General features: G+C 43.0%; 1 protein-coding gene and 1 long non-coding RNA gene across 4 annotated transcripts; one reads left to right on the top strand and one right to left on the bottom strand.

The window, feature by feature from the left end:
- Window positions 1–24115: 24115 nt before the first annotated feature.
- Window positions 24116–63767, bottom strand: LOC131592044 (aldo-keto reductase family 1 member D1-like). The gene is made up of 9 exons (XM_058863289.1): window positions 63451–63767; window positions 47142–47309; window positions 37785–37901; window positions 33322–33399; window positions 30890–31012; window positions 29067–29176; window positions 28422–28587; window positions 27572–27654; window positions 24116–24277 (listed from the first exon to the last, which is right to left on the bottom strand). Exons 1-9 carry the CDS (start codon window positions 63541–63543, stop codon window positions 24235–24237), a joined length of 981 nt encoding a protein of 326 aa, XP_058719272.1. The 5' UTR covers window positions 63544–63767; the 3' UTR covers window positions 24116–24234.
- Window positions 62753–68792, top strand: LOC131592045 (uncharacterized). Of its 3 annotated transcripts, none has more exons than XR_009280510.1 (4): window positions 62753–62773; window positions 65189–65324; window positions 66556–66684; window positions 67893–68792. It is a non-coding gene; the product is annotated as an uncharacterized LOC131592045 (long non-coding RNA). The 3 variants fall into 3 exon arrangements; XR_009280508.1 differs by lacking the exon at window positions 62753–62773 and adding an exon at window positions 63906–64129; XR_009280509.1 differs by lacking the exon at window positions 62753–62773 and adding an exon at window positions 63906–64129 and having other exon boundaries at window positions 66544–66684.
- The last annotated feature ends 2657 nt before the right edge of the window (window positions 68793–71449 follow it).

The following is a 71449-nucleotide window of genomic DNA, read 5'->3' as shown; positions in this document are numbered from 1 at the left end:
AATATAGAAATGGGGAAAATGGAGTATAAAAAGCATGTTTGAGGGGTGACTCTCTGGACTTGTTTTTCCATGGAGAGAAGATCATCAGCATCTTGTCAGTGTAAGAAGAGTAGACAATAGACTCTGAGCTGTTTTTGTCCTGTGGTTTGGCTGCTTTGAATTTTGTGGCAAGAAAAGGCTTTTAGATCATATCCTAAAGGACTGTTACATCATGTTCCCTAATTTCTCTGCTAGTCCCATTTGGTTATCTTGCAATAGGAATCATAAGGACTTCAATTCAGATGGAAAAAAAAATAATATTCCTGGATAACAAAGAAGCAAGTGACTCATTGATCCTCCTCAGTTTGCCTTGGCTACTGATCGTGTCCTGAAGCCAGAATGATGAGACCCATCTTCACATAACCCATCTGTGAGAATGGGGAGAAGTACCACAGCCTGTACTGCAGTCCTGTCATACTGCAAATCGAGACAACAGTAATCTCTCACTCTTCTAGAAAAGAGTGATGTTGTTACTTTGAGCTGTCAGTGCCCTCATGAACTTCAGCATGGGCTGAGATCTTACCTTAAGGTGCTTAGACAACCTCCCTCCCAAAGTCTGAAGGATGAGTGGAAGTAGCCTTCCTTGGATTCACAATGGATATTGTAGTGGAGTTCTCTCTGGCATTACCTCACAGGTGTGCAGCAGCCTGCTGTGTGCCTGGCCTTCCCATCTAGTGGGCAGTGTTGGGATGTCAAACTGGGTCTGCTGGGGAGCAGTGGGGGTGTCACTGCAGGCAGCTGATGCTCAGCCTTTGCTCACAGTGAGGGAAGAGTCAGTAATTTAGGACTGAGGTGACAGTGAGTGCTCTTGTACTTGCCTGAGGGTCGGTCATGGGCCAGCTGGAAGCAGCTCCCTTAAGTTCTGCCCTGGTGCCAGCCTGTACACTCAGCCATTGCCCATGGGCAGCCCTGGCCCCTGTGGGTGTGGGAGCACTTCAGCAGGGCACCACAGCTGCTTTGAGTCATGTTCACTCTGCTGGGAATGAGGTCTCCCACTCTTGTCCAGAGCTGAGTTTGGGGTCATAATGTTAGAAACACCTGAGTGTTGGTGGCCCCATTGTGGCTGGCCACTGGGAAATACTGGGAGGAGTTCTGCAGCCTCTGTCAGTGGGAAACCTTGGGAATGTAGGAAATTGATGCTACAAGATGTCGTGGGAAGCCCGTAAATCATGCTGGGGATGGAGTTTGCTTTTGTTCCCTGATTGCTCTCAGGACTTCTCACCCTCTTTTTCTGTGTGAAGTCTGCCTGTTCCCACTGGCAACACCCTGTCCCAGACTAGAGCTTCCCTGGGCTTAGGTCAAGAAAAACAGGGATATGGCAGCTGCTGAAGTTAGATCCTCCCAATGCCATGACACCAGCAGTGAGGAAGTCCATGGTGGGCTGAATAATGGCACAAAACAGTGTCTCACCAGGGCTGTGGAGCCAGCTCCTGCAGCAGTGAGTGGTGAGACACAGGGGCTTTGTGAGGGCTGGCTGCTGGCATGGCCACCTCCCTGCCACCCTGCAGGCTGGCACTGGTGGTGGCTGTTCTGGATTACCCTGCTGCTGCCTGGCACTCTCAATGATGGAGAAGTGCCCCACTGATGTGTGCTGCAACTGGGATGGATGAGAGACTGTTCTGCCATCTGAACTTTCAGCTCTTTTCATGTTTTCTGTAGGAAATCCCCAAAGTAAATTAGCCCCTGGACTGGACTGTTGCATTTGGTTTAATTCCACTGTCGTATTTTTTGAGGGGAGTTGGGGGATTTGAGCAGAAACTGAAGGTTTTTCTTATACAAACTAGTGAGCTCATTGGGAGCTTCATGGATGTAATGGATGTGGATCTTGTTTGCCATGTCTAAGCACAGGGCTTTTTTGAAATCAGGAGGTAAAGATGCATTGGAAGAGGTGATATTTACTATAAATAACTTTTCCAGTTGTTTATAAGATTGTTCTTTTAACTTTCCAGTAATGAGCAAGCCAAATCCAAATCTGTTCTTGCTCTTTTAGCCCAGCTATCCTGCCAGGTGATGTTGGTGCTTGCTGAGCTGTAGGTGCTTAGTGTTGCACTGTTACCAAATCTCATGTTCCTCCCCCTGAAGTGTTTCTGTTTGGATAGCCAGGATTTCAGTTCTGTGCAGTGACAGCCTGAGGACCCTGTTTCAGCGATTGAGCAGTTTCTGACCGAGGGCTGGAGGTGCATGTGTGGGTGTCTGAGAGGGACTTGTGCCATTACTGGGTACAAATATTTTCTCTGTAACACAGAACACTCCTAAGGGTTTTTAGTTAACTGCTTCCTGTCACTGACTGTGCACACACACACGGGAGTCTGATGTTAAGTTTTTTATGGAAGTCACTTTTTGGATTCCCAGTTTAACAAAAACACCCTGCTTTGACAGGTTCTTAACAGAGCATTGTTAGTGAAAGCACATGTATGCAAACAACTCCTTTCCTTCCTGCTCTGTTGTTAAAACTGGTAACTCAAAATCCAGCCACTTCATTTCATCTTTTTCTGAAGGTGAGGAGGGACGTGACTGTACTTTAATTTCACAAAATGCTATTGCATAGAGCATTTTGCATCTTTGAATGTTCCAACACTTCTTTGCTAATGAAATGCTGGAGGACTGAATGTAATATCATGCTATTTGCATCTTCCTTGCTGTCTGGCAAGCTTTCACATGTAGGGTACCACACCATTTGAGCACACTGTCCCTTCACATGGCCAAGTCTCAAAGGGACTATTATAGATTTACTATTATACATTTATTCAATTATTGTGTGACAAAGGTAAGAAGTGACTTCTGTTCTTTGTGCTGGAGAAGGAAGTGAAAGAGGTAGACTTTGATCATTACTGGGGAATGAATACCTGCTGGGCATGCATAGATGGCACAGCTGGCTGCAGTGGATTTACTGGAAGAGGATTTGGAGTCTGACAAGTAGGTAGGATGTTGTTTAACTACCAGGAAAGCCTCATGTATCCTAAAATGATTACTTATTTACCCACCCCACAAATAACTAACTGTGTCCTTATACACAAAGAAATTACTGTGATAACTGTAACTGTTTTCACTGGATGGGATTTATAACTCTCATGGGAAAAAATAGCTTTTGGTCCCTGTAGGTCTAGGTAAGCTTTCTGCAGGTTTAGGTAAGGTTCATAGAAAATGCTCCGGTTTAGTATTGGGGTCTCATGTCATGGTGCCCCTTTTCTGGCACTAAGTATAGGTTGGAAGTTCAAAAAACACCTTAGAACAATTAACATTTCCTTTGAAACATTTCTGGGAAAAAAATGAGAAGAAAAGAAAAATACTTAAGGAACCAGAAAGCTAAGCAGAAAGAGAACGAAAAACAGTGGCCTTTATGTGGATTTCAGAATCCCCTTTTCATTCTTGGAATAGTTTTTTTTTGTTTGTTTTTTTTTAAACATGCGGTGATTTCAAAGCCACACAATCAACAGTACTCCAGTCATCTTTTATAGTGAAGTGGTAGTCATAGCAAGATTAAGGTAGTTTAATATTATCCCTTTTTAATTTAATTACTATTCATTATCAAATACTCTGTTGTTTAAAACAGAATTGCAGTTCTGATCCCTATTTTTCTCTTGGATGGAGTTAACTGTTCAAGGTGAAATTAAGCTCTGCTGGTTGAGTTTTGTACCTTAGATGAAACCAGGAAAGAGCAACACTAAATCCCCTCAAACCTTTGCCCTCTCAAAATTGCTAGCAGGTTAGAAAGCTGACTCAAATGTTGGGTTTGACCCAGAAAGCTGACTCAGGTGGAATTGCTGAAGGTCAAAGCCTTTGCCAGGATGCCACCTGCATGAACAGCACCAACTAGATGTTCTGTCTTGTGCGAATTACTCAACTCATTTGCTGGTATTAAAATGTAGGTGTTGAGATGGCTATCACTGATACCACCAGCATGGGAAATTCTTTGAATATAAAGGCTGGATCTCCAAAATTGAAATTTACAGCAGCAAATTTTAGAGTTCCAACGACCCTCCCTAGTTTTCAGAAAATAAGGAATTAAGTTTTTTAAAGCTGAAATTGAATAGAAAAAAAAGTCTCATGAAGCAATCAGAAGCATTTATTTGTGTGGTTCCTTGACACTTATTATTTACAGCTGGTCCCTTCCAAGGAACCTTGGAGACAGCAGGTGCCTAAATGTGAGCTGGACTCTGAGGTCTGAGGTACATCAAGCACATTCATAATTATGTCATTGTGGCTGTTTTATAAGAGTTTGCTTTGCCATCAGATGCTGTAATATGAGCATGAAACAACACCTATTTTCAGAAGGTACAGGGTGTGTAAAGACAAGCACCTAAGATAAGATAAGCAAGACAATCTAAATCTAAATCTAAATGTCTAATCTAAATGTCAATCTTTAAAAAATGCATCTCCATTAAATATACCAAAATAATGCTCTTTAAAGTGCATCCCTCTGTCTCTGCTGTTGTTCAGGTTGGTTCATTGTTCAGAAATCCTTGAACATTCCATAGACCAGAGACTGAGATTCAACTGACCATTGCACAGAAAAGAGTGCAGGGTCTAAATAAATCTCAAATGCTTTTAATATACCAAGGATCTAATCATGCTTCATTTCCTTTGGTACATACTTGAAATTTTCTTTCTCATCCCACTAGTTCCAGTAAGCCTGTCTGTTCTTGGTGTGAATATTCTCTGTACCCTGTTTATTTTTTGTACAGGTTACAAATGTTTTGTCTTTACACAGGATATTTCAACACACACTAAAATAAGTGTTGGGTTTTTTTTCAAATTTGAACATATTGCAAAAACACTGCAATTTGCTAAATTACTATGAGTTAATTCTACACAATTTTATTTTACTAAATTCTGGAACTACTTTAGTTTTATAATAGCATTCTATGAACACTAAGTACGTAAGCATGTGAAATTCTTCAGCCCTGACAGGACACCCCTTTTAGCTGCAGAAATTGACCATTCAATTTTTAATTTTTTCCCCATTCTTCTTACCAAGCATTTAACAACATGCAGACCTTAATAAATGGCAGAGACAAACATCTGTCCTTAAATAGCAGCAATTTCTTCTGCCAATAAAGTTGGTTTTCTTCCCCTGCATTGAGCTATGAATTGGCAACACAAGGGCTGGGCAAGCAGAAGACAGCACACAGAGAGACCCCCATTTATTGAGACTGGGGATCACCATCTGGTTTTCTGCTCCTGCTACAAAATGAGTCCTAATAATAGTAGGGGGGAGGGTGGTGTGTGCTCAAAACACAGAAAGAACACAGCGTCCTTTCTCTAGCTGATCAGGTCTTGTAATTTTATTTTTTTTTTTTTTAAATAGTATTTTAAAATAATCCCTTTTTAGGAGGATATATGTTCTTTGCCTCTTTAATTGCTCTTATTTTGCAAAGTTGAGTGAGAACAAGTCCTATGGCTTAGGTCACCCTCATCTGGATATTATTTCCTAATGCTTCTGACAAACAAATTAGTGAGTGCCCCCCTAGTGAAGGAATAGTTTACTCTGCATTTAGTGAACTAATGGCTGTGTTTGCTTCGGTTTTCCCTGTTTGGGCAAGGCCTTCTGAAGTGATACTCCTGATCTGAATTCCATGTGCCATTGAAATGATGGCTCTGGCCACTTTACTCGCAAGTTGTTTCAGCTGCTTAGCAGAGTGACAGTGGTCCATCAGATCCTCGCTGTTTCTGAAGGGTTTTGAAAACTTAGTGGTTCATGCCTGTCAGCCATACCAGACACACTTTAGTACCTGCTGGTCTTTCTAGTTGCAATGTCCTTTAAAAGAAAACAAGAGGTTATCTTTGTGTTTCAAAAAGCCTAACCTGTAGTGCACCTAGTCTATCTTCCACACAAAAAGCTCTTCCTTTTATTTTAGCTCCTCCCCAGTCTCTAGAATTGGGCACTTTCTTACCTCTTGTCCTCCCTCCCTTCTACTCACCATGGTTTTATTTTCCATATTTTCTGACCATTAAAAATATTAATTTTATCAGATTTATTCTGAGTCTTTGTGTGCAATGATCGGTACTTTTCTTTCTGAAAAGTTTTGAGTAAACATGTATTAGGTAAATAGATGTGATGTGAATGTTACTGCATATTAACACAAACTTTCCTCCAAATGAAGCCTGATCAATTTTGATTTGCAGTTTTATTAGTGAAAAGTGCATTTACTGATGCAGTGTTAGGATGTTACATTTCTGTTTGAAAGAATCTGAGAGTACTTAGGATAAATCTCGAGATACAGGTGTAAGTCAGAGCATATTTCCTTTAAAGCCTAGAAGGGGTGGATGAATATCCTAACACATAAAAGGGGACTGTGACATGGTTTGGAAAACAAGGTTTCTGCTTATAGCTCAGGATCATCAAAAGCATATTCTCCACCCAGGGCCTCCTTGCTCTCCATCTTTCCCAGAGAATGGTGAGGGAAGAAATTTGCATCTTAACTGTGGACCAGCTCCCACAATACAGCTACATCATCTCATTTCCTTGATCAGAGCTGGAGCCAAACCATTGCTCTCTCCCTCAGTGGGGCAGGAACTCTGTTTGCTGCCATCCAGACCCATAGCAGTCTGCTAGTAGCAACAGTTTTCTGGGGGAAACTCTGTGGTGCAAGCAGGGCTGTCCCAGTGGAAACAAGGCTGCCCAGCCATGAGATGTGGAGCTGGGTGCAGGGAACCAACCCTTCAGGCCTGGGGGCTGTATTAATGAAATAACCAAGGAGGGCATACAGAAAACACCTTCCTCAGTGCTTCCCTCTGTACAAGTCCCCCACTACCTCCCCAGGGCTGGCGTCATGGAAGCAGCAGAAGGGAGTACACCAAGGGCTTGTCCTGCCATAGTGTGTTTTGTAGGAAAAAAAGGATAAGACAAAACAGACAACAATAATTGCAAAATATCCCTGCTCTGAAATGAGGCAAACTGCCAGAGAGTCTTATGCAAAAAAAAAAAAAAAAAAAAAAAAAAAAAAAAATTCTGGAGATTCAGCTCTCCCACATAAACAGCTTCCTTTCAAAGTCAGAGTCCAGGGTGAACAGGCACACAATTCATATACATTCTGTTCCCTGCTGTTCTTGCCCAGCAGGCTTTAGATATCGAATATGTGCCACCGAATCAGTATCAGCATCATTTCTATCATAGCCACCACCAAGTAAAGCAAGCTTGAAATTTAGCAGAATTTAGCACAACCCGTTTGGTTTGAGTAATTAGTTAATCTTTCCCAGTTCTGTCTTCCCATGCAGGAGGAAAGGAATTGTTATCAGAAGGTGATGCTTGCCAGAACACAGGGTGCCCTCTCACAAGCAGGACTTCAGCTCCATTAAACATCCCCACGCCCTCTGAACAGAAAACTCAGTGTTCTGTATTCTTATGGCTTGGAACAAGCAAATATTTCCTCACAAGCAAACATTTCCTCCTGTACATTTCTAAAGTGATCTCTCTTGCACAACAGCACTATGCATTCAGGCAGTTCACTCTAATTATCTCCTTGTAACATTTTGCATCTGCTTCTGTTAAGTCACTGAAGTTGTTAGTATGTTTTCTTGAGTTGTTTTATTTTTAAACAACTTGTTTTTGTGTCTGTCTGTCAACAGCTGCATTCTTAATTTTACACATTTTGAATTTACTCTTTTTCTACAGTGTGTCTTGATACTGCAGCTCAGCTCCAAACTGGAACCCACAGCAATCCTTTGACAGGCTGTTAGACTTTCAGGTCATCCCTAGTTTCAGGTTTTCTTCCAGACTCATAGGATTTGTTCTTGAATAACAAATAATACAATTTAAGCCCTCACAGAAGTGTAACAACTGCTAGTGGAACTTTTACAGTGTTTTCTCAGTGTGTCGAAGAACTCTCCAGATGCAGCCAGAAGCAGACTAGAACATGTGGGTGAGATGCTTGAACCCTTGGAGTTAGCTGTTGTCACCCACTCTATCAAGGTGGGGATCAGACTCTTCTCCTAGGTAATAAGCAATAGCATAAGAGGAAAGGACCACAAGTTGTACTAGGGGAGGTTTAAATTGGATATTAGGAAAACTTTCTTCACCTAAAGGATTGTCAAGCACTGCAACAGGCTGCCTGAGGAAGTGGAGGCATATAAGAGTTGTGTAGATGTGTCACTTAGGGACACGGTTTAGTGGTGGACTTAGCTCTGCTGCTTTAACAGTTGGACTCAGTGGTCTGAGAGGTTGTTTCCAACCCTAATGATTCTATTGTGGGTTCCATCCCATTTGTAGTAAAATAATGGAGGTCCAAAAAACCCACAGAATAAAAGTATAGTACTTTACAAAGTGTACTTTAAGTTTATTTTTATGGTTCCAAATTAAATGCATTTTCTATGAAATGTTTCAATCATTTTTAAAAAATAACAGAGTTGTATGCAATGGAAAAACTGTTGTCTAATTTATCTGTGAGACAATTTCTCTTGAAAAGAGTCTACCACAAAATTTCTGATTTTCATGTTCATAGATCTTGTCCCGATTTCTTTCTTTCTGGTTCATCAGTGTATTTTCTCAAGTGTGAATTTGTTAGATTAAGTGGGTTCTTTCCTTTCTAAGTTGTACCAGTAATGATCTCAGTGCTACCCTGCCACAAACCCAGGCAGACTTGTGTTGCAGTACCAGTGGCGTGCTGAGACTGGTTGAGGTGCCCAAAAGGATGAGGCCACCTGTACTCTCCATTATTCTTCTGTTGCTGTTTGAGAACGTTCAAGTCACCAATTAAGCAATTAGATACATATCAGTATTTGCTTGGTCTTATCTTCCTGATAAAATACCTGGGCAGAACCAGTTTGGACAAAACTCAGGGATTAAGTACCTCAGGTGAAAAAGCTGAAGGTATAACTGAGGCAGTGCCATTCTTTCATGTAGCTCTGTGTGACTGTGTTATTGCTGACAGCAGCAGCCCACACTGTTACAGTGCTCTAAGCAGTAAGGCACACTAAGCAGAGCTCCAGTGATGTTACTTTGCTTCATAATTTTCAGACACAATAAGAACAGAGGCACCTCAATTTTAAGATTCAGCTTTGGGAAAGTATGGCTTTGAAACTGCTAAACAGCAAAGGCGTGAGTTGCTGAGTATTGGTGGGATTCCATGCTGTTCATGACCAGGGGTCTCAAAGCCTGCCCTGTCCCTGACAGGTGGTGTGTCCAGAAGGCTGTGATGAGCCATGTCTCTGGGGCAGAGAGGGTTAAACCACTTTGAACAAAGGCTTGATTCTTGTCTTTTCTTTCTCGAAGGGAATGAGAGAAAGAAACAAAAGTAAGATACAGAAAAAGCTGTTGTGAAACAAGCCCATTGCTGTTCTCTGAAAAACAAGTATGTGAGGATTCATTTTTAGAGGCGTGCTGAAGCAGTGGGGCACTGGAGGGTGGCCACAGCCACTGTTCCTCCAGTCACTTCCTGCCAGTGCCAAGGACTAAAATTGTCTGGCTTCTTAGAAGAGGACGTGGTCCTGACCACAAAAAAAATATCAGCTGCACAAAACCACAAGCTACTTCCCACTCCAAAGCAAAATCTTTAATCGTAGCTGTTCCTGCAGTAATTGGGGGATGGCTGCTGTGTGAAGATGACTCCTTTCTGTCAGCATATCGAGGGGCTGGAAGGTGGCATCATCTCAGACAGGTGTTTGTGTAAAAGAATATTCTTTTCATGACCAACTGAAAGGTCAATTTTCAGCTGACAATTGAAAACTTAAAGTAAGCAAATGCATCTAGGGAAAGCAGCTGCTAATGTTTCTATGGTTCATAGCAGTGTTGACAAATTATACCACAGACAACGAGTCTATTGGTTCTGCACTCCTTGTGCATCAAGAAAGTAGTTATTACAGAAATTTTTGGCATTGATTTATTAAAGGATGGTTATTTAGTATTTGGAAATCCAGAAAAGCAAGAGACTGTACTTCTTGAAGCTGGAGGGATGGCATGAAACTGCAGTGTATTGCTGTCACATGGTTGCCAATGTGTGCATCTTAGCATGCAGCTCCAGCACTTTCTTGCAAGTGCACCACAACGTGCTGCTAAATGGAAGTCTAGAAACAGTAACTAAAGATTTCAAATAGTCCCAGATAAGACCACAAAAAAGAATTTGGAACATAGGGAGCTGTGCACTTTTATGTTTCCTTGTATACATGTATATATATATGTATTTTGAAAGCTATTAAATGAAGTCACACTCCATTAGGCAAATTCTCTAAGAACACAGAGGAATATATATGTCCTTGGAAAAAAGTCTTTGTGAGCTTACTACATCACAGCTTTTAAAATTACTTTTATTCTGAAAGTGCTAAACCCCATAAACTTTAAATGAGACTTTGCAAAACAGGTTTCGACCTTTTCAATCCAATTGCAACATGTTTTATTTGAATACACAAAATGAAACATAAAATGATGACAACAATTATTCCTGGAAGGTATTAAAAAGTTGATCTGTATGCATAAATTGAATTATGGCTCTGGCAAATGTGCACTATAAGCAAACAGACACAGTATAAACACTTCATACTCCTCTAACATCTACTGCCAAGGTCCTCTAATAATTTTAAATCAGTTCAGACTGCTGCTGTGAGATAGCTTGCCTGTACGTGATCACATATGCACAAAAGTAGGAAGATAAAAGAAATTGTCAAGGGGACAAAAGTGATTTATCTAAAAACTTAGCGAGGGAAGGCCAGAAGCAAAGATAATGAAGATGGCACTGGCTGCAGTCTTGAGGACTGGTTGTTCAAATTCCTGAATGACACAAAGAAACCATAGGGGAACCTAGCTGCCAAGAACTCTACAGGCATTTCAACAGCACATTTGTGAAGTGCAGTTTTGTAAAAGACTTATAAACTGACCACACTGGGCAGGTTTTCCTGGGATTAGCAAAAAGAAATGGTCTTGCCATGAAAACTGCTGCTCTGCCAGACCTGATGTTCTGCTACAAAGTGTGGTTTTCCTCATGGAATAGATGTTAGAGCGTTCCTTGGATATTAATGTTGTTAAATAACAACAATAACCACAAGGAAGCAGCTCTCTGACATGGAAAATTTCAATATTTGCACAGAGCACAGCTTGCTTCAGTGAAAATCACTGTTAGAATACCAGGGATGAAGCAACCCAGCAATAGTGTGTGTTGTGTCCTCCAGGCACCCCAGGGACAGAGGAGTGTGTGTTTTGTTGCTATGCCATCTACGAGTCAGCACTGAAAACTCACTGCCCATCCACATCATTCTAGTAAATAGTGACAATTAAAAAAACAAATGGGAAGGTGTATCATAAAGTGGGGCTGCTATTTTGACCCAGATGATTGCTCTGGGGGTAAATGGATTCAAGGCTTGTAGATGGATAAATCTTGCAGTATTGAGGAACCACCAAACTTAGTGGCCTGCACTATCAAAGCCTCTTTGCTTCTATAAAAGTAACTATGCCATGTAACTCAATGTTGATGTTGTTGCTGGACTTCAGGTCTTGATCAGGTCAGAAAATAGAGGATATCTCCCAGACATAGAATTTTAATAACATGATGGGCAGTTTGTGAATAATAAGGCAAATGACCTAATACAACTTTTTACTTTCAGTCTGTATGAGGTTTACCCAGGGTCCATGTGCTGTTGGCAGCAGATGTAGGATGCACTGTGAAGGTCCAGAGCTGGAGAAGAGGTTTTAGCTTTATTTTCTCCTATGTCTTTGGAGCCTTTTTCTCTAGGACATCTTCCACAAACCATGTCCAGAGTGCCAGCTATATGAAAAAGAAGGGAGATACTTGGAAACCATATGCAGATGGCCTGAACCAAGCTAAAAGTGAAGAGAAAGGACAGACAGCCTGAGTAGATGATGAAGCATATGTTCTACAAATCCAGACTGCCTGAAGCTAAAGCTGGGGAAAGTTACAATGGTTTAGATTTCCTAAGTACAACACTTTTTATTTTGAAACAATTTTCCCTTAAGGAATATCCTTTCATTTCTTTGGAGAAGACTGACAATTCATCCTATGAAAATTTTTTCCTTTAGCTGGAAAGAATTATTTTGTTTTGTTTTGCTAATCCAAAACATTATTTTCCCCTCTCATATTCATCACTCACCTTTCAGTAGGAGTCCCTCACCATTTCAGCCCATTACTTGCTGGTGATGTTGATAAAAATAGATTTTCCGAAATTTTTCTCTTATTATTTTTGCTAAATAACCTGATCTGATGTGGCAATTTGTATGCTTTAGAATTATAACTTTCTCAAGTGCTCAGATGACATGAAATGGAAATGATGCCTAACTCAAGCTGCTCAGTGCCAAAACACGGTGTTGCAAGGAGAATGGGCATGTCCTTGAGACCCATTCCCCTGTGCTAGTAAGCTGTAAATGTCCAGTTCAGAAGTTTGCACTCCAACAGCTCAGAAAGCTTCCCAATGGTCCCAAGAAAACCTGGAGGTCTGTGGTAAAAGACCTGTCCGCTTTGGTGTGTTATTTAATGGGAAGAAGAGAGAGTGAGTGCATCCTGACTGGGAGGGTCACATCCCTGTTGGTCAGAGCAAGAGGCAGAGACTCTGATGGGCAGTAAAAGATTTGTTTTACACGTAGGTACAATGTTTTGTACCAATAAGGACAGCTCAGCCCTGCTACAGATTGCTGGGGAGTGAGGATCCCATTCAGGAAAGTCTTTATGAATAACCATCAAAATGATATGGCTGCTTCATCCTGGGGTAGGATGCTCTTCTCTGGTCCTGTCCAGATTATTCTCTGTATTTCTTCTATGATTCCTAAAATATTTGTTAGCTGTTTTGTCCTCTTCTGTCATGAGTTAACTACAGTGGTAAAATTCAGACTCACTTCTGAAGCAATTTTCCACCATTTCCTCTGAAGCAGTATTCCCTGACTGTTAGCACTCCAAGCCTCTAATCAGAGGGGAAAAAATAACAGCTGAAAGAGCACCTAAGATCATATACACAGGCAGAGGAAATCCTCAGAAGTTATAAGGACCCTGGGCATCTCCTGAAACTATGGCTTTCAAAGAGATTAGCAGGATCATGCCTTCACACCTCATCTTTATAAGCATCCCAAATTAACCTATGTGCTGCCTTCTCCATTTCTGGGAGCACATCTGTTCCATCTCAAATTTATCCCACTATCCACACACAGAGTCTTCAAAACCTTGCATTGATTATCAGTTCTCATGAAGGTGGGAACTCTCTGTTGATGCTTGAGCCAGGACTTTGCTGGGCATAAAGTCAATGCACAGGGAGACTCGTGACTGCCAATGCCACGGAAGTGACTCCAAGAGGATTTAGACATGCACATGGTGGTGGAGGTCAGTGCAGGCAGGGCAGCGACATTGGCTGCAGCCCTGAGAGGAACATTAGAGTATTTTGCTCTTCTGCCACCAGCAAAATGAATCACTGTGGTAAAGTTTGAGATCCATTTGTGCCTATTGCTGGGAACAGGAAGAAGAGCAAGTAAATAAGACTGGATGTGTTATGGCTAGCTGTCTTTCGTTCTGTTTGATCACTTGAAAAGACAGATGACTGCTTACTTTAGGCTATTAGGCATGTTTGTTTTATATAAGGATTCATGGACTTTCAGTTATGTTTTTTTTTTTAAATCTTGCTAGAATTATAGTGAATATTAATTAAAATTCTGTGGCTCTTCTGAATGAAAATAGCAGTATCAAGGCACTGGGTAAATGCATTGCTCTCTACATTGTGCTAGCATAATGCTTCCTTATACTCAAGGACAACACAAGCTCAGAGAAGAGAAATGTGGGCAAATAACATGTTAATCAGTGACAAATTTAAGCATAGACACATACATAAATAAAATTTCATAACTTTATGATGATTTATTACCAAAGCCAAAATATTTCCAGAGGAGTAGTTTTCCACTGGAGGAGAAAATTCTGTGAAGCTGTAACAACATAGCAGCAACTTTTAAACCTTGTTTGAAAGAGGAAAATTTTATTAAAACATGAAAGGCCAAGTAATTTTATTCTGCGAATTACTAGAAATCCAGAAAACACTTAACTGTGGGCAAATCTTGAGAAATTACTTGTCTCAGAACTTGTTTAGAGAAATTTATTCACAGAAAGTTCACACTGAACATCACACTCAGTAACTAGCAAAATACACTTTTTAATTATGATCACTTATGGCATAGAAAAAGAAACCAGTGGGCAAAAAAAGAAGGATTTTGCTTTGCACATAAATCTGTTTTGTGTAGCTCCTTCTGTCAAGACCCATGTGGAGGACTGATCCCAGCAGGAAAGCAATCTTCTGGAAATTACAGCAAAGTGGAGTGTTTCTCAGATGGGTGGAAAGTCCCATCTTAGTGCGTAATGGTAGTTACAAACAGGTGAGAGCCATGCTTGTAGGATCCTGGGAGTGCTCTTTGGTTTTCCTGCTATAAACAGGAGGCACTAAAGACAAGCAAAGTTTAACTTTCCTGATAAACTGAAGGACTGAACTCAGTTGCTCAGAAGGGTGCAAGACTTCTCTGGCAGAGGCTGTTGTGATTTGTCTAAACCATATAAACTGAGAAAGCTGTGAAAGCACAGGTTTAACAGAGCTACTGAAACCTTGTGCTAGGACACCTCCTCCAAAAATGTCAAGGAGAGCAGATATTTTAAGGTCAAAAAAGGGTGGAAACCGAGATGTTCTACAGTCTTGCTTAATGCTCTGCTCTGCTTATTGGCTGGCGAAGTGATTTGGTTAAAAGGCAGTGGAATTTTTTTTAATTCTTCTTGCTAAAGGCCAAATACTTAGCCTGTGGATTTTTAGAGGGACAACCTTTATGTTTTTCTCAAGAAGCAAGGTAAATTGGAAATAGGAGCCTTCCTACAACCAAAACATGAATGTTTAACTCATTCTGAAAGTAGGCTGAGCTTTCTTTTGACAGCCATGCCCCTTGAGGGCTCTCAGGTCCTGCTGCCCACCACAGCCCCAGATGCAATCCTAGAGTCACAAAATCTGTTGGATCAAATGTCAGCCCTGCAGTGGTAGGCACTACAACATCCAAGGCCCTCACCCTGCAAATCAAGATTTTAACAGATCTCCTTCTGCTCTCCTACATTTGGGAAGATAACTCACAAAATTATATGTGAATGCCCCGGTGCAGAGCATGGATTTAAGCCCCCTGAATGCACAAGTAGGAGGAATTTGGACTTGTTAAATGTCATTTATCTCAAGCGTCTCTTTTTGCTTTTTCTCACCTGCCTGCTTTAATTTTCAAGGTCAAAGGAAAGTGCAAATACAAACATCCCAGCCCCAGAGGCAGGGGATGTATGTGAGGTGTTTCTGTACTGTGCAGCCCTTACAGGATGAATTTTCCCACTGTCTCCTGGTTCTGTGTGGGCATACCCAGTCTCCTGCCCAGGTGGGGGGATGTCACAGCCCATGATCACGAGTTGCTCCCAAAGGCAGGAGCAGCAGAGCTGTGCACGGGTTACTTTCCTGCAAAGCTGCCTGGTGAGCCAGTTGCTGACCCAGGCTGGCTCCCTGCTATGAGCTTCAGCTTCCTCGACTTGGGAAATACAGGAAAGGCAAGGGAGAGGGAGTTACTTTACAGCAATTCCTGCAAAGACTGTGATTCATTTATTTGTTCTTCTACGAACGCCCTAGCCAGATGACTAAGGCAGATCTGCAGGCTGATGACCCAGAAAGAGTAGAGCTAAATTTCACATGTGGTGGAAAGGAAAAGTAAGTTAAAAGCCATATGCAGACTGTTATCTTCCTACTTTCAGTGGTTTACCTCCCAGTACAAGCCCTGGCCTACACCAAAGATAGAGCACAGAGATTTGCTCAGGGGCTTTTCTCTTTTATTTTCTACCTCTTCCTCATCTCAGGGTGGGGTATCTGAGGTTACCTACACCTGTGGCTTTTGAAATTAGCAGCACATAAGCTTACTACAGCTGCTGGATTCCTCAGGTGGCATGACTGGGGTGGCCTATTTCCTTTTCTTGTTAAAGTTCAGGCTGCTGAGATGGAGGTTGCTGGGTTTACTGTACCTTTTTTTTTCTCTCAGGTAGGACATTTTTCCATGCAGGGCAAGTGGAAAGGAAAAGAAGGAGTGTCAAGAATAATAAATCTGTTTTGATAGCTTGGGCTGCTGAGCTCCTGCTGGGGAGACAGGAATCTGTCTCTACCCTTATCAGAGGATGTGTCTGTGAGATGGCTGTGGTGACTTCTGAGGAATTGAAGATAGACTGGATAAATGTAGGTGGAAAAGTGCTTCTTGTTGTTGCTTCAGGTTTGTTTGTGAAAGACCTTTCTGTGAACAGAAAGCATCAAGCTACACTGCAAAGTGGGTGTGAAACAATCTACTGCAGACTAACTGGTTAAACCCTGCCTAGTATCAACCTGGTGCTGATATCAAGATAATGCAAAGGGCGTCAGTATTTTGTTTGAATTTTAAAATTTGTTTTGACTGCAGTGATCTTCTCTGGGAGGTTTTCTATGGTGCTAGTGCTGGGTTTGGGTTGTTGGGTTGCTCTCAACTAGTGATTCCTTAGTGCCAGTATTGTATTTCTTGGGGTGGTCTGGGTGCCTATGGAACCTGATGTGCCTCATCCCAGCACCTGCTTGTGGAAACATGTGACAAAGCCTCTGTAGAGGGCAGGATTCCCAGCCTGTGTGTGTGCAAATCTGTAGGAGTCTGCAATCATAAATACACTCAACCTCTTGGCTGAAAATCTCCAAATATCTCTGTTTTCTGGTCTTCCTTTTGGAACACTAACTTTTTTGGTTTTGTTTTTTTTTTAAGGTGCTTTTATGAAATACATCTTGAAAGTATTAATCCCCAAGCAGAACATGACCCTAGCACTACAAAAATCCCTTTAAAGTCCTCAGTCACATAATCCTGTGTGCAGCATACAGGCCAAGATGGGAAAGTTCTTTTCTTCTCATCACATTTCTCTGTCCTTGTGACTAGGCAGTATCTGACATGGAGGTGTTTTGCACTGGCCATTACAGGAGCCACTACCTTCAAACCCCAGTACCCTTGTTTGACCCTCTAGTAAGTGTAGGCATGATTTCCAGAAAGTGGCCCTGCAGAGTTAAAAATTCATCCAAAGATTAATATTATGCTGTTTGATTTCCTCAAATTTTTTTAATATTTCCTCAAATATATGAACATTTTCTCATTCTTGTACCATGATATAGGCTCTAAATGTAGAGACTAGTGCAGCTCCCTTATTATAATTTTTGCGATAGGAGAATATTGACTTCTCTCCATACCACACAGACAGGTCATTCTCCATAATCCATCACCTGGCTTCCTCACCACCATTTTTCTAGTCTTGATTCTGCCAGAGAATGAATCCTGTGGGGCACATCAAACCTTTATTCCACACAAAGTTCATAAACATTCACAGGGTCAAAATTACTAAAAGGCAGTAATTTTGCATGTGTTTTCCTAGTGCTTCCTCTCTCCTAATTAGTTTTGGTTTGTAATTTTTCATGGTTAGCACAGTGTATCCAAGTTTTCATCATAAATGCTACTGGAAAGATGTACTTCACATTCAGTACTGTTTTTAAGTGCTGGGTTTTCCCAGGGCTTGGAGATATCTTAGGTGAGTGACCTTTCCCTGGAGGTGGGCCATGTCGAGGCCTCTTTCCTCAATGAACGGAAGGAATCCAGAAAAATACAGGCAAGCATCCGAGTAATCTTTGCAGGGAGTGAGAGTGTGTGAAGGGAGCCCTCACTCAGCAGTCAAGTTTGATTTAATTGTTCATACATGTGGTGAAAAGAAACTTGGGAGAGAGGCGAGAACAAGAATGGATGTGTTTAGCTGCAAAGGGGGTCAAGGAATAAGATTTGGAGGAGACAAAGAAAGTCACAGAAAGTCATTCACTGATGTCTGTTGAGTGCTGGAACTATTGGGTGAGAAAGAGGTACAAATCAATGTGTTAATTCAGTTGTTTCTGTTGTATTTCTGTGCAGCCTGCTAGGGCGTGTGTTTGCTTGAGGGATGCTGCAGGGCTTGCTGTCCCTGTAGTAATAAATGCCAGACACGCAGTGAAATTCACATTTACTCATATTATGATGGAATTGATACTCATATGATCCTTTCCAACTCAGAGGATCTTCTCTGATAACATAACTGATGTTGTGTCCAAAAGAAACAACAAAGAGAGCAACTCTCAGCACTGGGATGAGCCATAGTACAAAGAGGAAAAAGGTTTGATCCCTGTTCTCTGATTTCCCACCACCATTTACCACAGTGAGGCCTGGACTGCAAGTGCCCTCCTTCCCAACAAAGTACACTATGTTCCTCAGCTATTTCCACCTTTTACCCTGATGAGTGGCTCATGCAAAGTTGAAAAGTTCCGTGTAGTGGATGGAGCCAGATGCCTTCCATGAGACTGTAGGGCTTGGTAACTGGATAAGGTGAGGCATGTAGGTTAAAACCCCCATAAAGATTTGAACCTGACTTCCTGCATCACTTCTCAATGCTCTGAGTGCTGAGGAAAGGGAACTACAATTCCCCCCTTCCTCCTACCGTGCACTCTGAATGCACACTTTTATGGCCTCAAACTCTTGCACACCCAAAGACCAAGTCTGGAAACACAGGGCTGTGAGCCAAGCAACTTGGTGGTCTTGGGCCGAGAGGTGTAGATTGCCAAGGAAATTCATGACTCCTGGTGTGCTCTAAATGCCACGACTAGAAAAAAATTAGTAGAAATCCTAAATCAATGCTTAACTTTTCTGCTTTGTTGTTTCTCCTACTCTGTTCTGGGAGGACTGTACTTCACAGGGGACCAGAGAGATAGCATGTTGAATGAAGGTGTGGATTTCTGATCCATGACTTAGAAGAACCTTTTTGAATGATGGAGATTCCTCTTTGAAGTGCCTCAAGTACAGACCAAAATAGCTAATAGCATGTAAAGGCAATCTCCTCATAATCCTATAGAAAAACACCCGAAAACAAACCAGGACTACAGTCCCACCACAGTGGAGAAGCAGGGATTGACTGCAAAGTATGCTGCCAAACAGCTGTATTGGGCTATTCTGGACTGTCTGGGTCCATCACTGCTGAACATGTGGGATGGTGGGATCACTTTTCTGGGAAACCTCCCTATTTCACACACAGGGCAGAGTGTCACCCTGTAGGTGGAAGCTGAGGCAATGGCATGAGGAGCAAAGTCATTTTCTGAAGGGGTCACAAAGGTGAAATATCCTTGACTAGCTTTCCCAAGGGTCTGTCCTGGCTTGGGAGGACAACACTGGCCATGTTAATTGGGGGAAGAGAAAACTTGGGATGAGTTTCCTTGCAGTGATGGCATGGGGCCTCCTGTTTGTGTGTCTGTACCATGTGTCAGCAGAGGCACTCCTGATTTTTATGAGCTGAGATGTCAGTGGGATCCTACCCAATGTCCTCAGCACCCTGCTCCAGTATGGACTTCGGTTATGTGTGAGGTTTCTCTGAGACATGTTCTAGGTCATCATGAGCTCTCATTTGTCTTTTAATTGAGTGTACATTTGTCCTGGTGCAGAATTTTGCCTTTGCTGTTTTCAGTGACCTTGGACTGATCTGAGACCTCCATGCAGGTAGCTCTGCAGTCTACAGAGCAAAAACTGAGCAGCTTCCTCCAGTAGTGCCCCTGGTGTCCATGTGTAAGTGTTTATATACGCATGTTGTCTTCCTTTCCAACTCCTTCTTTCTGTCCTCTTTTTCCATTTGGTTCTGCTTTGCATTTTATTTGCAATGTGTTGCCCTGTTGTGAGTATTGCTCATGCATGTTGAGTTAGGGTTCCCCAAGGAGTCTGTCTGGCATTGAAAAGTAAAGTGTTTTTGGCTTTTGCACTCTCAAAGCCCTTTATTATAAGCTGGAGCTTTTGCTCCGGGGTAGTAGGATGTTGGGAAGAGCTGAAATATGGCACTGCTGAGAATCAATTAATGTAAAAACTGCACTAGTACCCAACTACGTGCTGATTACTCTGCCCCCAAAGGCAAATGTGTTTGCAGTTTAGGTCACAAGTGAAATAAGCCTGCTGAATCTCATTCTAATATGTCACTCTCTTATGGACTTTCTTTTCCACCCCAGTGCTTACCTCTAGACATGTGAATTTTCTTGTTGAGAGATGGTAAAAATGTTTTGGAGCAGCAGATCACTCCCTTCCTCTCCCCTCAAAAAATAAGGAAATCATCTTGCAAGTACCAAACTGATTTCTTTCAAAGTGTTTTGGTTTGGCAGATAGCAGCAAGGAGACTGTGGCTTTACTCACAGTAGAAAGGTGGTATCTCATCTTAAATCTTCAAATTTATCTTACTCTACACAAGGGATCTGAGTTTGTCCTCACTGCTTGCTGTGGAGATTGGAGAACTATCTTGCACATCCCAGGCACGTGATTTCTTTTCCTTCAAGAGTCGCTATAACACTGGCTTTGCTTCCACACCTAAACAATTTACACACTAAATTGAAGAATCAACTCTGATTCTAGTTACAAGATTATCTTAATTAGTTAAGGAATGTATCAGCCTCTCTACTGTTGAATACCTTTGTACCTCTCAGGAATGTGGTAATGGTTAAATTTTCTGCCAGTCTGGAGGTGAACAGCTTTTGGGCTTTGTTGGATTCCAGAAAATAATTAAATGAAGAAGCATCATTAAATGAAGACCCTGCAGCATGCAGCTAAAGGCATTGCCTTTTGTGGTCACCAATCCTCTCTGACTGTTTGCAAAACTCACTCTCTGTCCTCATTATCATTACACTTTGACCAGAAGAAGAGATCTCGTTTTTGCACCCAGGCCTTACTGGCAGGCAATGACTGAAAACTACAGGAGGTACTTTCTTACTTTCCCTGTGTCTGTTTCTGCCTACCCAAAATTGCATCCTAATTCTGGCTGATGACTTGGCTAGTTGCCCTTTCCTCCACACTCTTGTAAAGTCTCTTGGCAGATTTGTGGTACAAAAATTTGATATAAATACAAAGGGCATTCTTTAATGTAGGACTAAAAATGTACAGTGTCCATCCTACTTTGTCTCTTACTATTTTCCTTATTTCCCTTGCACAACATTAGGAAAAATTGGATGCATATCCTTTCTGAAGTAGATTCCTATTCCAGATGCCTAGTCTTGGGGAAGAGGAAGCTCTGCCTCCCCATGGGGGAACAGATTCATCTCCCTGTGCAGTGCGGGGTGGGGTGATGTCGGCACATTGCACGATAACCGTGCCAGTGCTTTCCTGTTGCTTCACCAGCTAAATGTGAGTGTGCACATGCCCAAAGCCCTGTGCTCTGCCCTGAGCTTGTGTAACAACAGGGAATGCCAGGTAATCCCAGACTCTCAAGAGCTGCTGTGGCAACTGCTGTGCTGCTGGGGATGTTAGCACATCACCTGGGTTTCTGCTGACCAGACCAGCTCTTAGTCTGCTAAAAGAATCTGAACTGTTGCATTGTTTGATCTCTTTGCTGTAAAGTAACTTGTGCATAGCTGAAGCAAACATCTTTGGTCTGGATTTCACTTCACTTTGCAGCATACAAAGAGTCACTGACAATTCAGGTTATTTACCATAAAAGTGAGTAAATTTTCCAGTACATGATTGGGTCTGCTCTTGTCAGGTGTGAGTGCTGTCAGAGCAGGAGGGGTTGGAGCCCCCTCTGTCCATGCCTGACCCTTGCAGTTAGAGCAGGGCTGTACGTGACGTGTTTCACACCAGGCAGTGAGGCCAGTAAGACTCTGAAATGTGCTAGATGGAAGCAAATCATACTTGGGGCTGCAGTTTGGGCTTTTCTCTCTCCTTGTGCAGCTGCTGGTTGAATGGGTTTCCCAAGTTCCCACCTGCAGGCCATCTGAGCCTTTTCTCTGTAGGGCAAGTTGGAGAACAATGGGGAGCAAAGGTCTGAAACCAAATAGAGTGGGGGAAAAAAGTAGGCTATATGTCAGTAGCAGTTTCATAACTGATGGAAACTAGTATGGGAGCATTTGCCCCTGGGAAGAGGCTGAATCTTTTTTCATCAGATACAAATGAGGCAATGCAAAGGAGGAGGAGGAGGATTCTATTAAAATTAGAGGGGGGAGGAATTTGATGGTATGACTTGGGCAGGAGAAACTCTCACAATCTGTCCTGCCTTATTTGATCCATATAGGTCAAAGATTTGATTATATGGTATTCCCTGTTAGAGAGGTTTTAGCATATTGTCTTCCTTACTCACATGTACAAGGTCACCTGTTTTATTAGAATCTCCGGTGCTGCCTACCTCAGGGAGGGGGATGCCTGGAAAGAGCACTGAGCTGCAAAAGGGGCTGGTGTGAGCATTTAAGCTAAGCACTAGTTGACATTTGGAGTTGTAAGCAACAAGAGCTTTGCCAAACCTGACCTGAACGTTGGCTGTGACTGGATCATTGCACCTGGTCAAGTTACAGTGCAAAAATTTGTACAGTGCTACTGTTAAGCAGCTGAGCCTTGTGAGCTCTATTTAGGGCTTGTACTTATGAAGCAACTGGAATAACATGTTGGGTATGGTGGTAACTCCTCCTCTCTGGCGCTTGAATTTAGACTTGGATTTTATTCAGTTTTTTGACCAGGACCTCAGCTGTTTGCAAAGGGGCAAAGCAGGACTTGTGATAGTGTTTCTGAACACCCCTGGGCACAGAGTTCCATCTGACCTTGGGAATGTCCTTAGATCAACACCAGGAGGTTTCTAATATATCTGAGGAGAAAGAAACATCTGCCCCACTTTTGTTTTTTTGTATCCCCCCTCTGGTCTAAGTGGGTATATATGATATAGAATAAAACGGGAATTGCCCTCGGGTAACCTCCAGGAAGCAGAATTCTCCTTTGTTGGCATAGCTTTATGAATGGATTTATAAATGCTACGTAAACACCACCCCCACTGAAGGAGTCTGACTGTCCCAGTGGTGCCCACTGGGCTCATCCAGGGATGCATTTGCACTTGGCCCTATTGCCAGTCTTCCCTGCTGCTCCTGTGAAGTGGTCATCCCTGTTCCCATTTGTCTCAGCTCTGAGGAGCACACCATGACCATACAGGCGAGTTTCCGTGAACTGTATACTCTGGCATTTTCCTGTTCCAGTCACTCCAGGGATAATAAATAGTAATGGTAATAAATAAAAGCAGATGCTATAGACTGAAGCTTATGTATGACACATTTTCCAATGTGCACATGTTCTAGTACATGAAGTACTCTCTGAGTGTATGGTTTAGTTTCTTCTCTGATACCTCTCCAGTGGCAGGAAACTGGGGTGCTTGGGTGCAGGAGGGAGGCAAAGTAGTCTTCTGCAGTTGTGGCTATGGGCAGATTCACCTACAGACTGCAAACAAGTGGTCTGAAGAAGAAGTCGATGCTGAAGGAGTCAGTCTTCCTTACCCTGGTGTACATGCCTCTGCCTTCATGTTTATAAGAATTTTTGAGTGGACAGAAATTTTCTTAGGTTAATACCAGTTAGTGGAACATGAAAGAAGTTTAAGGGATTTTTAATCTCATGAGATGAGGACCTCCCTGGTTGTAGCTGCAGGTCGTGTATGCAATGCTAGTTAATACCACTCTTGAATAACAAGTACAATGTAATACAAGTGTCATACACTGTGTTTTACTGAGGTCCTCAGATGAGGGGGGTGTGTGTGTAGGAATATGAATATGCTTGTAATGCTCTAGGGCTTGAACTAGTTCCATGTGGAGCCAGCTGGGATGTACCTATGGAATAAAGCTTACGCAGCTGCAGAGCATGCTGGTCAGAGTTAAATGGGCTTCACTGCATGAAGCAGTGCACATACCTAGTCCATATCAGCAAAAATATGTGCATACATATCAGATTCAATTAGTTCACCACTCTTGAATTTCTCTTACTTGGGCTGCAAAAGAAAATGGTACTGGTTTGGACCACGTGACCCCTCTGTGGTCTCTTCAAACTTTTTCTATTCTGTGATTCTGATTCTGCCTCACACCTACTGAAGTGGAATGTTTTGTTTCAGATTAAGTGAAGAATATTCCATTAAGTGAAACTGATTTGGCTTGAACTAGTGAGCTTGTTTTTAGAAGAAATCTCCAGTTTTATCAGTGGTCAGTTTTGAACCTTCAGTGTTCAGCATTGAAGCCTGCTAAGCCAAAACCAGAAATTCAATGAATTTAATAGATTTGGTAATCAATAACAAGAAGAGACTGACAAGACAAGAAGAAATAAATGTCATGTTTTTAATGCTGAGTTGAACAGCCTTACATGAAGACAAAGCACCAAATGTTGAGTCTCTCTCAGCAAAGCCTAAGAGCACTGGCTGGCTGTCCAAACCCACCTTTTTTTCAGTATTCATCATTGAAGGGATACTCTGGATGGTCACGCCACCTGTGGAAAGTTCAGATTGGACAAGTGAGCTCCTTGGGTGAAGCAAGATATCAAATCACTGCAGTCATCCTGTGCCCAGCAAACCTCTTCCTTGCAATATATATGTGGCCTTCATGGAAGGCTCTTCTTTTTCAAGAGCTGTTCTACTCTGAATAACTGTCCCTCCAGAGCTGGAAGCAAGCCTGTATATTTAAGGAAAGGACAGTGAAGGACCATTTTTCAGGCCTACAGATTGCATATCTTAAGAAGGGGAAAATCAACAGGACTCTGGATGACTATTCTCATTATTTAACTCAGGTGAGTAGAAGTGTTTTAGGAAAGGGGGATGGCTTCTCCATGTGTGCACTGTGGAAAGGGAAGACTTTTTTCAGATGTCTAGAGAGACCCCTAGAAATAAAGGTTATGTGTGAAGAGGTGGAGACACCAGACTGTTCTACTTATGCCCTTAGAGTTGGCATGAACAGATCTGGGTCTGGTGTGGTGCTTTCTCCAAGCAGCTGCCATACCTAAACTAGGCCTGGCTAGCTCAGCCTACATATAGATACTCTACCAGCATCTACGGTGGCAGAGAATTTACAAATAAGCTTTGTGATGACCCAGTTCAAGGGAGAAAGGGATGGTCATGGGTGCATCCTAACAAAGATAGAGACATTTCAGGCTTTGTTTTAGAAACTGCATGCTCAGGGAAGATGCACAATCCAGGATCATTATAAAAGGCAAGAAGAAAATTCCCAGGGTCAGCTTCGGGTGAGAAAAATAACACTGTGTTTGCCCATTATTGGCAGACTTCGGAGAGAGGTAGCTGTTTTCTGTTGTGGTTTTTCTTGTTTGTTTAAGAAGATGATGCTAAATCACAAGCCCTGGCTTGACAAACACTTTCCATGAGCTAAATGAAAAATTTCTGAAGAGCATTCTCAGGTGCACCGTGGCAGCTGGCTGCCTTGTCTTACAGCACAGCACAACAAATACTGGCATTTATCCAGCTGTGAATCGTTCCAGTCTGGGAAGGACACATTTCACAATATTGAAGGTAACTAACTGGAAGGCATCAAACATTTTGAATTGGTTGTGTCAAAACATTTCATTCCAGTATTCAGCCATGATCAAGTGTTTACACATTAACAGATTGAGTTGGTTGAAAAAAAACCCAAAAAACAAAACAAGCCGCAACACTTTGGCTTGTTTGCCTTCAGTATAATTTGATAATGTCTGAGTTGCCAGTGTCATTATCTCTACTTTTCATCTATCGAGCATGCTTGCTAATCAGATCTCACATATTCAAAAGTCTGAGTCCTTTGAGTGAAAATGATTCACTTGGAGGAGTAAGTGCAGCTTGGCATAACTGGTAAGGAAAAACATCCATAGCAGAGAATGGGAGCATAAGATAAATGAAGCAGATACATTAATATAAAGCTTGCCCTGCATGATGCTTCTAGATTTCTCCAAGAGGAGAAGAAACAATTTCAGGTTAAGATTTCCTGAAGTACTCATGTTTTTATAAAACCTCCATTTTCTTCTCAGATGCTTAACTTGCTAATTCATTCCACTGATTGCATTATCCTGTTTGTATAGGCTTACTCATACCGTCAGAACAACAGGTTTGCACACAGTACCCTTTTGGTAGCTGATAAGGGGAAGAAGCAGAGAAAATCTGGATTTTTCCATTCCTGCTGGCATGTGCATCACAGCAGTCAAAGGTTTTGCATGAAGCTGACTAACCAAAAGTCTTTCTGTATCATGGTTTGACTTTTTCAGATACAGATTGCTGGATGAAATAAGAAATATGTTTAGGCTGGTAATTTGTCTGATGCAGTGTCAATTCCAGACACTTCAGTGTGGTAACGCAAAGTAGGCATATATATCTATATATATATAAATCTATATATCTGCTCCTCACATGGCAACATCACTTTTCTGATAAGTCATTTTTCATAAGTGAGATCAGATTGTACTTAAACATTTTTCCCCAAACAGGGAGCTTTTGTGAAAACTAGAACTGCCAATGCCCATCCTGTGCATCCTGTTTCCTTATCCTTGGTGGCCTCCTGTGACCAAATTCAGTCTAATAATGCAAAGCATTTAACTTAATATTTTTTTAGATCGGTGGCTTGGAAAGTTTTTGCCCTGTGGGCATTTGCAGCCTTTAACTTTGCTTCTGGGAAAGGCTCTTGCATTTATACCAAGGTTACATATCATATATATAATCTTTAAAGTTTAAATGATGCTATAAATCTATTTTGCTACATAAAACCAAACTGTGTCAGATACCAAAACACACTTAAGAATCTCCTAGGTTATTTGCAAGAAGCCTTCTGGAACTAAGTACTGCTAATTGATGGAAAGCTATTTTAAGAAACTAAAGCTTCAGAGCACCTGGCTGAGCTTAAATGTGAAAAATGAGCTCCATTATGATGCTTTTAACTTAGTGCATATTTTTGATCATATTTATGCAGCACAGTAAGTGGTTTGTTTGTTTCTTTGCAACATCTCCCTGTATCTTTTGAGCAATGGTCAACATTTTAGAGTGCTATTGATGCTGTTATCAATGCTTTTCATTTCACGCTACAGTTTACCAGGACACAGATAATCCAAGGTAAAAAGAGAAATGCATGGAAATTAAGCTCTAGCATTCGGCTACTTATTGAGTGCTCTGAAAGGGGGAAAACAAAGTTTGGCCATAAACTGTAGATGCTTTTGAGCTGAAGGAAAAACAAACAGCCTCATCCTCTGGAAAAGGGGATGTCGGGTAGGTCTGAGCTTTCAGGTGAAGCAAAACTATATTGAGTGGTAAGCTGTAGGTGACAAGCAGCAAGAGATCAAGCCTTGTTACTTCTCAGAAGAGGTAATTAGGAAGTGGTCTAGCAGTCAAACAAGCTTCCTGTTCTTTTTTTCTTAGAAGAAGGTACAACTCAATTTTATTTGAATTTCAGCTCCAATATCCACACATTTAGGCAGGGGTGATGCTATGCCTTATCAGTGTCTGAGACCACCGTTCCCATATAGCAGAAAGAGTTTAAGGAAACGGAGTAGAGTAGCAGGATACAGTCACTTTCTACAGTGACTGTAGAAGGGTGGGCTTTGAGAACCTGAGCTGCAGGCAAATACTGTATGCTTATTTTTGCAGTGAGTAAGCATATTCAGGTTGCATTAAAAGTCTCTCATGTTTAAGCCTTACCTTAGAATAGGGTTGTTTATGCAAAAGTTAATATTAAAAGGAAGTGATTTTTTTTTTTTTTAAATTCTCTAAAAGAACAGGAATGCTCTATGAATATCTAGGATTTCTCCTGTACTTACATTAACAGTTCCACATAACGAACATTTTTGTTCAAGGCTTCAATTTCTTTCATCTCTTTCTCAGTGAGGGAGAAGTCAAAGATCTAATGGAAGAGATGTTAGGATTACGTTAGCATTTCTTGTCATAATCAACCTTCATATGTTCCAGATTCAAAAAGCACAGTCCCTCCTTCCCCCTGTACCTCTCCCACAAACCCATGCTTACTTGCATTTGCAGTAGTCTTGAGGACATGAATAAGCCCAGTCACATTTGTCTACACCATTTTTGCAAGAAGGGGAATGTAGACTGGCAATGCTGAGCCACCAGCTTTAAAAGTAATGTATTTCCAGGGTAAGTAGGGAGCAGCGTGAGTACTGAGTGCTGCAAGGGATGCAGGAACAAAATAATCTTATTTTTGGGTTGCAGTCAAACCAAATGCTTTCTGGTGGTGTGTTTGTGAACCTTTCTGTTACTCTCGTGTGTAGCAACCCTTCCCTAGCACAGCTGTTCCATACCTGAAGACAGGGCAGAACGATCCTGATCTCCTGCAGCCTTGGGCTGCTGATCTTCTGAGTTACCTCATCTTGCTTGTGCTGCTCACTGCAGCAGCCGGTGCTCTGGGACACAGCACCAGCTGGAGCTCTAGCTGCTCCAGAGGGTTAAAAGCCAACATTTCCTCTATGCATTGCTCTGTTATTGTCAGACCTTGTTACCATTTAGTGGTGGGGACAAAAAGCATCAAATATGGCAAAGTTTGCCATTGGTCAAGTCTTACAGATCTCTGCAGAAAAAACATGGGAATTACCTGTACTTACATGGCTAAGCCCATGTAAGTGGATTTGTCCATGTACTATTGAGGTATGAATTTACCTGGAAATTCTCTCTGATGCGTTGTGGATTGAAACTTTTTGGGATCACCACCACCCCTCGCTGGACGTTGAAACGCAAAGCAATCTGTGCCGCAGTCTTGTTGTACTTCTTGCCAATGGCATTCAGCACAGGATCCTTCAGTAAAGGAGGGGAGGACACATTTACCCTGGAAAAAAAGTGTGAAGAAAAAGAAAACAAAAAACCTCCTCATCTTTAATGTCAAAACACAGAGGTATCTACTTGTTTGTGGACAGAACACTGCACCTTTTGACAAGTAGGGTGAAAGACAGGAGAAAAGCTTTGGCTTTTAGGTTGGCGGGTTGTCAAAGGCAACTTCCTATGCGATGTCCTAACGTTGACTTAGTTTCTCCTTCCTCACCTAAGCCTCACACATTCCACATTCCAAACACTTGCCTTCTGTTAGAGGAGACCTAAGGCAACCTCCTATGCAGGCACCTGGCATTCTTTGATGACAGCATGCAGCAGGAGTGTTGAAAGTTTACTCACAACAGTAATATTTAGACACTGAAGTTTAAAGCTGCTTTAAAAAATGGGGGCAGAAGTATTTTGCATGGAGACACAGCAGTGGACAACTATATTTCCCTGGATATTGTCTTTCTATCAGAAAGTAAAATGGGGACTTACCATGATTCATCCCTTGAGGTTCCCAATGGGCTGTACCCAACAATAACGATGTCATGTTGTCTGCAAAATTCTAGGAGTTTGGGCTGGGTGAAGTAGGGATGACATTCTACCTACATGAGTAACACAGAATGATTAATCAACAGGACCAGAAACAGAAGATATCCTCATATTTGAGAGAGCCACAGACCAGGTGATGCTTTCAGGAAAGGGATAGACGTAAATTAGGGAATAGGGAACTTCATCTGTGGTTGCTATTCAAATTGTACATTGCTGGGTGACTGAAATTAATTTTTTTTTAATTTTTTTTTTTTTTGTGGACAGCAGATGTCAATCAGCAAATATAATTTGGCTGCAGGAAACTTTTATTGGCCTGCAGTGGGAAGGTGGCAATAAATGGAGATTATGGAGGTGAGGCAAGCTCACTAGACAAGTAGACTGAGAAGGACCCATCTCATGTGGGTCAGCTCTCCATTTCTCTGCCTCTTGCATTCAGGATGACTAATCTGATGTTGTTTTTAGGAAAGTGTTGGCATAAGCTGTCCCAGTTAGAAAGGTGAGGGGGGGTATACAAAAGGTGAGATTATGGCCTTGTTGTGAGCTCTGCCCTCCCACGTTGCAAACACCGCTCCCTCACAGGCATGGATTTTCTGGCTGTGATCTCAGACTCTGGGAAATGGATGTCTAAAAGGTGACAGAGCAACCACTGTTTGCAGTGGTTGCTATCTGGCAAGTCTGAAGCTATCTGGCACGTCTATGCTTCCTGGCTAGCTGCCCTAAGATGGACTTAATCTTTTGCCTGGTTTTCCTTGACCCCAGGAAGCATCAGCAATGCTCAGTGCAGTTGTAGGGGCACGCCAGAAGCAGCAATTGCATTTTGCACCCACTGGGCACATTAATACCAGGGAAGGGTGCTGGAATTTCCTGTTCTCTCAGGCAGCCTTTCCCTCCAGGCCAAAAACAGAAATGAAAGCTGTGGCCAGCCCCCTTGCCCTGCCTCATGGTCGTTTCAGCCCTCCAGGCCAGGTGCTGGGAGTGGGAAGTTGGTCCCAGTTGGTCCCTGGCCTCTTCTCTGTTACTGCTAATGTGGATATTTGTTTGTGCCAGATGAGTCAGAAGAGCTTCCCAGAGATTTCTAGGAAATGCAGTGACCTGCCAAATGCCAGAGCCAAAGGTACTGGGCGCTCAGATGGGTCACTGCCACTTGTCACCTTCTCAGAGCCCTACTGCTGTAATTTAACTCGGATGTGCCTGTCATCCTTACGGGATTGTTAGCTCGGGCCAGTCACGTAACAGGGTCTCCTTTAATTGAGTGCTTTCTCTATCTCTTACAAATGTCTTATACGAAAAGTACAAGAGTACAGCAAATTCAGAGTTGCTTCTAATGGCTTTTACACTTGAGAAGCCTGGAGTGACTCAGGATCTGTAGGGTTGGGCTGGTGTCAGTTATATGGCTTCATTGAGGACAGGTTAGCTCTGAATGGCTTTCTTGGGAATGTTTGGACTTGAAGTAAGGTACGTGGCCGAGGTCTAAGATCTGCTTTGGCTCAGCATCCAGTCTTGTTATGGAGCTTTGACCCAAAGGCACCAGTTTTACAGTCCTGGAGCAGAAACTGAGGAAAGCGATTGCTCCAGAGCCTTCAAATATTGATCTTTAGCCTAGATAGGAAGAGTAATATTTTTAAGCTAGAAATGGAAGTATGGAGGGCGACATCTGTGGCAAGGTACACATCACCTTTCTGTACATGGTGGCTTAGGCTGTGTGTTTGCATTCCCCAAAGGGCAGTGGCAGCGTGGCAGGCGCTGCCCTTGGCTTGCAGTCATACCTGGTTGCTGACAGGTTTGTACTTAAGTCCTGGCTTGTTCATGATCATCTCCAGTTGCCTGCGGTTGAAATTGGATACTCCAATAGACTTTGCCAAGCCTGCATCTTTACATGCCTCCAGAGCCTGCAAAGAAAGCAAAGACAAGAGGAGTCCCACATGTTGGCTTGATTTCTTGGAGCATGCATTTTAGAGAGAGGTGGAAGATAGACCATTATTGAGACCTTTTGCTGCAGCAGAACTAAGAGCTCTACTAGCATGAGGGCTGGTGTTGTCCAGACAAACCAAACTCTATTCCTGTGTCGACCTGCCTTCCAGACCAAACCCTAATGTTTTTTTGCCTCCTGTGAGGGTAGAATTTGTCTGGAGAGCAGAAAGATATAACTCAAGATATAGATGCTTAAGTGCCAAGCAACTGCTTTTAAAGAGCTTTGCTTACTTTATGCTGCTTTAGCAGTGCTCCAAAGCTGGAGAAGGAAAAGTGAACAAAACAGATTGCTTTCCTGATAAGTCAATTCACTCCTTTTGATTGTAAGACAGCTTTTCATATGAAGTCTTTATCCAGTGAAATCCCCTAAATATCTGGCAAGGCACATCACGCAACCTGCACAGAAAACTTCAGTGCAGTATCAAGCAAGAGGGGAAAAAAAAAAAGGTAGATGGGAGAGAGGCATTCTCGATATTTTTTCACTTTAGACAAATCCTAGTAGCTGAGAAACTCTTATGAATACTGGATATGAATATATTCCCTGGTCTTTGTTAGCTTCATCTGCTGGGTTGTAAAGGGGAAAAGGGGTCCTTTCTTATGGTCTTCCCCTTTGCTGCCCGAAACTCTGCACACAAATAATTCAGTGACTGTTTGAGGCAGAGCAGACCCCAGCATGGAGCTGGATGCCCTTCTAGGTTTTGTTATTCTTTCTGTCTCACAGGAGCTGAAAGCAGGGAGGTAAGAGGCACTGTGTGTTTGATGACCTCTAGTTGGCCTCATATGCCTTCTATCACTCAGTGACAAGTCAGCAAATACAGTCATCTGGATTAATTTGTGATGGCTAGCACCACACTGAGAGAGGGAAATTGTCTGGATTGAGTTGAGCCATTTTAGTTTAGATTAATGCTGCAATTTGCAGGCACTCCCCACCACCTATTTTTCTCTTGGTTTATTAGCTGAAGAGAGTGGCCTGCTATAGAATACCTTTACATTAAACACCAGCTCAAAGATAAAAATATAGCAGTGTTTGGAGAGCTATTGCTTTCAACATCTGAGCATCCATTCTGTGAAAAGAGGGGAATTAACTGCATTAGTCAAATTCAAATGTAACATAAATAGCTAATGTGGAAGTCCCCCTTCCCTGAGACCCAGCCTGGATGGCTCAGCTGCCAAGGGAAAGTTCAAGCCCTCTCTGGGCTCTCTCCCCCTTCAAAATTTCACTTAGAATTTCACCATTCTTCATCTTTATCTGCTGTACCTCGAGTAGAGCTAAACTGGGACATGACTATCCAGATCTGGACAGTGCAAGCTGAAGTGGAACACGTAGTAGCACCTCTTATCTCTCTTGGTGTGAACTGGATGTAATTAGTGATGCTATTTCATTAGGCACAGTGCAGAAAGAGAGCTGACCAGCTCTGGCCTTGAACTAAAGAGGTGTCCATGGCTTTGAGAGGCAGAAATGTGAGGAGATTGCTAGTTTCACTTTCTGCCTCTCCCAACGTCCTGAAAACCAAGTGACATTAGGCTTAATGAGACATCTGCCTGAAGGACTAGAGCATGTCACAAACAAGTGTAGGGTGCAATCTTTCAGGCAAATGCTACTTCCCCCCAAGTTTTCTTACCAGAAAAATCTTGTGTTCCCATCTGATAAGTAAATTTAGAAGTGAGTGAACTTGTTCTAGTGGCAAGTGATGGCAAGGTCTGGGCTCTGTTTTTTAGGTTTTTTTGTGGGGGTTTTTTTTGAGTGGGGAGGTGTTGGTCCTTTTTTTTTTTTATAGGGATTTCTTTGTTGTTTGTTTGGGGTTTTTTATGGTGAGTTTTAGGGCAAAATCTGTTTTTTCCTGCAAGTGAAAAGATTTTACTTTTTTGCAAGATGACCTAGTCTCTTCTGAGGGCTCCAACTTTCTCTTTCTGTAAAGATCTGATAAAGGGGAAGGACTGGTAAAAACCTAATGATAAAAGCTTCAAGTAGTGAATGTAGAGTGCACTTAAAGAGGGAATGTGGATGCATGATGTTTCAACAATGTCTTGTTATAAAAAATAATTAAATTATAGTAAAAAGAAACATGCTTAAGGATAGAAGTAAAATTTATCCATGGAGATAGTAGAATTCAATCCATTTGCCCTGGCAATTTGCTTCAGTTATGTTTATGAAAACCACAAATAAAAATGAAGATGAATATCTGTGGATTTAAAGCATATATGGATGGATGTTGTGTTTGCTTACCTCCCAAGTGGCACACAAGTCTGTCTCATGGTAGATAAATTTTCCATTTTCATCTTTTGGGTAGAGTGTGTCTCCAGGCTGAAAAGAAAAATCATACTGCTGTGCTTTAAAGAAAAAAATTTCACTGGTTAGAGCAAAAATTTTTTCACGTACTCTGTTTCTACTAGTAAACAATAACAAAAAATTGAATAGTTTTCTGAAACACCCTAAGTTCAGCAGGTCATTCATGCTGGGCTGACCACATCCTCATATGCTAGAACATCCTTGGATACACTCCTGAACTGTCACATGAGAGTACACTCAGGAGTTCCTGGATTGCCTTGTTTTTCAGTAAACTTTTGACCTTTATGCTATGGCATCCAAAAGACTTATCTCCTTCCAGAGGGCTGGGTTAGAGTACCAGCCTGTATTCTCTTCTACTTCTTCCCTCTTCTTTTTGGCCCTTGCCTTGCCTTCTGCTTGTGTCCTATGCACTTGGGAACTGGACTGAGCTGGTACTCTTCCCCAACACCTGGAGGGTCCAAGAACTACTAGCAGTAAAGGGGTATGGGCATAGGTGACCTCTTAAGTGCATTATCCACCTTTCTTTCGGCACCAGCACCTCTTTCTTCCAATCTCTATACTCTGCAGGCTTCAGAGATGATTTATGAGCTGATATCTCGCAGGCACAGCTTTCTCTTATTTGCTGGTTGTTTCACTGCTCTTGCAAGCAATGCATTAACACCTCCCTCCCTTGTGTCTGATCACAATTTCACTTTTGTGTTTTGCTGGGGTTTGGTTTTTCTTTTTTTTGAACAAAAACCCTTCAGTGATGTTTGGCATTTGATCTGACTTCAAACTGCTACATTTCAAAGGCCTGGGTACAAGATGTTGACGTGGTAACTCCTTGGGAACATGCAGCTGTGACTAATATGATCAGTAACTATCACCTCCCAATTCAGTCGAGTTCAAATCCAAGGCATTTAATGGGAAAAGTGAGCCTAAGGAAAACACGGCCTCAGATTTCATAGGGCCAAGGTCTCAGTTACAGACATAAGCCTCTCTCCTCCAAATGTGCTGATTTTCCTCAGAGAATTCCACAAAGACAACTTGTTGCTTTTGTTGCCCTGTCTTGCTGGAAAAAAAGAATATCTTGACTAGAAGGAGGTAGGTGGCTGTTGGGTACATATTTTTTCTATTAGAAGGCAGTGTTTGCCATCATAATGTGAGGTGGAAAAGCTTTATTTGCAAAACCACCCCATGGTATTTTGGAACAAACCATTCATCCCATGATACCCTAGCACACTTTCCAAGGACTGCAAGTTCAACATATTAAACAGTTGGACCTGTTTAATTTTAGTAAATAAGTCTGAATTCAGGACCTTTTTACTCAGTCCCACTTCTAATTCACTAACTCCTATTCAACTTTTTTTTTTTAATAGTAGTCAATAGGCAGCAGTTATATCTGCTAATTTACCATCCTCCCATTTTCCTCTATCACTTGTGTTTTAAAAATGAACCAAGTCAGGATGAATGGTGCTTGGAGATAAACTTCTCTTGACTGAGATGTGGTGTGAACTACTGTGGGTTTCTACAGTGATCAACTCTTCCTCCTGCCTGCAGAGAACTCTGAAAGATGTTGGAGTGCCATAGTCTCTGCTCAATAGCCTCCAGGCAAAACTTTCTCTACCAAGCTATCTTTTTATGAAAGGAAATTTCTGAATCGTAGAATGGCCTGCAGATGGATGAAGTGCTGAGAGAAAGGCAGTGTTTTGATGATGGCAGGGTGGAGGTTACAGGGTCTTTGATAAGGTCTTTCAGGAGTTGGTCATGTATTTTAGCTCTGGGTTCTCATGAGCTACACCATACCAGTCATCCTAGAAATGCTGATGTCCTCTTGCAGTTTCATTTTAATGTTTTACACTGGATAAAAGGTGGCTTTTTACCATGCTGCTGCATGAGCACTGAAATTAGTGTGACAACACCGTACAGTCACTGCCATTATGCAGGGTCCCATCTTATCATGTCATGTCTGAAGTCTGGAGGCACTCCAAAAGATACCAGACAGCTTACTTGCCAGTTTAAAACCCAGCAGCTGTTAACCACTGAGAGGAAAAGTCCTGCTCCCATCATAATAATTTTCTCACCAACACATGCAGAAAGACAAGTCTGCACATCCCCTTGCTTTCATAAAAAGGTCTTTGACAAGCAGGCTTTCTTAAGAGAGCAATTTTAACAAGCTGTGGATGCCTGTCCTGTAAATAGAAGGGCAACAGGAAGTCAAATAGTGATGCCAACGATCTGTTTGAGTTATTCTTTTAAAATTATGAGACACATGAGACTTCTTCAGTGTAACACTAAAATATCTGCTTTCCTGTCAGATGACAGAATCAGTCAGTTTGGATGGATTTGCAGATCATTTAGTGCACAAGTTGATGCTTACTGATGAATCAGTTATCTGAGAAGAGTCCCCTAAAAAACCTGCTGGTTTTTTACCCCTAAAATACCCAGGCAGAGGGAAGACATGTGGTGGCCTGTTTCTGCTGTTTACTGCCTTGCTAGGGTGGAGGAGCTGAGCAACACTGCTGACGGCTAAAGGCAAGGAAGGACAAAAGTCCTGAATGGGAAATCTACATGGGGAATAATACAGGGAGGTGTAGGCTAAAGTTGGTAGCTCAGAGAATATTTTCACCCCACGTGGTGGCCATTCTTGGGCTGTTGAAAAGCAGTGGGACTTTGCTGAGTGGTGCTCTCTGAAACCATAGTCCTCTTACTCTGCCTGAAAGCCCCGTGACATATTGCTGGCTGTGCTCTGCAGGACATGTCTCTTACTGTTTTCAGGGTGCTACTGTAAGTTCTATCTTAAGTACATCACTGCTTCCAACCAGAGACTGCTTTTGCTTGACTTTTGGGGAGGAAAGCACCAATGTTTGAAGACTGGGGGGAGTAGGAGTTTCTTAGAGTTATGCCTTCATGCTCCTCATCAAAGGCAAGCATCACAGGCAGGATGGGTGTATTTGTGAGAGAGGGAGCAAAGAAAGGAAATCTGTCACCACTGCAAAAGGATGGGGTTTTTTCATTTTGTTTTTGACACAGAAAAGTGTATATTTTTCAGGAAGAAAGTGACTTATTTTTTTCTCTCCTCTCATGAGAAGCATGAATGAATCTCTAGGTCTGCTACTCCTTTAACTACTCAAGATTGTTGATATAAGCCTCAGGGAGTCAGATGTACATTACTTTAAAGCCAGCTGTCTATATCTTTATATTGTGAGACAATGACCTTCACTATGTGGGAGAATGAACTACTAAAGAATACAAACACAAGAAAAGGGAAACAGGAAATTGCTAGTGGTGGGAAATTTTCAAAAATGTACCCAAAAGGATTCCATACGTGTGACTGTATAAATAAAATTTTAATATCAGAGTCTAGTTACTCCTATACAGGTCTTAATAGGATATGGCCTCCTCAGGGGGAAAAAAGGGCTGCAAGTGTAATGTGATAGCCTCATTGGTAAATTGCTTCCTATCTGATAGTTCTGGTAATTTGGAGTCTGCAGCAAAATACTATTTTAATAATCAGAGCTCTATCTACCTTTCTGGCAAAAAGAGGCCAGTTTAGAGCTCAAACCTTGGTCAGAAACAGTTAACCAACTAATTCACTGACTCTATTCTCTCTTAGGAGAAGGATTTAATTAGTTCAAAACCACTTAAATGTTTTGGATGTCATTCTCCTCATTTCATTTGCCTTTATATCATGTACTTGTAGAGGAAAATTGTAAAGCAAGGTACAAAAAGCTGTGGAAACAGAAAGTGTGTGGATTTGCAAGAGGGAGACATGGAACTGTGGCGTGAGCTCCTTGCATTCAGAAGTTTTGCCTACAAGTTGCCCGGAGCCTGCAGTATGCCCTCATATAAGACTTGAACATTTAAGAATGAGAGATGGACAGCCCATGTTTGGTACCAGCTGGGATCTAGTGAAGCTGAGTGCTACAGTTATGGAGATTAAGATCATAACCATGATTTGCCCAGCAGCTTTAATTTGGGACAGGGTAAGGAAACCAACTTGGTGATGTTTTTACCTTTCCCTCTCCCCCTCCAAACTTTGCCCCTGGCCTGTTGCTGCTTTGTATATCCTCTTTCCTCCAAGTCACTCTCTCATCATGGCTCAGAGGGGATTCAGACACATGTACTGCTCAGCTATGGTAATTTTTCAGAGTAGGAGCTGCTCAACCACAGTTGGGAGACCCGTCCTTCCAGCAGAAAGACTCCACACAACATCTGCCCTGGCCTGTTCTCACACCACCTATAAGCCTCTCTTTGGGTGGGTAGTGCACAGAAATACGTGTATGCAGTTTAAATCAAAATATGTTATCTGCCAAAAATGCTATTGACAACATAGGCTGGAAGCTGCAAGAAATATGCTAGATGTAGACCTTGGTTGAAGCTAAGTTCGTGCACTTTTTCCAAGCAATTTTTCTTTTTACCTTGAAAGCCATTGGCAGCTCAATAATGTAGAGGTCAACATAGTCCAGCTGCAGGATCTTCAGGGTTTTCTCCAGAGTGGGACGCACCAGCTCTGGGGGGTGGCAGGTATTCCACAGCTGGGGAGGCAAGCACAGGCATTTTTGGGTGCCAGGAGGAACAGTGAAGCCCCCCAACATGCACTCCCTCCCTCTTGTCCCTCTGACAGAGCCCATTATGCAGACTGGAAAGACATCGTGGTCTCCATCCCTGCAAGGCAGAGATGAGGGCCTTGCCTTGCCTTCTGTCAGAGCCAGGTACAGAGGTTAAGTCAGGAATTCTTGCCCAGGACTGAAGAAGTGTTGACCCAGTAAAGGCATCACGAATTTTTTTATTACAACACAGTTCTTCTGAGCTGAGTATATTGCAAACTCTTGCTCAATGAACTTAGGCAGATTCCTTTTGTTTTCCAAGCATATGCTTTCACTGAAAAACTTTGTTCCCACAAGGAATCTGTGGTCAGTTTTATGCCTGAAGGCAGAATCTTGGATCATGTGAGTTAGCTATTGAACAGCCAAGCACCCAGCACTAGGAGAGCCTTCTGGTTTTCTCCTGTGGCCTTGGAGCCTGAGAGACTGCTTGACCTAGGGAAGTTTTCTCTCATTCCTCAGTCCTCACGGGAAGATGTTTTTGCTGTAATGCAGGTGTGAGTAGTTAAAGCACATTCTTCTGGACCTCTTTAATGCAAACTGCTTCCTTTCAGGGCTATGCCCCGAGGTTGCTATGGAGTGTGCTTAGCTGGTGAGTGTTCAGGACTATCTCTAGCTGAACTCTGCTGATGCAAGTCTCTTGCAAGAATAAAACCACAGCATGGTAATTAGTAACCTAGAGCTCTTTGTAAACTGATTGAGTTTTGTCGATTTTAACTGCTGCAGAATTAACACACAATAGAAGGTTTAAAGTGCCATTTGAATGCACACAATAAGTTGGGCTATTTTCTTTTCTTTTTTTTTTTTTTTTTTTTTTTCAACTTGCAAAACCGAGTGTGTGGAGTCACATTGAGGTTTTTATCACTTTTGTTGGTTGGAAAAGCATGCAGTTTGCTGGTATGGTCATTGTCTAGTCTGTTCTGCAACCACAGCTCACAGCCACTGCATACGAAGGTGTAGAATGAATTCGTTCTAAAGACTCAAAACTTGAATTGTGATTTATAGGAGAAGATGTTGATTATAGGTGTTAAGGGGCATAGCCTGTGTAAGCTTTAAGCTATTTTAGATGCTTGTTTTGTTTCTAAACCATGTTTTAGTTATTCCCCGGGAAAACAATCTGCTCAATTCTGCCCACAGAAGTAAGGACGTGTTAGGCTGTACTGAGAGCAGGATATCTGACCCTGCCCTAAGGTGACAAACCAAAACATCTGGAAATTCATACTAGGCTTTTCTTAACTGTATGCTGCAAGATGTGAAGAGATTATGATCAGCAGACAGTGGTAAGAGGCTAAGGTGTACTGCAGTAAGGGGACCAAGGTCCTGCTCTCAAGGAGTTTTAAGTTGTTCCACTGGAATTACTGCAAACCTTTGGGCTATATGTTTTTGAAGCATTTTATGTGCAAAATGAGAGTAACTTGTATTTAAGTAAGGAAATTACTTTGTAGACCCTTCATGTCCAGTTTGTTTCTTAGTTTTAGAAATTTGGTAACCTGTTGTAGTTAAGGCCTTGCGCTGCGGAAGAACTCGGGATGTAACGAGAAAGCTAGAAACCCACCCCTCTCTGTTAGGATAGCAGGGCCCCCCCTGCAATTAGCCAATAGCACCTAAGTGTGATGTAAGCAGATGGGAGTAGCACAGTGAACCCAGGCTATAAAATGTTAAGTTTCCCTGCAATAAATCGCCATATTTGCCATCCATCACATTGATGCAGTGGGATATGGACCGTGCGGCTGAGGATAGCTGCCCGTGCTGGTTCCAGCCAGGGTACCAGCCTTGCTTGGACACCCACATATGGTGCCAGAAACCCGGGAGGAAGAAAAGTGGGACAAGAAGAAAGCAAGGATACCCTGAGTCAAGGAACAGCGGTCAAGATAGTGAGTCTATTCTTGACGGAAGAGCCTGGGCCCAGAAGGATGATGGAATCATCGAAAAAGGTTAGATTGTAAGTTGTAAATTAATTAAGTTGTAAACCTAATTCGCTTGTTATTACAAGGCTTTGGGTTGTAGAAGTCGTAAATGAGTTTGTAAGGTTTATCCACCCTAAGGTGTGGGACAGATGTACTAAAACGCTTGCCAAAGAGATCTGGGGAACAACAAGGAACTGTATGCTGGCTACCCTGAAATTTAGGGTTAGACCTTTACAGCCCCCAGACGGGAGAAGCTCAACTGAGCCGGGAGGGGGGCCAGGAGTCCCCTCAGTCCCTAAATTCTTATCTGCTCTCAGAGAAACAGCGAAGAGCAGAAGATTTTTGGAAAAAGTTAACAGAAATAGCCAGAGGTGTGGCAGAAAAAATAAGAAGAAAACATCCCTCCAAAGACATAAAGATGGCACAGAGAAAGAAGTTGTAGCGCGGGAAAAATATGTCTCTAACAAAGAAAGAGGAACGTGGTCGGGGGGATGGGAAAGAAAAAGAATGTGAAGAAGAAAGATAAGGAATGTGAAAGAGATAAGATGCGGGAGGATGGGCACCTCTGCACAGAGATTGGAATGCAAGAAAGGGGGGAGGGCAGGAGCCAGAACGGAGTGGAACCAGGGGCGGAGGGAAAGGTGGGATGGAGGCGGAGTGGAACCAGGGGGGAGGGAACAGCCCAAGAAAAGGCACGGCAAACAGGAAGTAACCGACCAGTTTTGGCTTTGACTGAGACACGAGCGGTTCACACCCCCCCCCCCCCCCCCCCCCCCGGGAAGAAGCACCGGGACAATACCGAGTTTGTTACAAAGTCATAATTTACTGAGTTTTTAAAAGGTGTTTATGTACCCTTTTGGAGTTAATTTTGTGTTTTAAGTAATTATGAGTTTATGCAGTTGCAGTTTTCAGAGTTTTTTTCAGATTTAAAAAGTAGCCCGGCACGGCCCAGTTCAGGAAAACACACGGCGGAACGCTGTCACCATGGCAACCACCGCTGAAACAAGTAACAGTTACTTCAATGAAACCGCGGAAAGTAAAACTACAAAACAAAAGAAGAACAACAGAAAGCTGGACATTTTTGAGAAGGATAAGAAAAAGAGAGAGTTTTAATTAGACAATTTAAAAATTAGAAGCTTTGTAAATTGTATTGTTTATAAATTAGCAAATTGTTGTAATTAAAATTGAGATTTAAAAATAAGTTTCTATTGAATTAAGTGCCTTTAAAAATAGATTAAAAGGTTTAAATGTTGTATTTTTGCATCCCAAGAAACTTAAAAGATTCTTGTTTTGTTTCAGTAATTTTAAAGTTATGTTAATCATATATTACCCATTTGCTGAGTTTTTAACAATTTTAATACGGAAATTTTAATGTGAATATTTTTGTTATACAAAACACATATAACTGCATATATACCAATTTGGATTTTGGATTTTAGTTTAAAAATTGGACTTGATATTTTTGAGAAGTGCTACAAAAGCTAAATGACAACTTGCCCAATCCTGTATTGTGGCTTTTTTCTTTGGAAAGGCTGCACTTTGGAGTCTTAGCTAATTTGAGCATATACTAGGCAAATTCTTATTGTGAATGAGTGTTTTTAGTAACATTTGCAGTTATTATGGGTTATTCTCAAAGCTAGATGACATGGAATTGTGATGTATTTGTTAAATTTTTATAATTTTTATAGTGAATCCATGTTACCGTTGGCTTGAATGTTTTTAAGTTAAGCTGTATAACTTGGATATTCTTTTAAAGTTAGGTTTTGTTATTTCCTTTTGTTATAAATAATTATTGTTAAGTTTAAATTTTGTTTAATTTGAATTGTTTTATGTTTTATTGAAAACACTTGTTTAAATTGCAAAGTATAGTTATTTTCCTAGAAATATGAAGACAGCTACAACTGAAGCAACTGTGATAAACCACTGATGAACACCTGCTTGTGGACAGAAATGAATGCAGACTGTGACACCCTAGACTTCATTGGGAGTTCTATTTAGTTGTTGTAATTTTTGCAGTTTTGTTTGCTATAACTTTTTATTTTTCAGTGTTTTCAGAATTTTAAAAAGATGTACCATTGCTGAAAATCAGCTGCCATAAAAGAAGCTTCAAATTAAACCAACTGCTGAATGATTTAATTAGTCTGGTACCTAAGGTTTTTAATTATTTGCTTTGTACAAATGCATTTTTACAGTTTGCTGTGCTGTAAGCATCTCATAGCTGCTACTATTGAGAACCTTGTTTTAGAAATGAGTTAAGAGGCATCTTTCCAGTTTAAAGCCAGGCCCTGGCCAAGCCTTGACTTTACCTGGGTGGAATGTTTGCCAACAGATCCAGATGTTTTCTGTCCCAAATCAGTATTTGAGTCATTTTTTGACTTTGCAATTTGACCCTATTAGTACGACAGCTGGATCAATTTTAAAGTGAGCTTGGAGAATCATTTCCGGAGATGATAATCCAATCCTTCACTGATGATTTTTGGTTTTGTTTGTTTGTTAACTATGAGATGCTGGTGCAGTGTTTTAATAATTAACAGTACCTTCATATTAATTGATTTTTAACTGTTACAGGTTCTTACTAATTGTATATAAGGTTTTATGTTAATGTTGAACAGAAATACATCTCATTTTTATTTTTTAGAAAACGGGGGAAATTGATTCCCTAAAAGCAATTTGATTAGTGTAATTCATTAACTTCAAGGAGGGAAGTGCCTGTGTTTTGTTGACAGATTCAGAAAGGTCACCTGTTCATCTGACCAGACTGTCTGCCTCTGAACACATGAGATCCAGTGAACAGAGAAGTCATCACACAGCCTTGGTACTCCAGACTTGGATCAGAAGTGGAGCTGTCAGGACACAGTTGTGTCTGAACACTATACAGACAGCTGCCAACAGAAATTTTATACTGTTATTATGATGATTATATGTGTTATTATGATTTTTCAGTTATCCTTTGTTTTAAGATTTAAAGGGGTTTGAAGAACAACTTGAACATCAAAGCCCTCAGTCACCGATCAGCTACCAGCTGACATCACAGGAGCAGTGAACATTTCAGAACTGAATCGTGTTGGAAAAATTCTGCAGAAGATTTGGGAGGTGTAGAGACTCCATTTAACTATATACAAAGCAAATTGTAATTGTGTGTTTATCCTTTTAGCAAATTGTTTTCACGCTTAGACTACATATATACCAGAACACGTATGTTAAAAGTAGTTAGATAATAGTTTAAGGTAAAGTGTTTAGTCTGTGTAGTAATTGTTATGTTAGTATAAAATATAAGTATTTTCCTTTAAGAGGTAGTGTAAGTATCTTTGAAGGTTCATTTAACGTTAAAGTTTTAGCTGTAAGTTTGTAAGTATGGTGTCATTTACATGGTAAACTATTTATAGTAATTGTGCTATTTATAGTCATAACACCTGAAGCAGTGAGCCCCAATTTTGTGGTACAAGCTGAGAACCCATGATCTAATAGTCTAGCCCTTGTACTTATACCCAAGCTTTAACTCCTCTGTTGACTTTTGTGTATTAGCTGTTATCATCCCCAGAGTCCTATACCACCTGGATGAAGAGTTGAGCCTGCAAGTGGAGAGACTCACCCGACTTCAGAAAAGAGAACTGGTGACAGGTGTAACCACAGCGATGCTGCTTAACCTGAGAGCAACAGGTGCTGCCACAGGTGTCTCTGCCATCGTGACCCAACAACAGAGACTGCTTTAGCTACAGATGACTGTAAATGAAGATCTACAAAGAATTGAGAAATCCATATCCTTTCTAGAAAATCAGTCTCCTCACTCTCTGAAGTTGTTTTGCAGAACAGACGAAGTCTCGACCTTCTATTCATGCAGCAAGGAAGCCTCTGCATCGCCCTGAAAGAAGAGTGCTGTTTCTACGCTGACCACACCGGAATAGTGAGAGACACCATGGCAGACCTACGAGACAGGCTGTCTCAACGAAAAGCAGAGAGAGAAGCCCAGCAAAGCTGGTTCCAATCCTGGTTCGATCAGTCTTCGTGGCTAACCACCCTGGTGTCTATCCTGATTGGACCAGTTGTGATGATTTTACTTGTGTTAATATTTGGACTCAATTTATATTATCCATTTTCAATACTTTTATATTTTAGCAAACTAGTTATTCATGGAGAGAGGGGATATGTTGTAGTTAAGGCCTTGCGCTGCGGAAGAACTCGGGATGTAACGAGAAAGCTAGAAACCCACCCCTCTCTGTTAGGATAGCAGGGCCCCCCCTGCAATTAGCCAATAGCACCTAAGTGTGATGTAAGCAGATGGGAGTAGCACAGTGAACCCAGGCTATAAAATGTTAAGTTTCCCTGCAATAAATCGCCATATTTGCCATCCATCACATTGATGCAGTGGGATATGGACCGTGCGGCTGAGGATAGCTGCCCGTGCTGGTTCCAGCCAGGGTACCAGCCTTGCTTGGACACCCACAGTAACCTGATATATATATTGGCTAGAAGTAGTTTTTCTGAGTGCCCTTTCTAGCCCTGTTCTCTTGAGCTCAGCATTTGCCAGTGAACATACTTCCCTCTAAAAACTGCAGAGGTTCTGAAGAACCAGCCTTTAAAAACAGCAAACATTTATACTATGTCAATACATAGATGCCATGGAAACTTGAGAGTTTCATAACTGTTTTCATTATTTGTACAAGTTATTGTATTATCTACCTAAGTAGAACCCATGTTTGAGCAGTCAAAGCTGCCAGCTGGCTTTGGCATTTTAGGACACCACATTTCCTGGAAATGTTACTTCTAGTTTAATGAAAGAAATATCCTGGGATGAAAGAGGAGACCAAAAAGGTCTTGCTGTACAAGCCAAGTGAGATGTTGGCAGTTGATATAAAACCTCTAAAATTTCTGGATGCTGAGCTACTCTGCCTGATCAGGCAGCCAGCAGCAGGAGCCAAGTGCAAGTGCTGATGATTTCAACTGGCAGATGCAGCGCGATCACACCAGGTCACTGTTCCAGTAACGCTGCCACTCAGCAGGGCTGCTCTTGCCAGTCCCTGCTGATGGATCAGCCTGCCATCTGCAGCATCTCTGCCTAAGGAAAGAGCTGCACAAGGGGCTTGAGTCTGAAGGCTCTTGGGAATTTCCAGTACTTCTGATGTCAGTAAGGCAGAAAACATAACTAACTACTGTAGTGCCTGGTGCTTCCAAGAATGGTCTGTGTATCTACCATGTTTCCTAGAAGATGCAGCAGTTCATATCAATCAGTTACTGATCAATGCCTGAAGTATCTACTGGGTTGAGATTTGACTTAAGTTTGTGAGATACCTAAGTTTGTGAGGTACTAAACTAAACTAAAGATACATAAGGCAAGGGAGATCCATTCCCATGCCTTCTGGGAAGTTCAGAGCTGCTGTGAGAGCTTTGAGTGAAACCTGTAAAAATCCTAGATTGTGATGGATTGAATTAGTTGCAGAGTATTTTCAGTTTCTGCCTTTGAAATCTTTCAAAGAGTGTAGAAATGTTATAATGGACTATCATCCTGAGCAGCTGATGTTTTGTCAAGCACAAACGGGACACAACTGTAAGATAAATCCACTTGTGTGTCATCTCGCAGACACATGGCAGGCTGGGAGCACAGGCATTGGCTATTGTGGTACTGTGTGTTGCAGCCCTGTGGCTTGCAGGACCTGCAGTTTTCCAAATGACTCAGTGTTTAAGTAGTGATTATCGACTAGGAAAATCATCTGGTGATCAGATTAGACAACTGAATACAGAAAGGCTTAATGAATAAAGGAAGTTTGAATATTTTACCAGGAGATGTACTTCCACAGAGCCTAAAAGTTCATATGGGCAAATAAACTGCAGGGAAAGCAGTTGAGAAAGTTAAAATACTCAAAATTGTTAGGACATCTGGTTCTAACCTTTTGGCAAAACTTGGTGGTTTTGATTTGTAATATTACTGATAATTTGCAGTAATGAAACTATAAAACTGTTGAAACCAAATATTTTCACTGATCCAACATATTTGGCATATGACAGACTGAGAAATTCCCCTGATAAAGACTGAGAATTTGAGAACGTGAGGCTTTTCTCAGAATGTCAAGGTTGTTATCAGTAGAACCAAGCAGGAAACTTGGAAAAGAGGTGCATATTTTACAGATTGAAAATTGCTGTACTTGGAAATTGGTCTACAGCTGCTGAAAATCCACTTGGTCTGCAAACTATCCAATCTGCATCTTAGTTTTCCCAGATCATGGAACTGAACTAAATTCCTCACAGTAAGCCAGGCCTCTCATCCCATGGGGTTTTTCACTCTAGGAACAGTGGTGTTTATTTGCAAGTCTGTTGAGTAATTGTGGATTACGTCTTATTTGGGAAAGGAGAATGGGAAAATATTAGGCTGATATGTTCAAAGAAGCACTTCAGGAAGGACTATTTGAGGCCATAAACTCCCTTAGAAACTGGACAGGCACCATCAGTCTTTATTCTGCGATGTGCAATAAGCTGTCTTATACCTGGGGTAATTCATTGTAGTTGTGACAGCTTTTGTCAGACACTTCATTGGACAAGGGATTTCATTATTTTGGGAGAGACCCAAGTCATAAGACTTAAGACCTGAATGTATAAAATATATATATATATATATATATATATATATAATAGCTCATGCATTACTCCAGCCTCATTGCTGTAGAACAGAACATCTTCTCTCCAAGTGAGTTGATTCACATCCTAGAATGTTTTAATGGCAGGTGATACAGTAACTAAGGGTGTAGCTTGATGAGTAATTTTCTGGCAGTAATACCAATATAGGCACAGCTTGCTGGTCTCCCATACACAGACACTGGCATGCACGTGCTTGCTCCCACCCCTTTCACTGTGCAACCTTGTGGCAAACCTGCACAGAGAATTGCTCTAACCCCAAATAGCTCAGTTGCAGGATCGTTGTCCAGATGGGGCTCTGTGCATGGCAGCACAACGTGTGGCACAGTAACAGGTTAGGCAGCACTTTAGGCTGAATGTAGCCATTGGCTTAACTTGAAGGTGCCTACTAACACTAAGCAGAAGGAATGTTGCGTGGTTCTTACTGCTATCAGAGATTTAAAGCAGTGATTCCTGTGCCTCACTGCCAAGCTAGTGTTCATAAAGATCTGCAGCAGTCTGGCAGTGCGAGGAAAGAATAATAAAGGATGTAGGGTCTGGAAGGAAGCATTCCAGATGTTGACCGCTGGAATTCTTAAGAAAGACCATTCACGGAAGTCCTGGATTTAGTGTAAATAATTGTAGTGCAGGGTCTCACCTTGCCACAGTAAAATATGTCTTCTCTCTTGATCTTCCCTTCAGCAATCTTCTCCCGGATGGCTTGTCCCACTTCATGCTCGTTGAAGTACACAAAGGCACCGTCGATGTGGCGGTACCCAGCATCGATGGCAATCTTCACCGCCTCCAGACAGGAACCTTTGGGAGTCTGATGGGAGAAGGAAAAGAATGAACATAGTGTCAGCCTACTGCTTACCTCTGCTTCAGTGCTAGAACACCCCTGAGATATGCACAAGATTTGTGGTGTAATTCATCCTGAGTGATCATCCCTTGCCTCCCCAGGCAGCCACGTTCCAACTTCTAAATAAAAAAGTGTTGTGCACTTTTTCTCAAAACTGTTGAGCACGTGGGATTGGACTGGGAAAAGGCAGCAAAGCAAAAAACTGTCTCACTGCCTCTGTGAAAGAGAGAATACTAGTGTCCTCAGAAAGTAGAATTGAATGCATTTGATATGAAAATAATTTCAGAATTTCTTATCTAGTGTGCCAGGGCTTTCTTACAACAGCTGTTTGATAAAATCGCTTACTCAAGGGGAAGATGGTTTTTTGGTTGAGCAGAGCTGGTCATCCACCTGCTGATCAGAGGCTGTTTGAATAACCTGGACCTTTCAGCAGTGCAGGAATTTGGATTTGACTTTCTCTCCTCAAATCAACTTACAGCTGTTGGTATCACAATCTGAAGGTCAGGACTATCTACTGGTATTCCCAGTTCTGAACAGATGCTTTACTGTGTGGTTAAGAAACAGTAGTTGCTTTAGAGTATATTTATATGTATTTTACTGCTTCAGTTTAAGGTGAGCCCAAGAAACCTCCTAATAAGTGACATTTTTCTACTGTGTGTTTCATTTATGTTTGCTCATCATTGCCAAAATTCAGAGTAAGCTTGTTTTTTCGGAGCAGTCATATTTTCCATATTTTCCATTAGCCAATGTGGCAAGCAAAATTACATGTAGGCCAAACTAAGCAAAAAAGCATAAAACTGGTTACTGAAATTATTTGTCTGGTCACGAAAATTGTACTGAAAACAACTTATGGCTCCTACACTTTTTATAATGAGAGAGCAGCTCTAAGTGGTGGTGGCCAAGGGTGTGGAGCTATGCTGTTCTCCCATCCTTTTCACAGGCATTGCTCTGCTGCAACAGGGACATATGATTCACTTTAAGAAAAACTGAAGTAAGGCAAAACTGCTCTGCTGTGCTGCTGTCTGTCAAAAACAAAAGGCAAGAGTTGGATTTTGCTATCTGCAAGTGCAGGGCCAAGACCACACTGCTGCTCCTGTGAAGAAAACAGATGCCAGAGGCATCTGGAAATGAGACAGTATGAAGAGAGGATGTCAAATTTGTTGGTTTTGACAATGCCAAGAGAAGAAGAGAAGCAGGACTTGCAGTAAGTGTTGTTGGGAAGGACCATTTTTCACCATAGTAATAACTCTCCTTCCTCTCTCTCCCACCTGTCCTTTTACTGCTGCCACTGGCCTGGCTGTCCATGAGTTTATCATGAAAGGAATAGCTTCTCTTCCACCACCCACTGAACTAAAGGATGTGAAACTCATAGCTGCTATAGCATGCTTCAATGATTAAGGACATTGTCTTCCCTTCCATGTTCATGAAAGAAAAGTCTTTGAAGGACTGCTGAAGACACCTGGGGATGCCTTCATCCCTGTCTTTCAATCCCAGAACTGTAGGCTGGTGACAGATCATTCTGGGATAATGGGACCATATTCCAGCCTGCTCACTCAGTGTCCCATCTTGCCTCACTCTGAGAGGCACAAAATGGACCAGCTTCTGTTTGGCCTTGGGAGGAACTTTCTGCTCCAGCACGCAGTGCCTAAAGGTTACTTAAAATGCAAAGCTGCTTACACGTGCCCTGATTTATTACAGACCTGAATGAGGGCCGAGAAGCAAAACGGCACAATTTGGCACTCTAGAGTGTTTACAGCAGTGATGATGCAATACTGTGTGCTTAATTGAGGGAGACAATGAAACACTTGTTTCAGTGCTCTGCTGCTTTCATTGTGGAAGCCTCCCAAAAGCATGCTCAGCCCCTGGCTGGGCCCTTTCCTGGTTGTCAGTCGATGTAATGAAGACCATGGCAGCTACCAGCTTTTCAGGCACACTTTAATGGCTACTTTTTACTTGGGGCATGCTGGGCAACATTACAGAAGTGCCAGGCATGGAGCAATGACAACCTCCAACATGTTCTCTGCTTTGTCCCTGCCTGAACCTGCAGGAGAGGATTTGAGAGAGGCATGAAAGCTCTGACATGAGTATTACAAGCCTGTGGTGACTGATGACATTAACCTCAGACCTCTGCCCCAGCAGTGAGCCACATGAGGCTGGAGCCACAGTTGCAAAGCTCAGGCTGACTAGCACAGAGCAACAGGGCTCAGCTGTAAGCTCAAGCCTAAGTGATTATTAGTTATCTGAAAGTCAAGTATATTTCCAAAAGTGCTATCAGTGTTTTTTCTCTCTGAAATGTGATTTTGCAAACAGTGTGTCTTCTGGATTTCTTCAGCCTGTTTGACTTTTGCCATTCAAATGTATGAAAGCAGAACATTTAGAGGACAGTGATGCATTATCATAATATAGATTTTGAAAAAAATTAAAATGTCTTTTTTTTTTTACTTTTTCCATGTGTTGAAGAGACTGAAAATGGGATATGAACCCAGTACTAGAATTTTCCCTCTTCACACTCTTAAGAGATTGCACGAACACAGCTTCCTATTATTTCCTGATGCAGAAACTCTACCAGGCAAGGAAACGTTGGTTATTGAGTTGCATCTTTAGTCACCAGGGCCCATTTGGTCAGTAAGAAAAGCAGAAGGAAAAGGTGAGAAAATGTAGAGTCTCACATGTAAAGGAACAACAGAGTTTCAGTCATGGAAGGAGGGTAGAATAGAGTGAAACACTTGCAGCTACTGCATCTGCTTTTGCCTGAATCCGTTGACGTGTTAGAGCTCAACTTCTGTGAATTTCCTAATTTTTTTACGTGGGACTTACATCTGTCCAAATAATCTTGTGAAAGACTCCTCCATCTCAAGGAATAACCTTATTCTTTAGGGGCTCAGGGTGGCTTTTTTTGGATCAGGTCTTGATTACCGATGACCGGAGATGGGTGTACATTACATATATATAAATATGTTTTTATTGCACTAGTCCATTTCATCTGATGTGGTATATTAGTTCTGACAGATTCTGGTCTAAGGTGCTTCATATAAAAATGCAAAGCAATCTAGGGAACAGTTTTTGGAAAATATTACCTCTATTGAACCATCCCAGCTGGAGGTCTGAGACATCTGTGAGTCTGGAAACTTTATACCATATGTTTATTTTCATTCTAATGGAGAAACTATCATTTCTGGCATTTCACATATTTAATCCTTCCAAATCCTGCAGTAATGGGCTGTGGTAAACTGTGCTGATGAGTTGCACAGGCTAGTTATGTTGTGATATTGCCACTTTTTAGAAGTGTTGCTTTAGGTGTTGTATCTTATTCCATTATTTCCTGACAGGCCATACCAAAGTTGGGTGACTCAGACCACCGCTGCTCATCCATCTTTCCATCAGAAAAGGCACAAACCTGGATCTTTCCCCTCTACTTTGCTGCTCAGTCTGAGGTGTTTAAATCTCTTCTGTTTTTCACTGGTCTTCAGTAGTGACCAGATCAAAGGTTACCAACTGAAAACCAACTTTTATTTAAGTGCAGATAGAAATTTGTGATGCATCTATGCAGTATAAGGGTCAGCACCACTTATCACAGCAGCTGATGGAACCACACCTCCCAGGCTGTTTGGCCATGGGCAGCCACCTTACTGTACTCAGAACCCCAGACCACTTCCCCCTCCTTCCTGTGGGTTATACTCCCTTAGTACATTACCTAAAATGCAGTTGCCTATGCTGCCAACTCACTCCAGATAGGCCTTTATTCTTGCACCATTCCTGAATGAGCAGGGCTCACTTTTAGAGTAGTACAAATAGTAGATGAGGTAATAAAAGGTTTCTCTGTCATAAACCTTTATGCTTTGTTAGTAGTAATTCAGGACTCTCTAGCTTTGGCCTTAAGACAAATCTCTGCTTCTTTACTACTTTTTATTTAAGCATAGATAAGAGGTGTTCTTGATCCTTCACCATAATTAATGTTTCAGCTTCTAATCAGCGTGCCTTGCAACTATGCTACTTTGATCAAGGACTCGTTCTAGAACTGGAGTTTTATAACCACTTGTGCACAGTAAGTCAGATATTTTTCTTCAGTGCTTTTGCAGACAGTCCCTAATTTATGCCAAAGAACCATATCAAATTTATCACGTTTTATGATAAAAGAATAACTGCTTGGTTGACTAGGAGGACTTGCTCAATCGCTAATAAATTTCTTCAATAGATCTGTGTTATTTTTAAGATCATAAAGTTTAAGGAAACAAGAGCACAATTATTCCCTCTATCAATCAATAGCTTGTAAACCGTCTGATTTACCATCATGCATGACAGATTTAACTGGTATCTGTTTCCTTCAGGCTCCATGATAAATAAATCCAACAGAAGGGCTGGGGGAGCAGACTCAGATATGCACCTTCTCTGAAAGAAAGGAAGCAGCAATTTGGCTCCTTCTCCACAGATGAAGTAGCCAACTGGCCATTTACCACTTTCTGTGAGTCTGAAAAAGCAATGTTCTTCATCAATTCTGTCTATCTGAAAGGGTCTGCGCTCTTTTTCCTCTGAGACCATAAACTCTCCTAATTTTTAATGTTTATTCCAGACACCTTCCGTCACATCCCATTTTGTCAAAAACTATTCTCCCTACCATAGCAAATGGTTCAGCTTCAGTTTTGTTTGTGAGTGCACATGACCAAGCCACAGGAGAATATTTTTGTGCAGGCATACCCATGAATTTTTCTCTTCCCACTCAAGTAGAACAGTATTTGCTCAGCAGTGTTAGTGGTTGCCTGACTTATTACTGTTATTTAATGTCACAGTTCAGCTACCCTCCAATTCTTTTGCTTTTTCTATAGCATCTTTTTCTGGTCAGCAATTTCCATTGGCTTCCCAGCTGGTTAAGAGGGTTATTTCCAAAGACAAAGCTAACAGGACACACTGGCAGTAGATTATAATCTTGCAAAACAATGTGAACTGCTACTGCAGTCACTGTTCTTATGTCTTGACATCAGTATCGTCATTTGCTCTTTATTAGTGTGTATGGTAAATGAAAACAGTTTGACTCAGGCTCCCAGATTCTGCTCTGCCCTGTTTTATAGGAGCAACTTCACAGAGTTGCACCAGTGTCAGCAGCACATGAGTGCAGAGGAAGCAGCACTTGAGGGAAGAAGCCCTTTACCTTAGTCCTGAGCATCTCACCTGTTTAGTGCAATGCTTTGCAGTCTCTCAGCTGGGAATAAGGACCCTGGGAGAAAAAGCCTTCCTGATGTGTTAGGAGACACAGGGCAATCTTCTGGAAAAATCTGAGTTTAGCTGCAGCAGAATTACACAAGACATCCAAGCCATGGGCCAAGTGCTCCAGTCCAAACCTATAATTTAGGATGTGGTGCCGCTGTTTAGGAATCTTAGTCAGCTAAATACAGGAAGGAGAAAGTAGGTACATTCCTGGGCTCAGAGCCTCCTTCATCAGAGCTCGGCACTGACACACAGATTCTTATGCAAGTTTCTAGAAGCCCAAATGCTTATTTCCATTTGCCTGTTTTCTGGACAAACTGGCAAAAAGGATTGGCTTAAGATGTTAAGAACACAGCATAGAAAGCATGTGTACTGAAGGCCCTGCAGGAAAGCACAGGTTGAGTTTACAAAGCCAGAGGATATTGAGCCACACAAGGGTACATTCTTAGAATTGTTTAATCTTGTAAAAGAGAAGCTGTACTGTACACCTCTTTCTTGGAAAATGCAACCGCCAGCACATCCCTCTCTCTCACACACAGGAAAATCTGGCTTTCATCCCCCGGAAGCATTGGCAGCCACCGTCCAGGAAGCAAAACCCAGCAAAGGGTTCTCTGCAAAAGCAGGTAGAGCTGGGAATGGGGGCAGAGAACACAGCTAAGAGCACCAGGCTGCTCTGCTGGCCCAGAACTTCACTTTGTCATGCACTGTGTTGACTTGGAAGGTGGAGGACATCAAATATGCACAGAGAAGATGCGAGGAATGGTGTCACTTGTGGTCTTGTGTCACACCATGAATGAAGGTGGAAAAGGGGTGCCTTTCTCCTCTAACTTGATGCTCTATCAGTGACCTGAAGCATGTGGTTTGTCAATACAACAGAAATTAGATTGCATAACTGCAGATTTAGCATTTCTAGAATTCCTGTGACATTGTTATTCTAGGATTTAGCCAAAGCTGTCTTCAGGAAAGCCTTATTATTGTAGCTGGCAGAGGGTGCTGGAGTTATTTTTAACACTTGTTTGCAGAATCCTCAGTTTTAGGAATGCTGCAACTTTTCACTTGATACAAAATCAGTTAATGCAAGGTGAAGCTAAAGAGCTGCCATACCTTTCTGCTGGCAGCTAGAAGATTAAAGCAAACCAAGCACATGGTGTGCACACCTGGGTCTCTGTGCTCAGAGCGCTAGTGGGGTGGACTGGGAAAGTTTCCTGAAGAGCTGGAGGACACAACAGCCAGCTGGCTGGCCCTGGAAAGAAGGATCTATCCGGGAGGGTGGGTGCTATCAAAATACCCTTCAGACAAGCAATGCAATCACAGGGATGTGTGAGGTACAAGCGGAAGATAAAGCACCAGCTTGTGCAATAAAAGAGAAGAAAAGGTTGCCAGTAGCTCTTCTGCTTCATTCCCTACAGTTAAAGGGGAGAGGTTTCTGGCGCCAGTACGAAGAAGTGTTTGCAAAGGCACATGTAAAACTTGGGGAATTCCACCACCTAGTTAGCTGAACCAACAAGAGTTGGCTTTGAAGCCTAGAGAGGCATTTTCTGCACTGTGCTTTCAAGTTTTGACAAATCTGGCCTCCTAGGTCAACCAAAGAGACAATCCAGATGTTTGCTTCCCACATGAGCTGCAAGAACATGCTTACACTGTTTTTTGGAGAACTGTGGGGAATCAGGGACACATAGGAGTGCACAGCCATATTTATTGTATGGAGTCGGTCAGGGACATTTTATAAATGGAGCTTTGCCTGGAAAATTGGGCTCTAAATGTTCTTGCCAAAAAGCGTATCTTTCAGTTGTGGTAATCCCAATTACTCACTCATAGGGGTTCAGTTTTTCCCCTCTTCAACAATGCCAGTGATTCCCTGTCTCATCTTCTGTAAAACAATCTTCTTAACTTTTATTTAGATAGAATGGTTTTCCCTGTGGCTTTTGAGCAGGCTTAAAAACCCCCAGCACATTTAGAAAGCCATAGGAAAAGAGAAGAATAAAAGTACTATTTTTTGGGTGTCAATATTTGGATTAGTATTATTGCACTGGTAACAGCTAACTTTGTAGTTTTTGGAAGAGGGGTATATTGAAACAGCTAGTGCTTGTCACTGCAGCATGCAGCTATGGAATGGAAAAGGTCTGTTCTCTGTTTGGTTACTTTTCAAATAAGAATCCCTGTGACTGGTTTTGAGTAGTGCTACTGTCCTAAAAGCTTATCTGGATTAACTCTCTATTAGTTTTGGATCTGGACTGATTAAACACAATTCTACACTGTGTCACAGACAGACACATAGTTTGGTGGGTCGTGTTGGCACCTGATATCCACCATCCAAAAGTTGTCCTGACTCCCAGACAAAGTTGTCACCTCCTAACGGCGCCCTTGCTCTGGGACCATTTTCCTATGGAGCGCTCTTGCTGTGTCCAAGTCTGCACGTGTTGGTACCATGCTTGGAAGCCAAATGGCATGGTGCAAGAGACAGCCCCTCTGCTTGGATTAGGCATCACTGCACAAGGCCAGGCAATTATCTGGTTGTTAATAGATTCATTAGTGCAAGTCCTCGGCTCTGCGTGGGGATAGCTCTCTTGGTCCTGGAGCAGTCTGAAAATGTTTTCATGTAGCAGCTGAGATGTCATCAAAAGTTAGAGGTACTATCATTTAAAGAAAAAGGGGTTTTGTTTTAGGCATGCTGGAGTGGCTGGGATGAGAGGAAGAAGTTGTTCTGAGCACAATCTGCTCCTTATAGCAAACTAAAAAATTCACCATTTTCCAGGACCAGCAATTTTGTGTCCATTTTGCTTAGAAGTCCTCCCCTGGTTAATGAACCTTGTAGCTATAAAGTTAGTCTTTCATTCACACTCATCTACAAGGCTGGGTTCTTCTTCATTATGAATTTTACATGTTGGCCACTTCAGTAAACACATTTTTTAATCTGCTACACATGATTAGTCACTAATTGTATTCACAAGTGGAAACAGGAGCCATTAGCACAGAGCAGAGATTAGTAATACTATCACTATGTTTTCTATTAAGCTTCCAGTTTCATGGAAATGAAGAACCACAGAGATTTCATCAGAGAAGATACATGGCAGTAAAAGAGCATTTTGCAAATTCAATGATTTCTTAGAACCATGGGTTTTGTGCAAATCAAAGTGTTAGGAACAGAGTTTGTGTCTTCAAGAAAGTTGCATGCAAGAATCTTTCCTCCAGGTTGACAATGTGGTAAGCATTTTATCAAGTTCAAATCTGGTTAAAATACCGTTCTTACACAAAAGCTAGGAGTTTCTGAGTCTGCCACATTTCAGGAAAAAAAACCATCTACCTCTTCTAATTACCTGATTTTTCTAATTATATGACTTAGGGTTCCTTTCTTAATGAGATAAAGATGCAATCTTGGATTTATGCAAGCCAAAAATGTTCCATTGTATAACACAAGACTACAGGGAGCCAGCAGGAACTAAGGCATCAAGAGGCGGTTGCAGGCAGAAGAGGAGAGGTCAAGGCTAAACATGAAGAAGGAAGTGTTGAAGACAAATAAATGGAGAAAGACTGCTCCAGTGGCAGAACAGAAAAGTTGTATGGTTGAGGAAAAAAGGAGAATGCAAGACAAATCTGAGGTAGTAAGCATGCCACTTAAGCATATAAGAAAGGGAGTTTTAAAATGTCACACACCAGTAAGCTTTTAGCAAAAGTCATTGATGAAATCAGAACTTGTTCTGAGACCCTTTTGATTTAGTTTAACCTTCTAGTGTGTACCCTCACCTCTTTGTTATAAGGAGTTTGACCTGAGAAAGCACTTTTTCATATGTGAAACCACTTATTCCCTTGGAATGCTGACCACCTCTGTAGCCAACAGCAGGGATGAATTAAGGCAATACTAGAGCCCAATCACTTCAATTTCTTGACTCCTCAGACAAGCTCTTGCCCAAGAGCCAAGCTGGTCTGTTGCCTGCTAAAAGCTGATGCCCGCTGCTGTACATCTTCAAGGCATCTGGGCACCAAATATCAAGAAATCCTTCCTTTATCTGCTCTTGGCAACTGGGTCTTGCCAGTAACTGACTTAGCTAAGGAATAAAATCTGAGCAATTAATCAATGAGAGCATCACTCAACACCAGGATACCAGCCACTAAAGGTATGCCATCTGCAGTCTGTGCAAGCAAAATTGCCTCAGTATGGTTTAGTCCCTCAAGCACGAAACTAACTGAGTCACGACTCCACGAGCGATCCGGTGGCAGATATTGGGTTTCAGGGTAAATATTGTTCAGTGTGAAGGCTAAGCTAAGAGTTTACTAACAGGCAGGCAAGGAGCCCTCCAGGTCATGTAGCAGATCAGGCACAGTTGTCTTTCTGGGCTGCAGGAATGTATCTCCTTCCCTTCACCCCTGACTCAATCTCCACTTGGACGTATGGTTTTAGGATATCCTCAGAGACAGAGGGAGCATGAGGCTACCCTCTGAAACATCTCAGAAATCCCAACCCTGAGAGATCTGATGCTGCCACATGTCGGCCAGCCGTGGCTCCGCTGCTCCAAAGGGCTCCGTGAAGACAAGAACTGCATGAGGTAATACTGCTGCTTAAAAACCAAAGAGCTTGAGAAAGCCAGTGGTGGTTACCAAAAGGGACCGTGAAGGGACACAATGTCTTTTGGAAATACTAGGAAATGTTAGGCGATATAACCCAGTAGCTTTAAAAAAAAAAAATTTTCTTTCAGGAATTTTATTTACTTCTTAAGTTCAAGGCATAAATAAGGCTTTGTAACCAAATATCCCAGCTGACTTCCCCAGCTCTGTTCAAATCATGTTCCCAGTATTTTACCTTTGGAAAAAAAAAAATCTCTGGCCTACATCTGTGGTAATTTCATGTAGGTTCATAAAGATCACTTCATTAGAGAGCTAACTTCATAGTCAATATTTGCTGAGTTTAAACACATATTCATGTGTAATCATTTACATTAAAAGGACTGATGTATTTTCTTTACATATTTATTTTAATAGCATGTCATGGGAAATAAGATAAGGCTGTAAGAATACTTGGACTTTAGAACAGGTCCTGCTCTTGTCACTGCATTTCTCATCTCTTTCAAGAAAAAATCCAGAAGCCAAGTTTACCTCAGGAGGAAGACAGTTGTCTGAGTCAGAGTAGGAGAAATTTATAGGCAAGAAATCAACAAGTGGAAGCTCAACAGTGTCTGCAGAGATCTGAGGTGTCACTTCTCCCAGGAACGCTCAATACATGACTCATTTTGTAACTTTGGGTCAGCCCAGGTGACTTTCTTTACAAGTTACCTGAAATCATTGCTGTCTGCAGACAACCCTGTTTCAGAAGCCAGTGGTGGCTTTCCAGGAGGAAAATGGGAGGGTATTAAGCTGTGTGTAATTTGTCCCTCACTGCAGCTCAGAGGTCCAGATCCCATCATAGGGACAAATCACTTATTACATCTTTTGACTTAACAGCAGCCTATGGCAGCTCCAAAGGCAGGCAGCTTGCAGCAGGGGTGCCAGCACAGTTAAGAGTGATTGAAAAAGTTTGTGCATGCACATCTTCATGTGAGGAACTTTTCGACACAAATAATCCTATGAGAGCATTAGAGCCTGTTAGATCTGTACAATGAAAAATTACTCTGTTCAGCTTCTAGCTTGGGTGTAAAAAGTAATTCAGGGTGCCAGAATAGTGTTTTTACTTATCCAAACCAGATTTTTTTAACTTGGTCACTCAGACTGGATCTGAGAGCCCTGGATGAACTTTTCCTCCCCCTGATTCAAACCAGCAATTTCTTCTTAAACAAAACACAGACTGTCTGGGCACTCACAAGGGTTACTTTGTGGTAGTTAAAGATTTGGGGAAATGGGTCTCTCTTCCTCCTGGCTGGATGCCATACCAAGCTCTTCAGCATCCAACACTCTGGGGCTGGTGGGCAGTGCACTTTCCCATGGGGAGGGTGCTCCTCCTGCTCCAGCCTGTGCATGTTTCCTCTTGCCTCTCTCTAGCTATCACCTACCCCACAATCATGTTATTTCCCTGAGCTATCTGATATGAATTTAATCCCCAGAGGCTGAGGAGGACTGAATCTGGTTTCTCACCACCCATGTGGATTCCCTTACCAGTGGGCTATTCAGGGAAAGGCAACTGCTACCTCCAAGTGCTTTAATAATTCTTTGATTCCTCAGCTTGTACTGCCAGTGCCCAAAATGAAATGCTTTGCCATTTGTTTTGCCTGAAACTATTCCACAAAACTGCTTCCAGTTTATGAATGGATTTGGCTACCTCAGAACCTCATTTTTAGCTAAGTCGCAACTTGCCAACAGCCCTCACCCAGTGCTATTCTTGAGTGCTTTGCCCAGTCTTATGTTTCAGAAGTAGCGCCTGTGTACAATGTGGCTGCTACAACCTTCTCTCCAAGCCCTGTCCTCCCTCAGTCAAAACAGGAAGGCAGGAGAGGAGCTGTGGCCAAGGCCCCTTGACCTTCCAGGGAAACAGGGAGTATTTATGTGGAGACACTGGACTGATGATCTTAGCTGTGTTGACAGGGATGAGTTATAAAGTGAAGCAGGCATAAGTTCAGTTTTAACGAGGCATAGGATTTCCAGGATTTAGGAGTGTTTTTAGCACCTTTCCCCTCTTAAGACTGCTCATCCCCACACTTCATCTGCTTCCAGATGGGTACCAGTACCACTCGATGGTTTGTGCTGGGAACTAAGAATCAGTGCTGGGAGGTGGTGGGAGCCTGCCATGGACTGGTCTGGTTCTGATGTAGCACAGGGCAATTCCAGGGGCTCATCCAGGGGCCTGTCCTCCTCTACCACCCTCCCCTATGGGGCTGCCCTCTCCCTCCTCCCCCCCATCTATTTAATACCCTGGAGAATTGGGTCAACGGCTTGGGGGCCCTCAGGGAGGGGGAGCTAGACATGATGCATCTGCTGGAGCCTTGGCAGAGCCGCTCCTGCACTCGCAGGGCTTTGCCAGAAGGATCCACAGAGCCAAACAGAGGTAGAATTGGCCTCAAATTTTAAAGTTGTCTGGAGTGCATTGGTAGGCCTGATTCACAGTTCCCACCCAAACCCATGAGGAGAAGGAACATTTGGGGAAGAGGGGAGAGAACAGAGGAAGGAGTCAGTGACTGAGATTTCCACTTTTTCACTTGAGTCCATCCTTGGTAGGATAAACAGCCAAATTTTTTATGTAGGCAAGAATTAATACAAATCATACATTTCCTTCCTTACATGAAGGAGAATGCAAAATCGACTTCAACACACTGAAATATGCCTGTAAAAGAAAATTAAGCTTAATAGTTATGCAATTATTGCATTCCTTTATTTTAAAATAAGGACAGGAAACACCAATTAAACCTGCAAAAAATATTTTTTGTGCTTCTCTTAAATAAATAACCCAAGTTTATGACTAATTCTATTCTGTGACCCAGAGAAGACTCCTTTCTTCCTGTTAGCAGATGAATTGATAGCCAATGGATTCTTTGTACTTTCTTGCTGTGGTAGGAGAGTAAAGCAAAAAGAAACCCCCAACGTTGCACTTTTTAGCCTCAAAGAATTAGCTGAATTGTCATCCCAGCCTCTACCCAGTCAGAAGAAAAGCTCTTACATCTAGGGGGAAAGAGCATTCGATTAAAATGGGTCTGATTATCAAACAGAGCTTTTCCACAGTGGTCCAGCTCCGCTCCTGTTGAGTGATGTACTACTTTCAGTCAGTAAACTTGTACAGGAACCTTTCTGTCAATAGATGTATTTTTTGTTGAGTATTTCACAACCAGAGAAGCATGACTTATCACCCAAAGTTGTCTTTGGGAGAACAATTAAGTTATTTAAGATGAGCAAGGCAAGCTGCTGACACATTTCAGAAGGCACTGCTGTTCAGTTTATGCAGACAAAGCCTGAAACGTGAAAGCTGGCCTCCTGCCTTTGTTTTCTTCTAACCGGCTGCTGCCGGAGAAGCAGATTTCCCTGTTCCATGGCTAACTAAATCTGCCTGGTTGGCTTAACCAGCGAGCACATTCCTGCACTTCAGGAAGAACACTCCGGGCTCATTATGAGCTACTGGGCTACAGCCTGACGCTGAGAAAACAGATTTGTTTTGGACAAGCTGCTCTGACACGGAGGTGCCAGGGTGAATAACCTTTGGGGGGAAAAAAAAAATCAACAAACTAGTATAAAATCAAAAACCTGTCATCAAGAGCAAGATGAATAATCTGACAAATGAATGGCTCTGTATTTTATATCAAAGCACAAAATAACTGGAAGTTGCAGGGATCTGACTCATGAGCAGAAATAGGGTGCTGGGGCTGGCTTGAGCTGCTGCTACCACCAGCTGCCTGCCCCCACCACTGGAGAATGGGTGGCTCAGATGCTGCTTCTTAAGCAATTCAGCCACAAAAGGCTACAGCTAAGCATTTTAAGAGAAACGTGTCAGCGCTAGTTTATAGCCTCACTGCTTAAGATAAACCTTGAAACTCCTGGGTTGCCTGGTCGTGGGTTGCCACAAAACCTTTCAGCTGTTGAGGCAGGAGGAACGGGACAGACACCTCGCCAGGCATCTCGCTGGAAGTTGCACCAGGCGCAAGTCAGCGCTCGGCAAAGCAGCATGTCCCAGCCAAGTAGCATTCCGCTGCCACAGCAAGGAGTTGACAGAAGCCCCCACCCCCCTTATCAGCAAAGCAGCCTTTTGGAAACGGGCAAATTTTAAGCCGTGACCTATTTAAACGTCCTGCCCCATCACCGACCAGCAGCACAACTCTGCTACAAATCCCACGGCACGCTGCTGCCGCTGCGTTTCCCCAGCTGCTCTCTGTGACAAGTTCCTAGACTCAAATAGCAGTTCTAATCCTAGCGTAAAGCTCCAGCCCGGCTCCGCAGATAAACACATTGTTTCACCTGGTCTTCTGCGAAAATAAGACTGTGGCAAGTGCCTTATCACTGCTATTTTCTCTACCTCTTCTCAGCTCCTCCTCCCACCCATAACTTTCTAACGTGTTTATCGTGTAGAAAGAGAAAGCTCAGAAAATCAAACTACAAAGGCAGAGGGAAGGAGAAAGGGTGGTTGGATATGTGCACCCGTCCCCGCTGAGGGTACAGTTACACAGCGCCTTCAATTGCTCTAAATTGGAGTTGCCGTAGCAATGCCTGCCCTGCCTGCATTATCCTGTCCTCCCCACCTTCTGTTAGCAGAAAACAAAGGACGTGTATGCGAAAAGCAAAAAGCCCTACCTGGGGCTGAAAACCAGCCCTACCTAAAAATGATTCGTTTTGGCTCATTGAGCTCCATGCAAAGGCTCGCTGTACACCTCGAACCACAGGAGGGCAAAGGAAGGAAGCACCAGGTTTCTGCAGGACGAGGAGAGAAGAAGCAGATCTGTTGCTCTGTTGATTTTGGGACAGCTGAATTCCTGCAGAATGAATTCTTAGCAGGGAAACAACAGTGCCGAGAAGCTGCCTCCGTAAGAGGAATCCCATCCAGCTCCCCTCTCAGCTCCGGCAGGTTACTTGCCACTCTGGGCTCCCTGCCTGATGCCACACTGTTGGGCCACGGCTTGTCCGGGCTGCAGGCTGGGAGTGTAGCAAGGTAGGAGCTCTTGTGCTGGCAGCTGCATTTTTCTTAACTAGGGCAAAAAATTGCAACTTGAGGGTTGGGGGCATGTTGTACACGTCTGGAAAAAGATGCCTCAAGTTCACTCAGAGCTATTTTGACACTGAATTATGCAACATTCTGCTTTGCTATATCAAAACTCCTGATAGAGACCTCAATTTTGTTTCACTAACCATTATTCAAAGAATGCACTAGCTGAAAATATCTCCCGAAAGTTTAGTGATGTGTGGGGGATGATGCCCAGGCTCTGAAGTCATGAATACCAGCACAGTTAACCAGTGAGATCTGCAGTCCTGAGGATGTCTTACATCCTTTCTGCATCACTCATGCATTACCTGAAGTTGTGTTTGTTGAAAATTCGACACCGTTATTGATGCATTTGTGGTTGGTAAATGGCTTTAATCAAGAGTTTTCTTTAAAAATGTACTTTTAAATACCATGTGATATGTGGAGTCATACACACATGCACATACACACATTGCGTCGCAGCTATTACACAAGAAGGGTTCTGGCCACGGTGCCTCTTTTCCAACTCTTCAAACAAACAAAAAAGAGAACTGATGAAAGATCAGGTAGTTTAGGAGAGCTTTAAAAGGCAGTGGCTTCTGAATTGCCTTTGCGCTCCCAGGTCCGCAGAGGGAAGAAGCATCAGGTGTGCTTCCCCAGCCTCCACGGGTGCAGCCGACCGGCACGGTCAGACGGGATGCCTGCCCGGCGCTAAACCCAAGGATGCAGAATATTTGAGAGTGGTTTGGCCGCTGGCAGTCAGCTGTGGGAGCCTCAGGAGTCAGGATGCAGGAATTTGGGTCCTTGTGTCAGGAACATTACTTGGAAAGTATCGGGGGCAGCCGCAAGACGGTCCGAAATCCCTTATCTTATTTATCTATCTCGGCGCAGGGGGCAAGGGAGGGAAACCGACGGCACCGTCCCTCCTGGCTCCGGGGGACCGAGGGCTCCCTGACGTCTTGCCGGGGGTCCCATCCCTTCCCGACCCGGGCACTGCACGGCACCATCCCGACTCCAAGTCCCCCGCACCCCTGCCCGTGCGCCCAGCGGCGCGGGGCGGTGGGCGACAGTGACAGCTGCAGCACACCGCAAGCTGGGCGGGATTATTTTTTTATTATTTCTTCCCACCTTTTCCTCCTCTACGAGCCGCGCACTGCCCGCATCGCTCATAGTAGAGCCAGGTCTTTAACTTCGCACGGGGAAAGGAGCAAAGAGAGAAGCGGCCGGGACGGGAGGAAAGGAGGAGGGTAGCCGCGGCTCGGGGGGCTGCAGCGAGGGCGGCCGGCACCTGCCCCCGGACTGCGGCGGCGCCCCCGGACTTACTTTCTGGGGGTCGGCGTAGGTGCCCAGCCCCAAGAGCGGGATGCTGTTGCCGTCGCTTAGCGGAATGCGGTGGCTCTCGGCGGTGAGGTTCATCGTGCCCGCAGGTAGGGCCGCCCCGGACCCGGGGCTGACTCCGCAGGGGGCGGGAGCCGCCGCTTCGCAGCCCAACCTCAGCCCCTGGCACCGGCACCGACGGCTGGACGGAGCGGACCGGCGGTGGCTCTGAGGGGACCGAGGGACGAACTGCTCTCTCCCGCCGCCGGGGAGCGCCTTTTTGGGGGGCTGAGCCACGTGTGCCCGCGGCTGCCCTGCACCGCGCCCCGCCGCGCACCGCCCCGGCCCCGCCCCGGGCCCGCGGCCACCGGCTCCCCGCGCACCGCCCCGCGCTGGGACGGCCCCGCCGCGACCCCCGCGGGCCCGGCAAAGACTGCTCCGTGCAAGCCTCAAGGGCCGTGGGCCACCGGCACCTTGAGCGGCTCGGGGCGTTGCTGCCCACTGGCCGGGGAACCCTCGGGCTGCCCGACCGGGAGCTGCCGGCAGCGGGGCACCGGCTTCCCGGGGTTTGGGGTGGCAGGTCTTGGAAATGTTGCCACAGAGGTGTAGAACAGTTTCCACCTCTCCTTTCCGGGGGTTGAAACCCACTACTGTAGAGGCAAGGAAGGAAGGAAATCCCAGACGGGTGAGTAGTTTCTCTGCCTCAGCATGAGTCCCAAATTACAGTGAATGGGCTCAAGTTCCTCGTGGTCTGGTTCTGCTCCACAGTGGAAAAAAATGTATGTATTTCCTAATGCTGATAGCCCAGAAGGAGACAATATCCTTTATGAAATTCATCACACATCTCTTACCGTCTTTTCTAGTCCTCATAGAATACTCAGGGCCATGCTTCTACACGACTCTGCATATGTACCCTGTCCTGAACCACCTGCTTTGTGACATCTATGTTCTCCACATTTGATCTGTAAGTGTATGGTCTTTTAGGTCTTCCTAGACCATCCTGAAATTAAGCCTTCACAGAACGTTATTCCTTAACCATAACAATGGTCTTTGCCTGGCAGATTATTTTATCTCCTCTAATACCCTACTTAGCTTTCCATGCATGGTAATAGTTCATCAGATTATGCAATTCCAAGAGGGGTTAATGGATCCATCATGATAATTTATCTCTTCAGCTCTTGAAATCAACAGGTGTGCACTAGTTTGCATTCGGGGAAAGGGCTGGTTGCTCCTAGGGCTGAGAACCTGCCCAGAGAATAGCCTACCATGAGACCCTTTTAGTGTTCCTCATTAGATATCTGCGAGGGTCTCCTGAGATGGAAAAACTGCCACTTCCACATTGAGGAATGTTCCAAGAAGTTCAGGACTAAGTGCAAGTCAACTAATCCCAACCCAAAAATTTCTAGACACTTGGGATGTCCTGCAGGACAAAGGCAGGGTGCTGTGGTTGAATGTAAAACGCTCCTTGGAAAGTGGACTGAGTGTGACTGAGGTATAGTGAGAGACTGTGCTTTATCTGGGCAACACAGTGCAAAGAGCTGCCTGTAAGGAGGCTGGGTTCCATCTCAAGGTGGGGAAGCTGAGGCAAACTGCAACCTGGCTGTAGTTACTGTGGGCAGGCTCATCCTGCTGGACCCTGTCTGCGTGTTGCTGCAAGCTGTGGGTACCTGCAGGAGGAAGGAAAACCAGTGGCCATCTCCATGCCCCCTGTTCCCATGTACTGATTACCGCTGTCTTGCTACAGGAGCAGCTCCGACGTCTCTCTGTGCCAAGCACACTCTGTAGGAGGACAAGTCAATGCCAGCTGCGTGTCTAAGCTATAGCTATTATTCTATTGTATTTCCAGTAGAGGAGCAAACACATGGAGAGATGGAAATGGGGTGAGTAGAGGAGAGTCTGATGTGGCAGAGGACATTCAGGGACCTCCTTATTTCCAGTCCCATTCTAGCATTTCATGAAGAGGCTCTGCTGCCCAGCAGCTGATTCCTATCCCTTCACTTCTGTGCTCCAAGTCCACTCCACAACCTGCTTTTCCATAATTCCTCTCAATCCAGCATCTTTTGGGGAGTTTTGGGGTGCAGTTTGGCTCATTTGCTTTGGGCTCAGAGCACATCCAGTTCACTCATGTGCTCTGGCAAGACAGCAACGCGTGCCCGGAGCTGCGCGTGATCCCGAGGATCCCGAGCTAAGCAAAGCACAGCTGTGTCTGCGCTGCCTGTCCTGGGGAGAAGAGCAAATGCAAGGAGCCTCTCTGGCAGGAGTACATGAGCCTGACATGTGATAGCCTTCAATGACAACTGTGAAAGAAGGATTGATGGACTTGCCATAATTCACAGAACAGGTAGCTTGGGCAGGAGAAGGACTTGTGCTTCTAGGAACAGGAAGGCAAAGTGGTCCATCACCCACAAGGCAAGCCAGCCACAACAGGCACTCCAACACGGGCACAAGCTCCGGGCACTCATCACGTTAACAGGCAAAAATCACCTCACTTCCAGCTTCACTGCTGGGCTGGTCCTTACAAAACTAGTCAATGTGCTTGCCCCAGAAGTTGGAGAGAGGAAGAGGATTTTATAAGTCCTTCCCTCCACTCTTGCAGCTTAAGTGACAGCAAATAATATGAACACCTCTTACACATGAGAGTTTTAAAGTCCCATAACTCTAGCTCCCTACCCTACTGCTCCACTGCCTTTCCAGATTTTAAATTAAACCCCAGAAAATAGATAGGGAATTGACTTCCCCCCCCCCCCCCCCTTACACCCAAGTTACTAACCAAAAAGAACCTTATTTATGGAAGCTAGAAATACTAGCAGGTTTTCAGTTGATAATTAATATCCTTTAAAGAACAAAGAAAGCCAAATAATGGAGCCTGAAGCCTGTCACATGTAATTCTTGTTAGCAATAATTTCTGTTAGCTGTTCAGAGAAGCGCGGTTCTCAATTTCAGAGCTTAAATGACTTAACCAGACTTTTTATGAGGACACGGTATCTAACAACTCTGACTGCAAAACAATGCAAGTTTCTAGAGGCAAAGCGTTGGCTGCTGGTAGTTGTCGATCAGTAACAATTCAGGAGCTTTTATAAAATGCAGATGTGATCTCAGTTCTTTCTCTAGGAAACAAAACCAGTGACATTTCAGCCTGGCCTGACTAGCAAGTAATGAGTGCTGCCATCCTATCAACACAAGTTTGCCTTCTCTAGTGAAGCTCTTAAATCACACAAAACACCTTCAGAAGCAAGTAAGGTAGGTTTGTGATTCATGTCTTGATGGTGCAGGGTTTTAGAATTGCATTAGTCATCTCAGACCTAAGTAAAGAGCAGAGATTTCAAAAGCAGCATCTTATATGTGTTCTGTTCCCCACCCCCTGAATCTCCACACAAATAAAGTAGATTAAAAAAATAAAAAGTAAAATTAGATCTAAGTTTTTTTTCAGGAAAACTGGGTCAGACATTTGAGGATTCTTGCTCTTAAAAACTTGCTGAAATCTCAGGTAAAGAAAGTACTCAACGGCCTCTTTACCTGGGCAAAACTGGCCAGGGATCTTTTAAAGTAAAGAGGTCACCTTTTTACTCATTTTATCTCAAATTGCCAAGTACCCTGGGAACAGGAGAAAACGTGTGAGGCCTTTAAATATAGAATCCCCAGTTCTTGGAAGGAAGGAGAAAGAGTCATTGATTTAGAAGGACTGGCCTTGTCATAATTTAGATTTCACGTTTTCTTGGACATTCATGGGTTGCTTCCCCCCCCCCCCCTTTTTTTTTTTTTACTTGTTTTGGACAAGAGAACGTGTCAAAAATAGTGTTCACCTGAATCTTCTTGATCTAGGTGTGTTTACACATTGCAGATTAGATCGGTAAGATTCTAGAGGTGGGTGACCTGTAGTGCCTAAAAATGAGCTTTTTTTAAAAAGGAAAATTGAAAGTACTTTTATAATACTTGTATTTGTTAGATAAAAAATGCATGTTGCTACAGTTTCTATTTTCTCTATGAGTCGTGCTCCACTCTGTGTAATTATCTGCTAGAATGTATACTCTGCATGTGTTTTTAGTTAAAATTTCTTAAAACACGGTCTTAAAGTCTGCATATTTTCAGCCTAGTCCTTTAATAACTCACATAAAATAGCATGTGTCTGTCCTGCATGTGGGATATTTACATATGTATTTTCAACTATTTAGCTTAGAGATTTTGGTAGCATGTGCAAGACTAATATTTATTTTCTATTTTGCCATTACCGATAATAAAGCAACACATATAAAGGAAAACTTCTAGCTTCATTTTTAAACTCCAAGAAATAAGGTGTGTGTGTGCTTAGTAGAGGGCCTATACATGAAGTGTGATTGCTTTTTTAGTTCTTGCTACTTCTGCCACAAACGATATAAGCTGAACTGAAGAACACTTCTCTGTTTAAAAAAAAAAAAAAAATTGTAGCATCTTTTATTCTATTTTCACAGATTATCACAATAATCATCCATATATCCCAATATACTTCTCGAGGGCACCTGATGAGAAGAATGGTCCCTTACACTGCCTTCATGATTCCTTCATTTAGTGACCAAGGGATTCCTCATATGGAAGCATTTGTGATCTTTTCCCTTTGGTGATGTTTGTTGCACAATGAGGCTGATCACTGCCAGGATAACAGCCTGGGCTTTGTTGGGAAGTGTGATGTAATGGGCATTCCTTGCAGTTTTTATGCAAACACCTTTTTTTCCCTGGCTCCCACTGGTGCATGTAAACTACTTGGCAAACAATGAAACACTTAAGTGACGTGCTCTTTTTTTATTGCAATAACTTTTATCTCTGCTAAGGACTAGTTCTTGGTAAATTCTTCTTTGAAAGACCAATGATTGCCTTCAAACTTTCAAGACTTACTGCTTGGCAGTGATGGGAATTATGATGTATGTACAGTTTTAGGAAAACTCTTCTCTGCAAATCCTGCAAAGAAGTATCTGTTCTCCAAAGACCTCCTCTGGCCTGACTTTTCCAGCACTTCTGGATCCCCAAGGAGAGCATGAAGACAGGGAGAAAATGTGCCTACCACTTGTGCCTATGGAGAGATTTAGGAAAATACTTGATGGCTGGGTCACTTATCCCTTCTGCTTCCTATAAATGCTCTGTGGCTACAGCTGTGATAAAAGGGAAATTCCGATGTATCCTTGATGCTGTTCCATTGCTTCTAGTAACATTGGGAAAGTGAAGCCACTGCAAGCCTTTGATCACTCCTGGGGTACAGGAAGAATGCCAGCAGCTGCTCCAGATTATGCTCCCACCACTCCTGTGCCTGTGGGGATGTGCTCATGCTGCACCAAGGCACAGGGGCTTCCCCAGGGACCAGTGACCATCCCAGTCCTTCCCTGTCTCCATGCCACCTTGGGACAGGTGCAGAGCCCCGGGCTGTGGCATCCCCTGGAATGCCACTGCCACAGCCCTTGTGCTGCATGCTGTGGGATGGTCCTCGGGGGGAAGTGGCTGTGCAAATAGCCAGGGCCTGCTCAGCAGTTTAACCCCGCTCTGGTTTGGGTTGTAGTCACTGAGGGAAGCTGTGGTGGATGCTGTACCAGAAGCAGCAGCCACACAGAGACTAGGGGAAGCAAAACCTCACAACACAAGAGCCAAATTAGCCAGGCTGTTTATCCACCACCGTGTTCCCCTTGGCACAACAGGAGAGTGTCTGGCATTACCAGTACAACCCCCTAAAATGTGCCCTTTTCCCTTTGGTGTCCGCTTCAGGAGCTTGAGTTGCTCCATTAGAATCCAGGGAGTGTTACTTACGGGGTGAAAAATTCCTGTGGAGGGTGAGGAGCTCCTTTGGAAGATCAGAAACTGCTGGGAAAGGGAAAGAGTTGCTCAGTTTGAAAAAATAATCCTCCTAATTCTTTGGAAAGGTAATGCTCTAGTCCTGTACCAGTGTCACTTATACAGGCATTGTCTCATGAGCCTGCCCTCTTTTGGGCACTGTCTTCATGCTCAAGTTTGGTGTTAGCAGGGCTTGCAGCAAACTGAGCCAGTTTATTTCCTACCCCTGACACTCTACTGATATATCACTTTCTTCTAGAACAGTGCCTTAGTTTTTTCTCCTGACTGTCTGCTCTGGCACATGAGTGACCTGAGAGCTGGTGAGCGCTGCCTCTCAGATCCCCAGCCAAAGGTCAGTAGCTATGTGGTGGCCTCTGGATTCCTCAGATACCGACCCCTGTCATGTGGGGAGGCATTAACCTTTGGCCCTGAGTAAGTGTCCTCATATCTCACCTCAGTTAGTCTGGCCTGCTATTTGATCCTGCCCTGTATAAACCCCTTCCCTTTGGCATCCCGCAAATCTAAGCCCCGTCTTGATGATTTCCAGTACGCCATCCACCTGATGCTGATGGGAGATACCCTGTGTGTTGCACCCAGGGCTGAGTAAGCTGTGGCAGAAGCTTGGGAAGAGCTGATTGTCTGTTCACAGTCCCTCCTGCCTCCCGAGGGAGCAGTGGTGGTGGTGGCTCCCGCTGTGTAACCTCTGTTCCTCACCCAAAATAGAGACAGCTTCTGTGGGAGGATGCTGCCTGTATGATGCAACCAAGGTGTTTCGAGAGTTTGCGGTTTGGGATTTTTTTAACTCCTGATTCATGGGGAGGGAGTCATTGAGAGTCCCTTACTTCAAAACAGGTTCTTGGGACAGAGTTAGACTCATCACCAGATCTTAGCATGTTCCAAAAATGTGAGATTTCTCTTGCCTCTTTTTTTAATGTAGAGCTTGGTCAGGGGTTCACCTCAGTGCACGACCACTATTCTTGCCAACTCCCATGTTTACTTGACACGTAATCTCTCACAGCTCCCTTGGGTCCATCTCAGGGCTGTACAGGCTTTCTTAGTTCAGCTCTGATGAATGATCATTTTACTTCCTTGCACTGGGTAAACAGCTGTTTTCCATGTTACCTGCTTTAGGAGCCTCACTGGCATGTTGTTTCTTTCCTTGCCTCCAGCAACAAGCAGACACAAATGACTAATTGCAGCAGGGCTGCACCAGCACCTTCATGCAGTCAGGACAGTGTGAAAAATGCACATCATTTTCATACAGCACACCACATGTCAAATGGCTGCAAGAGAAAATAACAGGGAGCAGGCTCTTGCAGTTTCTCTTCCATATCTTTTACTATTTAAAAGAATGAAGGCAGCACAGGCTTGGAGATGAGGGTCCCAAAGTGGCCAGTCCCCTTTGGTCACAGCACTTCCAGATTCAAGCCTGGGGAAGCTCTCCCTTTGAAGTAAATCTCACTTGGGCAGGAACTAAGGTCATGAGAAGGAAACTATTAGCTTGTAAAGAGAACCCCACAGGTAAAGTCTGACCTCCTGCTGTTTTCTTTGCTTGCAGGTATTTTCCATGGACACGTTAAAAACAAATGGTATTGTGGGTTTTGCTGGTGCTACCTGCTGGTGGGCAATGCTCTGTGTCAAAAGAAACAGGAAATTTAGAAGAGTAGGCTTTAAAACATCACATTGATGCATTTTAGCCTGCCTGTATGCTTTTTAAAGTGTGCCAGAATGCTTTAAAAGGCCCGATAAACTCATCTTTGTGTGGGTTAGTCCTTGTCCTGGAGCTGGCAGCCCAGGAGGCGGGCAGTGCTGGTGGGAGCTGAGTGATGCTGCCAAAAAATGTGAAGCCCCACTTGAGCATCCGTGTTTTATGAGTAGATGTTCTATCAGGACTGGTGGGATTTACAGCTATGTTCAGCTCTTCATTCCATGTTTTGTACCAAGGTGCTGCACGCAGACCACAGCGGGGGGTTTTCCTCTAGGTAGGCACTCAATTTGCAGCGGCCATTTCTTTTGTCTGCTTTACAGATGGAAATCTTTTTTCTGTTTTCTGCTTTTCTTTTCCCAAATTGCCACTGAATTTTTGACATTCGCATGTACATTGGCAGATTAAGAAATCTCCTGATGCATTGTGAGACGTGCTTATCATATTCTGCCAAGCTCTACCAACCTGACACTTCCATACCACCTTCCATGCCACCTTGCCTTTGAA

The sequence above is a fragment of the Poecile atricapillus genome, chromosome W, assembly GCF_030490865.1.
Source record: "Poecile atricapillus isolate bPoeAtr1 chromosome W, bPoeAtr1.hap1, whole genome shotgun sequence".
Classification (NCBI taxonomy): domain Eukaryota; kingdom Metazoa; phylum Chordata; class Aves; order Passeriformes; family Paridae; genus Poecile; species Poecile atricapillus.
The sequence above is the reverse complement of the archived record's forward strand: the minus strand, read 5'-3'. Positions and strand labels throughout refer to the sequence as shown.

What these genes read in the sequence shown, in the direction of transcription:
- LOC131592044 (XM_058863289.1), bottom strand. Translation starts at nt 63,543, where the DNA reads ATGAACCTCACCGCCGAGAGCCACCGCATTCCGCTAAGCGACGGCAAC. An exon ending in ACATATTTTACTGTGGCAAG is followed by an intron (nt 37,902 to 47,141) that starts GTGAGACCCTGC and finishes TTGCCTCCCCAG; the next exon opens with CTGTGGAATACCTGCCACCC. An exon ending in GCATCAGAGAGAATTTCCAG is followed by an intron (nt 27,655 to 28,421) that starts GTAAATTCATAC and finishes CTCTTCCATTAG; the next exon opens with ATCTTTGACTTCTCCCTCAC.